Raw genomic sequence first — 72,089 nt, 5'->3', positions numbered from 1 at the left:
TGGAACAGAATAGAATAGAATAGAACAGAACAGAACAGAACAGAACAGAATAGAATAGAATAGAACAGAAAGGAATACAACAGATCAGAATAGAATAGAATAGAACAGAACAGAAGAGAATGGAACAGAATAGAATAGAACAGAACAGAATAGAATAGAATAGAACAGAACAGAATAGAATAGAATAGAATAGAGAAGAACAGAATAGAACAGAATAGAATAGTTTAGATTAGAATAGAATAGAAGAGAACAGAATAGAATAGACTAGAACAGCACAGAACAGAATAGAATCGAATAGAATCGAATAGAGTCGAATAGAGTCGAATAGAATAGAATACAATAGAATAGTGTCGAATCGAATAGAATCGAATAGAATCGAATAGAATAAAACAGAACAACAGAACAGAATAGAATAGAATAGAATAGAATAGAACAGAATATATAGAAGAGAATACAATAGAATAGAACAAAACAGAACAGAATAGAATAGAATAGAATAAAATAGAATAGAACAGAATAGAATAGAACAGAATAGAATAGAATAGAATAGAACAGAATAGAGCAGAGTAGAATAGAACAAAATAGAATAGAATAGAATAGAATGGAATAGAACAGAACAGAACAGAACAGAAGAGAATAGAACAAAATAGAATAGAATAAAACAGAACAGAACAGAACAGAACAGAATGCAATAGATGAGAATAAAATAGAATGCAATAGAACAGAACAGAATAGAATAGAATAGAATAGAATAGAGCAGAACAGAATAGAACAGAACAGAATAGAATAGAATAGAACAGAACAGAACCGAATAGAATGGACTAGAATAGAATAGAAGAGAACAGAATAGAATAGAATAGAATAGAATAGAATAGAACAGAATAGAATAGAATAGAATAGAATAGAATAGAATAGAACAAAACAGAACAGAATAGAATAGAATAGAATAGAATAAAATAGAATAGAACAGAATAGAATAGAACAGAATAGAATAGAATAGAATAGAACAGAATAGAGCAGAGTAGAATAGAACAAAATAGAATAGAATAGAATAGAATGGAATAGAACAGAACAGAACAGAACAGAACAGAAGAGAATAGAACAAAATAGAATAGAATAAAACAGAACAGAACAGAACAGAATGAAATAGATGAGAATAAAATAGAATGCAATAGAACAGAACAGAACAGAATAGAATAGAATAGAACAGAACAGAATAGAATAGAATAGAATAGTAAAGAACAGAATAGAACAGAATATAATAGTTTAGAATAGATTAGAATAGAATAGAACAGAATAGATTAGAATAGATAAGAACAGAATAGAATAGCATAGAATACAACAGAATTGAATAGAATGGAACAGAATAGAATAGAATAGAATAGAATAGAATAGAACAGAACAGAATAGAATAGAATAGAATAGAACAGAACAGAATAGAACAGAATAGAATAGAACACAACAGAATAGAACAGAACAGAAGAGAATACAATAGAATAGAATAGAACAGGATAGAATAGAATAGAATAGAATAGAATAGAATAGAATAGAATAGAATAGAATAGAATAGAATAGAATAGAATAGAATAGAACAGAACAGAATAGAATAGAATAGAATGGAATAGAAACGAACAGAGTAGAATAGATTAGAAAAGAATAGAATAGAACAGAATAGAATAGAATAGGACAGAAAAGAATAGAATAGAATAGGATAGAACACAAAAGAACATAATAGAATAGTATAGAATAAAATAGAATACAACAGAATAGAATAAAACAGAACAGAACAGAGTAGAACAGAATAGAATAGACTAGAATAGAGTAGAATAGAATAGAACAGAATAGAACAGAACAGAATGGAATAGAACAGAACAGAATAGAAAAGAATAGAATAGAATAGAATAGAATAGAATAGAATAGAATAGAATAGAATAGAATAGAACAGAATAGAATAGAATAGAACAGAACAGAATAGAATAGAATTGAATAGAACAGAATAGAATAGAAAAGAACAGAATAGAATAGAATAGAATAGAATAGAACAGAATAGAACAGAATAGAATAGAATAGAATAGAATAGAATAGAACAGAATAGAATAGAACAGAACCGAATAGAATAGAAGAGAACGAATAGAATAGAATAGAATAGAATAGAATAGAATAGAATAGAATAGCATAGAATAGAATAGAATAGAACAGAATAGAATAGAATAGAATAGAACAGAAGAGAATAGAATAGAATAGAATAGATCAGAATAGAATAGAATAGAGTAGAACAGAACAGAACAGAATAGAATCGAATAGAATCGAATAGAGTTGAATAGAGTCGAATAGAATAGAATACAATAGAATAGTGTTGAATCGAATAGAATCGAATAGAATTGAATAGAATAAAACAGAACAACAGAACAGAATAGAATAGAAGAGAATAGAACAGAATAGAACAGAATATAATAGAATAGAATAGAAGAGAATACAATAGAATAGAACAAAACAGAACAGAATAGAATAGAAGAGAATAAAATAGAATAGAACAGAATCGAATAGAACAGAATAGAATAGAATAGAATAGAACAGAATAGAGCAGAGTAGAATAGAACAAAATAGAATAGAATAGAATAGAATAGAATAGAATAGAATAGAATAGAATAGAATAGAATAGAATGGAATAGAACAAAACAGAACAGAACAGAACAGAAGAGAATAGAACAAAAGAGAATAGAATAGAACAGAACAGAACAGAACAGAACAGAATGCAATACATGAGAATAAAATAGAAGGGAATAGAACAGAATAGAATAGAACAGAACAAAACAGAACAGAATAGAATAGAACATAATAGGATAGAACAGAACAGAATAGAACAGAACAAAATAGAATGGAACAGAATAGAATAGAATAGAACAGAACAGAACAGAACAGAACAGAATAGAATAGAATAGAACAGAAAGGAATACAACAGATCAGAATAGAATAGAATAGAACAGAACAGAAGAGAATGGAACAGAATAGAATAGAACAGAACAGAATAGAATAGAATAGAACAGAACAGAATAGAATAGAATAGAATAGAGAAGAACAGAATAGAACAGAATAGAATAGTTTAGAATAGAATAGAATAGAAGAGAACAGAATAGAATAGACTAGAACAGCACAGAACAGAATAGAATCGAATAGAATCGAATAGAGTCGAATAGAGTCGAATAGAATAGAATACAATAGAATAGTGTCGAATCGAATAGAATCGAATAGAATAAAACAGAACAACAGAACAGAATAGAATAGAATATAATAGAATAGAACAGAATATATAGAAGAGAATACAATAGAATAGAACAAAACAGAACAGAATAGAATAGAATAGAATAAAATAGAATAGAACAGAATAGAATAGAACAGAATAGAATAGAATACAATAGAACAGAATAGAGCAGAGTAGAATACAACAAAATAGAATAGAATAGAATAGAATGGAATAGAACAGAACAGAACAGAACAGAAGAGAATAGAACAAAATAGAATAGAATAAAACAGAACAGAACAGAACAGAACAGAATGCAATAGATGAGAATAAAATAGAATGCAATAGAACAGAACAGAATAGAATAGAATAGAATAGAATAGAACAGAACAGAATAGAAGAGAACAGAATAGAATAGAATAGAACAGAACAGAACCGAATAGAATGGACTAGAATAGAATAGAAGAGAACAGAATAGAATAGAATAGAATAGAATAGAATAGAATAGAACAGAATAGAATAGAATAGAATAGAATAGAATAGAATAGAATAGAATAGAATAGAATAGAACAAAACAGAACAGAATAGAATAGAATAGAATAGAATAAAATAGAATAGAACAGAATAGAATAGAACAGAATAGAATAGAATAGAATAGAACAGAATAGAGCAGAGTAGAATAGAACAAAATAGAATAGAATAGAATAGAATGGAATAGAACAGAACAGAACAGAACAGAACAGAAGAGAATAGAACAAAATAGAATAGAATAAAACAGAACAGAACAGAACAGAATGAAATAGATGAGAATAAAATAGAATGCAATAGAACAGAACAGAACAGAATAGAATAGAATAGAATAGAACAGAACAGAATAGAATAGAATAGAATAGTAAAGAACAGAATAGAACAGAATATAATAGTTTAGAATAGATTAGAATAGAATAGAACAGAATAGATTAGAATAGATAAGAACAGAATAGAATAGCATAGAATACAACAGAATTGAATAGAATGGAACAGAATAGAATAGAATAGAATAGAATAGAACAGAACAGAATAGAATAGAATAGAATAGAACAGAACAGAATAGAACAGAATAGAATAGAACACAACAGAATAGAACAGAACAGAAGAGAATACAATAGAATAGAATAGAACAGGATAGAATAGAATAGAATAGAATAGAATAGAATAGAATAGAATAGAATAGAATAGAACAGAACAGAATAGAATAGAATAGAATAGAATAGAAACGAACAGAGTAGAATAGATTAGAAAAGAATAGAATAGAACAGAATAGAATAGAATATAATAGTTTAGAATAGATTAGAATAGAATAGAACAGAATAGATTAGAATAGATAAGAACAGAATAGAATAGCATAGAATACAACAGAATTGAATAGAATGGAACAGAAAAGAATAGAATAGAATAGGATAGAACACAAAAGAACATAATAGAATAGTATAGAATAGAATAGAATACAACAGAATAGAATAAAACAGAACAGAACAGAGTAGAACAGAATAGAATAGAATAGAATAGAATAGAATAGAATAGAATAGAATAGAATAGAATAGAACAGAATAGAATAGAATAGAACAGAACAGAATAGAATAGAATAGAATAGAACAGAATAGAATAGAATAGAACAGAATAGAATAGAATAGAACAGAACAGAATAGAATAGAATAGAATAGAACAGAATAGAATAGAAAAGAACAGAATAGAATAGAAAAGAATAGAACAGAATAGAACAGAATAGAATAGAATAGAATAGAATAGAATAGAATAGAATAGAACAGAATAGAATAGATTAGAACAGAACAGAATAGAATAGAATAGAATAGAATAGAATAGAACAGAATAGAATAGAACAGAACCGAATAGAATAGAAGAGAACTGAATAGAATAGAATAGAATAGATCAGAATAGAATAGTATAGAGTAGAACAGAACAGAACAGAATAGAATCGAATAGAATCGAATAGAGTCGAATAGAGTCGAATAGAATAGAATACAATAGAATAGTGTCGAATCGAATAGAATCGAATAGAATTGAAAAGTATAAAACAGAACAACAGAACAGAATAGAATAGAGAGAATAGAACAGAATAGAACAGAATATAATAGAATAGAATACAAGAGAATACAATAGAATAGAACAAAACAGAACAGAATAGAATAGAAGAGAGTAAAATAGAATAGAACAGAATCGAATAGAACAGAATAGAATAGAATAGAATAGAACAGAATAGAGCAGAGTAGAATAGAACAAAATAGAATAGAATAGAATAGAATAGAATAGAATAGAATAGAATAGAATAGAATAGAATAGAATAGAATGGAATAGAACAAAACAGAACAGAACAGAACAGAAGAGAATAGAACAAAAGAGAATAGAATAGAACAGAACAGAACAGAACAGAACAGAATGCAATACATGAGAATAAAATAGAAGGGAATAGAACAGAATAGAATAGAAAAGAACAAAACAGAACAGAATAGAATAGAACATAATAGGATAGAACAGAACAGAATAGAATAGAATAGAACAGAACAAAATAGAATGGAACAGAATAGAATAGAATAGAACAGAACAGAACAGAACAGAACAGAATAGAATAGAATAGAACAGAAAGGAATACAACAGATCAGAATAGAATAGAATAGAACAGAACAGAAGAGAATGGAACAGAATAGAATAGAACAGAACAGAATAGAATAGAATAGAACAGAACAGAATAGAATAGAATAGAATAGAGAAGAACAGAATAGAACAGAATAGAATAGTTTAGAATAGAATAGAATAGAAGAGAACAGAATAGAATAGACTAGAACAGCACAGAACAGAATAGAATCGAATAGAATCGAATAGAGTCGAATAGAATAGAATACAATAGAATAGTGTCGAATCGAATAGAACCGAATAGAATCGAATAGAATAAAACAGAACAACAGAACAGAATAGAATAGAATAGAATAGAACAGAATATATAGAAGAGAATAGAATAGAATAGAACAAAACAGAACAGAATAGAATAGAATAGAACAGAACAGAATAGAACAGAACAGAACAGAATGAAATAGATGAGAATAAAATAGAATGCAATAGAACAGAACAGAACAGAATAGAATAGAATAGAACAGAACAGAATAGAATAGAATAGAATAGTAAAGAACAGAATAGAACAGAATATAATAGTTTAGAATAGAATAGAATAGAATAGGACAGAATAGATTAGAATAGATTAGAACAGAATAGAATAGCATAGAATACAACAGAATTGAATAGAATGGAACAGAATAAAATATAATAGAATAGAATAGAACAGAACAGAATAGAATAGAATAGAATAGAACAGAACAGAATAGAACAGAATAGAATAGAACACAACAGAATAGAACAGAACAGAAGAGAATACAATAGAATAGAATAGAACAGAATAGAATAGAATAGAATAGAATAGAATAGAATACAATAGAATAGAATAGAATAGAATAGAATAGAACAGAACAGAATAGAATAGAATAGAATAGAATAGAAACGAACAGAGTAGAATAGATTAGAAAAGAATAGAATAGAACAGAATAGAATAGAATAGGACAGAAAAGAATAGAATAGAATAGGATAGAACACAAAAGAACATAATAGAATAGTATAGAATAGAATAGAATACAACAGAATAGAATAAAACAGAACAGAACAGAGTAGAACAGAATAGAATAGACTAGAATAGAGTAGAATAGAATAGAACAGAATAGAACAGAACAGAATGGAATAGAACAGAATAGAATAGAATAGAATAGAATAGAATAGAATAGAATAGAATAGAATAGAACAGAATAGAATAGAATAGAACAGAACCGAATAAAATACAAGAGAACTGAATAGAATAGAATAGAATAGAATAGAATAGAATAGAATAGAATAGAATAGAATAGAATAGAACAGAACAGAATAGAATAGAATAGAATAGAAGAGAATACAATAGAATAGAACAAAACAGAACAGAATAGAATAGAAGAGAGTAAAATAGAATAGAACAGAAACGAATAGAACAGAATAGAATAGAATAGAATAGAACAGAATAGAGCAGAGTAGAATAGAACAAAATAGAATAGAATAGAATAGAATAGAATAGAATAGAATAGAATAGAATAGAACAGAATGGAATAGAACAAAACAGAACAGAACAGAACAGAAGAGAATAGAACAAAAGAGAATAGAATAGAACAGAACAGAACAGAACAGAACAGAATGCAATACATGAGAATAAAATAGAATGGAATAGAACAGAATAGAATAGAACAGAACAAAACAGAACAGAATAGATTAGAACATAACAGGATCGAACAGAACAGAATAGAATAGAATAGAACAGAACAAAATAGAATGGAACAAATAGAATAGAATAGAACAGAACAGAACAGAACAGAATAGAATAGAATAGAATAGAACAGAAAGGAATACAACAGATCAGAATAGAATAGAATAGAACAGAACAGAAGAGAATGGAACAGAATAGAATAGAACAGAACAGAATAGAATAGAATAGAACAGAACAGAATAGAATAGAATAGAATAGAATAGAAAAGAACAGAATAGAACAGAATAGAATACTTTAGAATAGAATAGAATAGAAGAGAACAGAATAGAATAGACTAGAACAGCACAGAACAGAATAGAATCGAATAGAATCGAATAGAGTCGAATAGAGTCGAATAGAATAGAATACAATAGAATAGTGTCGAATCGAATAGAATCGAATAGAATCGAATAGAATAAAACAGAACAACAGAACAGAATAGAATAGAACAGAATATATAGAATAGAATAGAAGAGAATAGAATAGAATAGAACAAAACAGAACAGAATAGAATAGAATAGAATAGAATAAAATAGAGTAGAACAGAATAGAATAGAACAGAATAGAATAGAATAGAATAGAACAGAATAGAGCAGAGTAGAATAGAACAAAATAGAATAGAATAGAATAGAATGGAATAAAACAGAACAGAACAGAACAGAAGAGAATAGAACAAAATAGAATAGAATAAAACAGAACAGAACAGAACAGAATGCAATAGATGAGAATAAAAGAGAATGCAATAGAACAGAACAGAATAGAATAGAATAGAATAGAACAGAACAGAATAGAACAGAACAGAATAGAATAGAATAGAACAGAACAGAACCGAATAGAATGGACTAGAATAGAATAGAAGAGAACAGAATAGAATAGAATAGAATAGAACAGAATAGAATAGAATAGAATAGTAAAGAACAGAGTAGAACAGAATATAATAGTTTAGAATAGAATAGAATAGAATAGAACAGAATAGATTAGAATAGATTAGAACAGAATAGAATAGCATAGAATACAACAGAATAGAATAGAATGGAACAGAATAGAATAGAATAGAATAGAACAGAACAGAATAGAATAGAATAGAATAGAACAGAACAGAATAGAACAGAATAGAATAGAACACAACAGAATAGAACAGAACAGAAGAGAATAGAATAGAATAGAATAGAACAGAATAGAATAGAATAGAACAGAATAGAATAGAATAGAATAGAATAGAATAGAATAGAATAGAATAGAACAGAACAGAATAGAATAGAATAGAATAGAAATGAACAGAGTAGAATAGATTAGAAAAGAATAGAATAGAACAGAATAGAATAGAATAGAATAGAATAGAATAGAATAGAATAGAATAGAACAAAACAGAACAGAATAGAATAGAATACAATAGAATAAAATAGAATAGAACAGAATAGAATAGAACAGAATAGAATAGAATAGAATAGAACAGAATAGAGCAGAGTAGAATAGAACAAAATAGAATAGAATAGAATAGAATGGAATAGAACAGAACAGAACAGAACAGAACAGAAGAGAATAGAACAAAATAGAAAAGAATAAAACAGAACAGAACAGAACAGAACAGAATGAAATAGATGAGAATAAAATAGAATGCAATAGAACAGAACAGAACAGAATAGAATAGAATAGAACAGAACAGAATAGAATAGAATAGAATAGTAAAGAACAGAATAGAACAGAATATAATAGTTTAGAATAGCATAGAATAGAATAGAACAGAATAGATTAGAATAGATTAGAACAGAATAGAATAGCATAGAATACAACAGAATTGAATAGAATGGAACAGAATAGAATATAATAGAATAGAATAGAACAGAACAGAATAGAATAGAATAGAATAGAACAGAACAGAATAGAACAGAATAGAATAGAACACAACAGAATAGAACAGAACAGAAGAGAATACAATAGAATAGAATAGAACAGAATAGAATAGAATAGAATAGAATAGAATAGAATAGAATAGAATAGAATAGAACAGAACAGAATAGAATAGAATAGAATAGAATAGAAACGAACAGAGTAGAATAGATTAGAAAAGAATAGAATAGAACAGAATAGAATAGAATAGGACAGAAAAGAATAGAATAGAATAGGATAGAACACAAAAGAACATAATAGAATAGTATAGAATAGAATAGAATACAACAGAATAGAATAAAACAGAACAGAACAGAGTAGAACAAAATAGAATAGACTAGAATAGAGTAGAATAGAATAGAACAGAATAGAACAGAACAGAATGGAATAGAACAGAACAGAATAGAATAGAATAGAATAGAATAGAATAGAATAGAATAGAATAGAACAGAATAGAATAGAATAGAACAGAACAGAATAGAATAGAATAGAATAGAACAGAATAGAATAGAAAAGAACAGAATAGAATAGAAAAGAATAGAACAGAATAGAACAGAATAGAATAGAATAGAATAGAATAGAATAGAATAGAACAGAATAGAATAGATTAGAACAGAACAGAATAGAATAGAATAGAATAGAACAGAATAGAATAGAACAGAACCGAATAGAATAGAAGAGAACTGAATAGAATAGAATAGAATAGAATAGAATAGAATAGAATAGAATAGAACAGAATAGAATAGAATAGAATAGAACAGAACAGAATAGAATAGAATAGAATAGATCAGAATAGAATAGTATAGAGTAGAACAGAACAGAACAGAATAGAATCGAATAGAATCGAATAGAGTCGAATAGAGTCGAATAGAATAGAATACAATAGAATAGTGTCGAATCGAATAGAATCGAATAGAATTGAAAAGAATAAAACAGAACAACAGAACAGAATAGAATAGAAGAGAATAGAACAGAATAGAACAGAATAGAATAGAATAGAATAGAAGAGAATACAATAGAATAGAACAAAACAGAACAGAATAGAATAGAAGAGAGTAAAATAGAATAGAACAGAATCGAATAGAACAGAATAGAATAGAATCGAATAGAACAGAATAGAGCAGAGTAGAATAGAACAAAATAGAATAGAATAGAATAGAATAGAATAGAATAGAATAGAATAGAATAGAATAGAATAGAATAGAATGGAATAGAACAAAACAGAACAGAACAGAACAGAAGAGAATAGAACAAAAGAGAATAGAATAGAACAGAACAGAACAGAACAGAACAGAATGCAATACATGAGAATAAAATAGAATGGAATAGAACAGAATAGAATAGAACAGAACAAAACAGAACAGAATAGATTAGAACATAACAGGATCGAACAGAACAGAATAGAATAGAATAGAACAGAACAAATAGAATGGAAGAGAATAGAATAGAATAGAACAGAACAGAACAGAACAGAATAGAATAGAATAGAATAGAACAGAAAGGAATACAACAGATCAGAATAGAATAGAATAGAACAGAACAGAAGAGAATGGAACAGAATAGAATAGAACAGAACAGAATAGAATAGAATAGAACAGAACAGAATAGAATAGAATAGAATAGAAAAGAACAGAATAGAACAGAATAGAATAGTTTAGATTAGAATAGAATAGAAGAGAACAGAATAGAATAGACTAGAACAGCACAGAACAGAATAGAATCGAATAGAATCGAATAGAGTCGAATAGAGTCGAATAGAATAGAATACAATAGAATAGTGTCGAATCGAATAGAATCGAATAGAATCGAATAGAATAAAACAGAACAACAGAACAGAATAGAATAGAATAGAATAGAACAGAATATATAGAATAGAATAGAAGAGAATTTAATAGAATAGAACAAAACAGAACAGAATAGAATAGAATAGAATAGAATAAAATAGAATAGAACAGAATAGAATAGAACAGAATAGAATAGAATAGAATAGAACAGAATAGAGCAGAGTAGAATAGAACAAAATAGAATAGAATAGAATAGAATGGAATAGAACAGAACAGAACAGAACAGAAGAGAATAGAACAAAATAGAATAGAATAAAACAGAACAGAACAGAACAGAATGCAATAGATGAGAATAAAATAGAATTCAATAGAACAGAACAGAATAGAATAGAATAGAATAGAACAGAACAGAATAGAACAGAACAGAATAGAATAGAATAGAACAGAACAGAACCGAATAGAATGGACTAGAATAGAATAGAAGAGAACAGAATAGAATAGAATAGAATAGAACAGAATAGAATAGAATAGAATAGTAAAGAACAGAGTAGAACAGAATATAAAATTTTAGAATAGAATAGAATAGAATAGAACAGAATAGATTAGAATAGATTAGAACAGAATAGAATAGCATAGAATACAACAGAATAGAATAGAATGGAACAGAATAGAATATAATAGAATATAATAGAACAGAACAGAATAGAATAGAATAGAATAGAACAGAACAGAATAGAACAGAATAGAATAGAACACAACAGAATAGAACAGAACAGAAGAGAATAGAATAGAATAGAATAGAACAGAACAGAATAGAATAGAATAGAATAGAAATGAACAGAGTAGAATAGAGTAGAAAAGAATAGAATAGAACAGAATAGAATAGAATAGAATAGAATAGAATAGAATAGAATAGAATAGAACAAAACAGAACAGAATAGAATAGAATAGAATAAAATAGAATAGAACAGAATAGAATAGAACAGAATAGAATAGAATAGAACAGAATAGAGCAGATTAGAATAGAACAAAATAGAATAGATTGGAATAGAATGGAATAGAACAGAACAGAACAGAACAGAACAGAAGAGAATAGAACAAAATAGAATAGAATAAAACAAAACAGAACAGAATGAAATAGATGAGAATAAAATAGAATGCAATAGAACAGAACAGAACAGAATAGAATAGAATAGAACAGAACAGAATAGAATAGAATAGAACAGAACAGAACCGAATAGAATGGACTAGAATAGAATAGAAGAGAACAGAGTAGAATAGAATAAAATAGAACAGAATAGAATAGAATAGAATACTAAAGAACAGAATAGAACAGATTAAAATAGTTTAGAATAGAATAGAATAGAATAGAACAGAATAGAATAGAATAGATTAGAACAGAAGAGAATAGCATAGAATACAACAGAATAGAATAGAATAGAATAGAATAGAATAGAATAGAACAGAACAGAATAGAATAGAATAGAATAGAACAGAACAGAATAGAACAGAATAGAATAGAACACAACAGAATAGAACAGAACAGAAGAGAATACAATAGAATAGAATAGAACAGAATAGAATAGAATAGAACAGACTAGAATAGAATAGAATAGAATAGAATAGAATAGAATAGAATAGAATAGAATAGAATAGAACAGAACAGAATAGAATAGAATAGAATAGAATAGAAACGAACAGAGTAGAATAGATTAGAAAAGAATAGAATAGAACAGAATAGAATAGAATAGGACAGAAAAGAATAGAATAGAATAGGATAGAACACAAAAGAACATAATAGAATAGTATAGAATAGAATAGAATACAACAGAATAGAATAAAACAGAACAGAACAGAGTAGAACAGAATAGAATAGACTAGAATAGAGTAGAATAGAATAGAACAGAATAGAACAGAACAGAATGGAATAGAACAGAACAGAATAGAATAGAATAGAATAGAATAGAATAGAATAGAACAGAATAGAATAGAATAGAATAGAACAGAACAGAACAGAATAGAATAGAATAGAATAGAATAGAACAGAATAGAATAGAATAGAATAGAATAGAACATAACAGAATAGAATAGAATAGAATAGATCAGAATAGAATAGAATAGAGTAGAACAGAACATAACAGAATAGAATCGAATAGAATCGAATAGAGTCGAATAGAGTCGAATAGAATAGAATACAATAGAATAGTGTCGAATCGAATAGAATTAAATAGAATTGAATAGAATAAAACAGAACAACAGAACAGAATAGAATAGAAGAGAATAGAACAGAATAGAACAGAATATAATAGAATAGAATAGAAGAGAATACAGTAGAATAGAACAAAACAGAACAGAATAGAATAGAAGAGAATAAAATAGAATAGAACAGAATCGAATAGAACAGAATAGAATAGAATAGAATAGAACAGAATAGAGCAGAGTAGAATAGAACAAAATAGAATAGAATAGAATAGAATAGAATAGAATAGAATAGAATAGAATAGAATAGAATAGAATAGAATAGAATAGAATGGAATAGAACAAAACAGAACAGAACAGAACAGAAGAGAATAGAACAAAAGAGAATAGAATAGAACAGAACAGAACAGAACAGAATGCAATACATGAGAATAAAATAAGGGAATAGAACAGAATAGAATAGAATAGAACAGAACAAAATAGAATGGAACAGAATAGAATAGAATAGAACAGAACAGAACAGAACAGAACAGAACAGAATAGAATAGAATAGAACAGAAAGGAATACAACAGATCAGAATAGAATAGAATAGAACAGAACAGAAGAGAATGGAACAGAATAGAATAGAACAGAACAGAATAGAATAGAATAGAACAGAACAGAATAGAATAGAATAGAATAGAGAAGAACAGAATAGAACAGAATAGAATAGTTTAGAATAGAATAGAATAGAAGAGAACAGAATAGAATAGACTAGAACAGCACAGAACAGAATAGATTCGAATAGAGTCGAATAGAGTCGAATAGAATAGAATACAATAGAATAGTGTCGAATCGAATAGAATCGAATAGAATCGAATAGAATAAAACAGAACAACAGAACAGAATAGAATAGAATAGAATAGAACAGAATATATAGAATAGAATAGAAGAGAATTTAATAGAATAGAACAAAACAGAACAGAATAGAATAGAATAGAATAGAATAAAATAGAATAGAACAGAATAGAATAGAACAGAATAGAATAGAATAGAATAGAACAGAATAGAGCAGAGTAGAATAGAACAAAATAGAATAGAATAGAATAGAATGGAATAGAACAGAACAGAACAGAACAGAAGAGAATAGAACAAAATAGAATAGAATAAAACAGAACAGAACAGAACAGAACAGAATGCAATAGATGAGAATAAAATAGAATGCAATATAACAGAACAGAATAGAATAGAATAGAATAGAACAGAACAGAATAGAATAGAATAGAACAGAACAGAACCGAATAGAATGGACTAGAATAGAATAGAAGAGAACAGAATAGAATAGAATAGAATAGAACAGAATAGAATAGAATAGAATAGTAAAGAACAGAGTAGAACAGAATATAATAGTTTAGAATAGAATAGAATAGAATAGAACAGAATAGATTAGAATAGATTAGAACAGAATAGAATAGCATAGAATACAACAGAATAGAATAGAATGGAACAGAATAGAATATAATAGAATAGAATAGAACAGAACAGAATAGAATAGAATAGAATAGAACAGAACAGAATAGAACAGAATAGAATAGAACACAACAGAATAGAACAGAACAGAAGAGAATAGAATAGAATAGAATAGAACAGAACAGAATAGAATAGAACAGAATAGAATAGAATAGAATAGAATAGAATAGAATAGAATAGAATAGAACAGAACAGAATAGAATAGAATAGAATAGAAATGAACAGAGTAGAATAGATTAGAAAAGAATAGAATAGAACAGAATAGAATAGAATAGAATAGAATAGAACAAAACAGAACAGAATAGAATAGAATAGAAGAAAATAGAATAGAACAGAATAGAATAGAACAGAATAGAATAGAATAGAATAGAACAGAATAGAGCAGAGTAGAATAGAACAAAATAGAATAGAATAGAATAGAATGGAATAGAACAGAACAGAACAGAACAGAACAGAAGAGAATAGAACAAAATAGAATAGAATAAAACAGAACAGAACAGAACAGAACAGAATGAAATAGATGAGAATAAAATAGAATGCAATAGAACAGAACAGAACAGAATAGAATAGAATAGAACAGAACAGAATAGAATAGAATAGAACAGAACAGAACCGAATAGAATGGACTAGAATAGAATAGAAGAGAACAGAGTAGAATAGAATAGAATAGAACAGAATAGAATAGAATAGAATAGTAAAGAACAGAATAGAACAGAATATAATAGTTTAGAAGAGAATAGAATAGAATAGAACAGAATAGATTAGAATAGATTAGAACAGAATAGAATAGCATAGAATACAACAGAATAGAATAGAATGGAACAGAATAGAATATAATAGAATAGAATAGAACAGAACAGAATAGAATAGAATAGAATAGAATAGAACAGAACAGAATAGAACAGAATAGAATAGAACACAACAGAATAGAACAGAACAGAAGAGAATACAATAGAATAGAATAGAACAGAATAGAATAGAATAGAATAGAATAGAATAGAATAGAATAGAATAGAATAGAATAGAATAGAACAGAACAGAATAGAATAGAATAGAAACGAACAGAGTAGAATAGATTAGAAAAGAATAGAATAGAACAGAATAGAATAGAATAGGACAGAAAAGAATAGAATAGAATAGGATAGAACACAAAAGAACATAATAGAATAGTATAGAATAGAATAGAATACAACAGAATAGAATAAAACACAACAGAACAGAGTAGAACAGAATAGAATAGACTAGAATAGAGTAGAATAGAATAGAACAGAATAGAACAGAACAGAATGGAATAGAACAGAACAGAATAGAATAGAATAGAATAGAATAGAATAGAATAGAATAGAATAGAATAGAACAGAATAGAATAGAATAGAACAGAACAGAATAGAATAGAATAGAATAGAACAGAATAGAATAGAACAGAACAGAATAGAATAGAATAGAATAGAATAGAACAGAATAGAACAGAATAGAATAGAATAGAATAGAATAGAATAGAACAGAATAGAATAGATTAGAACAGAACAGAATAGAATAGAATAGAATAGAACAGAATAGAATAGAACAGAACCGAATAGAATAGAAGAGAACTGAATAGAATAGAATAGAATAGAATAGAATAGAATAGAACAGAATAGAATAGAATAGAATAGAACAGAACAGAATAGAATAGAATAGAATAGATCAGAATAGAATAGTATAGAGTAGAACAGAACAGAACAGAATAGAATCGAATAGAATCGAATAGAGTCGAATAGAATCGAATAGAATAGAATACAACAGAATAGTGTCGAATCGAATAGAATCGAATAGAATTGAAAAGAATAAAAAAAAACAACAGAACAGAATAGAATAGAAGAGAATAGAACAGAATAGAACAGAATAGAATAGAATAGAATAGAAGACAATAAAATAGAATAGAACAAAACAGAATAGAATAGAATAGAAGAGAGTAAAATAGAATAGAACAGAATCGAATAGAACACAATAGAATAGAATAGAATAGAACAGAATAGAGCAGAGTAGAATAGAACAAAATAGAATAGAATAGAATAGAATAGAATAGAATAGAATAGAATAGAATAGAATAGAATGGAATAGAACAAAACAGAACAGAACAGAACAGAAGAGAATAGAACAAAAGAGAATAGAATAGAACAGAACAGAACAGAACAGAACAGAATGCAATACATGAGAATAAAATAGAATGGAATAGAACAGAATAGAATAGAACAGAACAAAACAGAACAGAATAGATTAGAACATAACAGGATAGAACAGAACAGAATAGAATAGAATAGAACAGAACAAAATAGAATGGAACAGAATAGAATAGAATAGAACAGAACAGAACAGAACAGAATAGAATAGAATAGAATAGAACAGAAAGGAATACATAGATCCGAATAGAATAGAATAGAACAGAACAGAAGAGAATGGAACAGAATAGAATAGAACAGAACAGAATAGAATAGAATAGAACAGAACAGAATAGAATAGAATAGAATAGAAAAGAACAGAATAGAACAGAATAGAATAGTTTAGAATAGAATAGAATAGAAGAGAACAGAATAGAATAGACTAGAACAGCACAGAACAGAATAGAATCGAATAGAGTCGAATAGAGTCGAATAGAATAGAATACAATAGAATAGTGTCGAATCGAATAGAATCGAACAGAATCGAATAGAATAAAACAGAACAACAGAACAGAATAGAATAGAATAGAATAGAACAGAATATATAGAATAGAATAGAAGAGAATAGAATAGAATAGAACAAAACAGAACAGAATAGAATAGAATAGAATAGAATAAAATAGAATAGAACAGAATAGAATAGAACAGAATAGAATAGAATAGAATAGAACAGAATAGAGCAGAGTAGAATAGAACAAAATAGAATAGAATAGAATAGAATGGAATAGAACAGAACAGAACAGAACAGAAGAGAATAGAACAAAATAGAATAGAATAAAACAGAACAGAACAGAACAGAATGCAATAGATGAGAATAAAATAGAATGCAATAGAACAGAACAGAATAGAATAGAATAGAATAGAACAGAACAGAATAGAATAGAATAGAACAGAACAGAACCGAATAGAATGGACTAGAATAGAATAGAAGAGAACAGAATAGAATAGAATAGAATAGAGCAGAATAGAATAGAATAGAATAGTAAAGAACAGAGTAGAACAGAATATAAAAGTTTAGAATAGAATAGAATAGAATAGAACAGAATAGATTAGAATAGATTAGAACAGAATAGAATAGCATAGAATACAACAGAATAGAATAGAATGGAACAGAATAGAATATAATAGAATAGAATAGAACAGAACAGAATAGAATAGAATAGAATAGAACAGAACAGAATAGAACAGAATAGAATAGAACACAACAGAATAGAAGAGAACAGAAGAGAATAGAATAGAATAGAATAGAACAGAATAGAATAGAATAGAACAGAATACAATAGAATAGAATAGAATAGAATAGAATAGAACAGAACAGAATAGAATAGAATAGAATAGAAATGAACAGAGTAGAATAGATTAGAAAAGAATAGAATAGAACAGATTAGAATAGAATAGAATAGAATAGAATAGAATAGAACAAAACAGAACAGAATAGAATAGAATAGAATAAAATAGAATAGAACAGAATAGAATAGAACAGAATAGAATAGAATAGAATAGAACAGAATAGAGCAGAGTAGAATAGAACAAAATAGAATAGAATAGAATAGAATGGAATAGAACAGAACAGAACAGAACAGAACAGAAGAGAATAGAACAAAATAGAATAGAATAAAACAGAACAGAACAGAACAGAACAGAATGAAATAGATGAGAATAAAATAGAATGCAATAGAACAGAACAGAACAGAATAGAATAGAATAGAAGAGAACAGAATAGAACAGAACAGAATAGAATAGAATAGAACAGAACAGAACCGAATAGAATGGACTAGAATAGAATAGAAGAGAACAGAGTAGAATAGAATAGAATAGAACAGAATAGAATAGAATAGAATAGTAAAGAACAGAATAGAACAGATTAAAATAGTTTAGAATAGAATAGAATAGAATAGAATAGAACAGAATAGATTAGAATAGATTAGAACAGAATAGAATAGCATAGAATAAAACAGAATAGAATAGAATGGAACAGAATAGAATATAATAGAATAGAATAGAACAGAACAGAATAGAATAGAATAGAATAGAACAGAACAGAATAGAATAGAATAGAATAGAATAGAATAGAATAGAACACAACAGAATAGAACAGAACAGAAGAGAATACAATAGAAGAGAATAGAACAGAATAGAATAGAATAGAACAGAATAGAATAGAATAGAATAGAATAGAATAGAATAGAATAGAACAGAACAGAATAGAATAGAATAGAATAGAACACAACAGAATAGAACAGAACAGAAGAGAATACAATAAAATAGAATAGAACAGAATAGAATAGAATAGAACAGAATAGAATAGAATAGAATAGAATAGAATAGAATAGAACAGAACAGAATAGAATAGAATAGAATAGTATAGAAACGAACAGAGTAGAATAGATTAGAAAAGAATAGAATAGAACAAAATAGAATAGAATAGGACAGAAAAGAATAGAATAGAATAGGATAGAACACAAAAGAACATAATAGAATAGTATAGAATAGAATAGAATACAACAGAATAGAATAAAACAGAACAGAACAGAGTAGAACAGAATAGAATAGACTAGAATAGAGTAGAATAGAATAGAACAGAATAGAACAGAACAGAATGGAATAGAACAGAATAGAATAGAATAGAATAGAATAGAATAGAATAGAATAGAATAGAATAGAATAGAATAGAACAGAATAGAATAGAATAGAATAGAACAGAACAGAATAGAATAGAATAGAATAGATCAGAATAGAATAGAATAGAGTAGAACAGCACAGAACAGAATAGAATCGAATAGAATCGAATAGAGTCGAATAGAGTCGAATAGAATAGAATACAATAGAATAGTGTCGAATCGAATAGAATTAAATAGAATTGAATAGAATAAAACAGAACAACAGAACAGAATAGAATAGAAGAGAATAGAACAGAATAGAACAGAATATAATAGAATAGAATAGAAGAGAATACAATAGAATAGAAAAAAACAGAACAGAATAGAATAGAAGAGAATAAAATAGAATAGAACAAAATCGAATAGAACAGAATAGAATAGAATAGAATAGAATAGAACAGAAGAGCAGAGTAGAATAGAACAAAATAGAATAGAATAGAATAGAATAGAATAGAATAGAATAGAATAGAATAGAATAGAATAGAATAGAATAGAACAGAACAGAATAGAATAGAATAGAATAGAAATGAACAGAGTAGAATAGATTAGAAAAGAATAGAATAGAACAGAATAGAATAGAATAGAATAGAATAGAATAGAACAAACAGAACAGAATAGAATAGAATACAATAAAATAGAATAGAACAGAATAGAATAGAACAGAATAGAATAGAATAGAATAGAACAGAATAGAGCAGAGTAGAATAGAACAAAATAGAATAGAATAGAATAGAATGGAATAGAACAGAACAGAACAGAACAGAAGAGAATAGAACAAAATAGAATAGAATAAAACAGAACAGAACAGAACAGAACAGAATGAAATAGATGAGAATAAAATAGAATGCAATAGAACAGAACAGAACAGAATAGAATAGAATAGAACAGAACAGAATAGAACAGAACAGAATAGAATAGAATAGAACAGAACAGAACCGAATAGAATGGACTGGAATAGAATAGAAGAGAACAGAGTAGAATAGAATAGAATAGAACAGAATAGAATAGAATAGAATAGTAAAGAACAGAATAGAACAGATTAAAATAGTTTAGAATAGAATAGAATAGAATAGAACAGAATAGATTAGAATAGATTAGAACAGAATAGAATAGCATAGAATACATCAGAATAGAATAAAATGGAACAGAATAGAATATAATAGAATAGAATAGAACAGAACAGAATAGAATAGAATAGAATAGAACAGAACAGAACAGAACAGAATAGAATAGAATAGAATAGAATAGAATAGAACACAACAGAATAGAACAGAACAGAAGAGAATACAATAGAATAGAATAGAACAGAATAGAATAGAATAGAACAGAATAGAATAGAATAGAATAGAATAGAATAGAATAGAATAGAATAGAACAGAACAGAATAGAATAGAATAGAATAGAACACAACAGAATAGAACAGAACAGAAGAGAATACAATAGAATAGAATAGAACAGAATAGAATAAAATAGCACAGAATAGAATAGAATAGAATAGAATAGAATAGAATAGAACAGAACAGAATAGAATAGAATAGAATAGAATAGAATAGAAACGAACAGAGTAGAATAGATTAGAAAAGAATAGAATAGAACAGAATAGAATAGAATAGGACAGAAAAGAATAGAATAGAATAGGATAGAACACAAAAGAACATAATAGAATAGTATAGAATAGAATAGAATACAACAGAATAGAATAAAACAGAACAGAACAGAGTAGAACAGAATAAAATAGACTAGAATAGAGTAGAATAGAATAGAACAGAATAGAACAGAACAGAATGGAATAGAACAGAACAGAATAGAATAGAATAGAATAGAATAGAATAGAATAGAATAGAATAGAATAGAATAGAACAGAACAGAATAGAATAGAATAGAACAGAACAGAATAGAATAGAATAGAATAGATCAGAATAGAATAGAATAGAGTAGAACAGAACAGAACAGAATAGAATCTAATAGAATCGAATAGAGTCGAATAGAGTCGAATAGAATAGAATACAATAGAATAGTGTCGAATCGAATAGAATTAAATAGAATTGAATAGAATAAAACAGAACAACAGAACAGAATAGAATAGAAGAGAATAGAAGAGAATAGAACAGAATATAATAGAATAGAATAGAAGAGAATACAATAGAATAGAACAAAACAGAACAGAATAGAATAGAAGAGAATAAAATAGAATAGAACAAAATCGAATAGAACAGAATAGAATAGAATAGAATAGAATAGAACAGAAGAGCAGAGTAGAATAGAACAAAATAGAATAGAATAGAATAGAATAGAATAGAATAGAATAGAATAGAATAGAATAGAAAGGAATAGAACAAAACAGAACAGAACAGAACAGAAGAGAATAGAACAAAAGAGAATAGAATAGAACAGAACAGAACAGAGCAGAACAGAATGCAATACATGAGAATAAAATAGAAGGGAATAGAACAGAATAGAATAGAACAGAACAAAACAGAACAGAATAGAATAGAACATAATAGGATAGAACAGAACAGAATAGAATAGAATAGAACAGAACAAAATAGAATGGAACAGAATAGAATAGAATAGAACAGAACAGAACAGAACAGAACAGAATAGAATAGAATAGAACAGAAAGGAATACAACAGATCAGAATAGAATAGAATAGAACAGAACAGAAGAGAATGGAACAGAATAGAATAGAACAGAACAGAATAGAATAGAATAGAACAGAACAGAATAGAATAGAATAGAATAGAGAAGAACAGAATAGAACAGAATAGAATAGTTTAGAATAGAATAGAATAGAAGAGAAGTGAATAGAATAGACTAGAACAGAACAGAACAGAATAGAATCGAATAGAATCGAATAGACTCGAATAGAGTCGAATAGAATAGAATACAATAGAATAGTGTCGAATCGAATATAATCGAATAGAATCGAATAAAATAAAACAGAACAACAGAACAGAATAGAATAGAATAGAATAGAATAGAACAGAATATATAGAAGAGAATAGAAGAGAATAGAATAGAATAGAAGAAAACAGAACAGAATAGAATAGAATAGAATAAAATAGAATAGAACAGAATAGAATAGAACAGAATAGAATAGAATAGAATAGAACAGAATAGAGCAGAGTAGAAGAGAACAAAATAGAATAGAATAGAATAGAATGGAATAGAAAACAGAACAGAAGAGAACAGAAGAGAATAGAACAAAATAGAATAGAATAAAACAGAACAGAACAGAACAGAACAGAATGCAATAGATGAGAATAAAATAGAATGCAATATAACAGAACAGAATAGAATAGAACAGAATAGAATAGAATAGAATAGAATAGAATAGAACAGAACAGAACCGAATAGAATGGACTAGAATAGAATAGAAGAGAACAGAATAGAATAGAATAGAATAGAACAGAATAGAATAGAATACAATAGTAAAGAACAGAGTAGAACAGAATATAATAGTTTAGAATAGAATAGAATAGAATAGAACAGAATAGATTAGAATAGATTAGAACAGAATAGAATAGCATAGAATACAACAGAATAGAATAGAATGGAACAGAATAGAATATAATAGAATAGAATAGAACAGAATAGAATAGAATAGAATAGAACAGAACAGAACAAAATAGAACAGAATAGAATAGAACACAACAGAATAGAACAGAACAGAAGAGAATAGAATAGAATAGAATAGAATAGAACAGAATAGAATAGAATAGAATAGAATAGAATAGAATAGAATAGAATAGAATAGAACAGAACAGAATAGAATAGAATAGAATAGAAATGAACAGAGTAGAATAGATTAGAAAAGAATAGAATAGAACAGAATAGAATAGAATAGAATAGAACAAAACAGAACAGAATAGAATAGAATAGAATAAAATAGAATAGAACAGAATAGAATAGAACAGAATAGAATAGAATAGAATAGAACAGAATAGAGCAGAGTAGAATAGAACAAAATAGAATAGAATAGAATAGAATGGAATAGAACAGAACAGAACAGAACAGAACAGAAGAGAATAGAACAAAATAGAATAGAATAAAACAGAACAGAACAGAACAGAACAGAATGAAATAGATGAGAATAAAATAGAATGCAATAGAACAGAACAGAACAGAATAGAATAGAATAGAACAGAACAGAATAGAACAGAACAGAATAGAATAGAATAGAACAGAACAGAACCGAATAGAATGGACTAGAATAGAATAGAAGAGAACAGAGTAGAATAGAATAGAATAGAACAGAATAGAATAGAATAGAATAGTAAAGAACAGAATAGAACAGAATATAATAGTTTAGAATAGAATAGAATAGAATAGAACAGAATAGATTAGAATAGATTAGAACAGAATAGAATAGCATAGAATACAACAGAATAGAATAGAATGGAACAGAATAGAATATAATAGAATAGAATAGAACAGAACAGAATAGAATAGAATAGAATAGAACAGAACAGAATAGAACAGAATAGAATAGAACACAACAGAATAGAACAGAACAGAAGAGAATACAATAGAATAGAATAGAACAGAATAGAATAGAATAGAACAGAATAGAATAGAATAGAATAGAATAGAATAGAATAGAATAGAATAGAATAGAACAGAACAGAATAGAATAGAATAGAAACGAACAGAGTAGAATAGATTAGAAAAGAATAGAATAGAATAGAATAGGACAGAAAAGAATAGAATAGAATAGGATAGAACACAAAAGAACATAATAGAATAGTATAGAATAGAATAGAATACAACAGAATAGAATAAAACAGAACAGAACAGAGTAGAGCAGAATAGAATAGACTAGAATAGAGTAGAATAGAATAGAACAGAATAGAACAGAACAGAATGGAATAGAACAGAACAGAATAGAATAGAATAGAATAGAATCGAATAGAATAGAATAGAACAGAATAGAATAGAATAGAACAGAACAGAATAGAATAGAATAGAATAGAACAGAATAGAATAGAACAGAACAGAATAGAATAGAATAGAATAGAACAGAATAGAACAGAATAGAATAGAATAGAATAGAATAGAATAGAATAGAATAGAACAGAATAGAATAGATTAGAACAGAACAGAATAGAATAGAATAGAATAGAACAGAATAGAATAGAACAGAACCGAATAGAATAGAAGAGAACTGAATAGAATAGAATAGAATAGAATAGAATAGAATAGAATAGAATAGAATAGAATAGAATAGAATAGAATAGAATAGAATAGAATAGAACAGAACAGAATAGAATAGAATAGAACAGAACAGAATAGAATAGAATAGAATAGATCAGAATAGAATAGTATAGAGTAGAACAGAACAGAACAGAATAGAATCGAATAGAGTCGAATAGAGTCGAATAGAATAGAATACAATAGAATAGTGTCGAATCGAATAGAATCGAATAGAATTGAAAAGAATAAAACAAAATAACAGAACAGAATAGAATAGAAGAGAATAGAACAGAATAGAACAGAATAGAATAGAATAGAATAGAAGACAATAGAATAGAATAGAACAAAACAGAATAGAATAGAATAGAAGAGAGTAAAATAGAATAGAACAGAATCGAGTAGAACAGAATAGAATAGAATAGAATAGAACAGAATAGAGCAGAGTAGAATAGAACAAAATAGAATAGAATAGAATAGAATAGAATAGAATAGAATAGAATAGAATAGAATAGAATAGAATAGAATAGAATGGAATAGAACAAAACCGAACAGAACAGAACAGAAGAGAATAGAACAAAAGAGAATAGAATAGAACAGAACAGAACAGAACAGAACAGAATGCAATACATGAGAATAAAATAGAATGGAATAGAACAGAATAGAATAGAACAGAACAAAACAGAACAGAATAGATTAGAACATAACAGGATAGAACAGAACAGAATAGAATAGAATAGAACAGAACAAAATAGAATGGAACAGAATAGAATAGAATAGAACAGAACAGAACAGAACAGAATAGAATAGAATAGAATAGAACAGAAAGGAATACAACAGATCAGAATAGAATAGAATAGAACAGAACAGAAGAGAATGGAACAGAATAGAATAGAACAGAACAGAATAGAATAGAATAGAACAGAACAGAATAGAATAGAATAGAATAGAAAAGAACAGAATAGAACAGAATAGAATAGTTTAGAATAGAATAGAATAGAAGAGAACAGAATAGAATAGACTAGAACAGCACAGAACAGAATAGAATCGAATAGAATCGAATAGAGTCGAATAGAGTCGAATAGAATAGAATACAATAGAATAGTGTCGAATCGAATAGAATCGAATAGAATCGAATAGAATAAAACAGAACAACAGAACAGAATAGAATAGAATAGAATAGAACAGAATATATAGAATAGAATAGAAGAGAATAGAATAGAATAGAACAAAACCGAACAGAATAGAATAGAATAGAATAAAATAGAATAGAACAGAATAGAATAGAACAGAATAGAATAGAATAGAATAGAATAGAATAGAACAGAATAGAGCAGAGTAGAATAGAACAAAATAGAATAGAATAGAATAGAATGGAATAGAACAAACAGAACAGAACAGAACAGAAGAGAATAGAACAAAATAGAATAGAATAAAACAGAACAGAACAGAACAGAACAGAATGCAATAGATGAGAATAAAATAGAATGCAATAGAACAGAACAGAATAGAATAGAATAGAATAGAATAGAATAGAACAGAACAGAATAGAACAGAACAGAATAGAATAGAATAGAACAGAACAGAACCGAATAGAATGGACTAGAATAGAATAGAAGAGAACAGAATAGAATAGAATAGAATAGTAAAGAACAGAATAGAATAGAATAGTAAAGAACAGAATAGAACAGAATATAATAGTTTAGAATAGAATAGAATAGAATAGGACAGAATAGATTAGAATAGATTAGAACAGAATAGAATAGCATAGAATACAACAGAATAGAATAGAATGGAACAGAATAGAATATAACAGAATAGAATAGAACAGAACAGAATAGAATAGAATAGAATAGAACAGAACAGAATAGAACAGAATAGAATAGAACAGAATAGAATAGAACAGAACCGAATAGAATAGAAGAGAACTGAATTGAATAGAATAGAATAGAATAGAATAGAATAGAATAGAATAGAATAGAATACAATAGAACAGAATAGAATAGAATAGAATAGAACAGAACAGAATAGAATAGAATAGAATAGATCAGAATAGAATAGTATAGAGTAGAACAGAACAGAACAGAATAGAATCGAATAGAGTCGAATAGAGTCGAATAGAATAGAATACAATAGAATAGTGTCGAATCGAATAGAATCGAATAGAATTGAAAAGAATAAAACAAAACAACAGAACAGAATAGAATAGAAGAGAATAGAACAGAATAGAACAGAATAGAATAGAATAGAATAGAAGACAATAGAATAGAATAGAACAAAACAGAATAGAATAGAATAGAAGAGAGTAAAATAGAATAGAACAGAATCGAGTAGAACAGAATAGAATAGAATAGAATAGAACAGAATAGAGCAGAGTAGAATAGAACAAAATAGAATAGAATAGAATAGAATAGAATAGAATAGAATAGAATAGAATAGAATAGAATAGAATAGAATAGAATGGAATAGAACAAAACCGAACAGAACAGAACAGAAGAGAATAGAACAAAAGAGAATAGAATAGAACAGAACAGAACAGAACAGAACAGAATGCAATACATGAGAATAAAATAGAATGGAATAGAACAGAATAGAATAGAACAGAACAAAACAGAACAGAATAGATTAGAACATAACAGGATAGAACAGAACAGAATAGAATAGAATAGAACAGAACAAAATAGAATGGAACAGAATAGAATAGAATAGAACAGAACAGAACAGAACAGAATAGAATAGAATAGAATAGAACAGAAAGGAATACAACAGATCAGAATAGAATAGAATAGAACAGAACAGAAGAGAATGGAACAGAATAGAATAGAACAGAACAGAATAGAATAGAATAGAACAGAACAGAATAGAATAGAATAGAATAGAAAAGAACAGAATAGAACAGAATAGAATAGTTTAGAATAGAATAGAATAGAAGAGAACAGAATAGAATAGACTAGAACAGCACAGAACAGAATAGAATCGAATAGAATCGAATAGAGTCGAATAGAATAGAATACAATAGAATAGTGTCGAATCGAATAGAATCGAATAGAATCGAATAGAATAAAACAGAACAACAGAACAGAATAGAATAGAATAGAATAGAACAGAATATATAGAATAGAATAGAAGAGAATAGAATAGAATAGAACAAAACAGAACAGAATAGAATAGAATAGAATAAAATAGAACAGAATAGAATAGAACAGAATAGAATAGAATAGAATAGAACAGAATAGAGCAGAGTAGAATAGAACAAAATAGAATAGAATAGAATAGAATGGAATAGAACAGAACAGAACAGAACAGAACAGAAGAGAATAGAACAAAACAGAATAGAATAAAACAGAACAGAACAGAACAGAACAGAATGCAATAGATGAGAATAAAATAGAATGCAATAGAACAGAACAGAATAGAATAGAATAGAATAGAACAGAACAGAATAGAACAGAACAGAATAGAATAGAATAGAACAGAACAGAACCGAATAGAATGGACTAGAATAGAATAGAAGAGAACAGAATAGAATAGAATAGAATAGTAAAGAACAGAATAGAATAGAATAGTTAAGAACAGAATAGAACAGAATATAATAGTTTAGAATAGAATAGAATAGAATAGGACAGAATAGATTAGAATAGATTAGAACAGAATAGAATAGCATAGAATACAACAGAATAGAATAGAATGGAACAGAATAGAATATAACAGAATAGAATAGAACAGAACAGAATAGAATAGAATAGAATAGAACAGAACAGAATAGAACAGAATAGAATAGAACACAACAGAATAGAACAGAACAGAAGAGAATATAATAGAATAGAATAGAACAGAACAGAATAGAATAGAACAGAATAGAATAGAATAGAATAGAATAGAATAGAATAGAATAGAATAGAAAAGAACAGAATAGAATAGAATAGAATAGAATAGAAACGAACAGAGTAGAATAGATTAGAAAAGAATAGAATAGAACAGAATAGAATAGAATAGGACAGAAAAGAATAGAATAGAATAGGATAGAACACAAAAGAACATAATAGAATAGTATAGAATAGAATGGAATACAACAGAATTGAATAAAACAGAACAGAACAGAGTAGAACAGAATAGAATAGACTAGAATAGAGTAGAATAGAATAGAACAGAATAGAACAGAACAGAATGGAATAGAACAGAACAGAATAAAATAGAATAGAATAGAATAGAATAGAATAGAATAGAATAGAATAGAACAGAACAGAATAGAACAGAACAGAACAGAATAGAATAGAATAGAATAGAACAGAATAGAATAGAACAGAACAGAACAGAATAGAATAGAATAGAATAGAACAGAATAGAACAGAATAGAATAGAATAGAACAGAATAGAATAGAACAGAATAGAATAGATTAGAACAGAACAGAATAGAATAGAATAGAAGAGAATAGAAACGAACAGAGTAGAATAGATTAGAAAAGAATAGAATAGAACAGAATAGAATACAATAGGACAGAAAAGAATAGAATAGAATAGGATAGAACACAAAAGAACATAATAGAATAGTATAGAATAGAATAGAATACAACAGAATAGAATAAAACAGAACAGAACAGAGTAGAACAGAATAGAATAGACTAGAATAGAGTAGAATAGAATTGAACAGAATAGAACAGAACAGAATGGAACAGAACAGAATAGAATAGAATAGAATAGAATAGAATAGAATAGAATAGAATAGAACAGAATAGAATAGAATAGAACAGAACAGAATAGAATAGAATAGAATAGAACAGAATAGAATAGAACAGAACAGAATAGAATAGAATAGAATAGAACAGAATAGAACAGAATAGAATAGAATAGAATAGAACAGAATAGAATAGAACAGAACCGAATAGAATAGAAGAGAATAGAATAGAATAGAATAGAATAGAATAGAATAGAATAGAATAGAATAGAAGTGTATAGAACAGAATAGAATAGAATAGAATAGAGCAGAACAGAATAGAATAGAATAGAATAGATCAGAATAGAATAGAATAGAGTAGAACAGAACAGAACAGAATAGAATCGAATAGAGTCGAATAGAATAGAATACAATAGAATAGTGTCGAATCGAATAGAATCGAATAGAATTGAATAGAATAAAACAGAACAACAGAACAGAATAGAATAGAAGAGAATAGAACAGAATAGAACAGAATATAATAGAATAGAATAGAAGAGAATAGAATAGAATAGATCAAAACAGAACAGAATATAATAGAAGAGAATAAAATAGAATAGAACAGAATCGATTAGAACAGAATAGAATAGAATAGAATAGAACAGAATAGAGTAGAGTAGAATAGAACAAAATAGAATAGAATAGAATAGAATAGAATAGAATAGAATAGAATAGAATAGAATAGAATAGAATAGAATAGAATGGAATAGAACAAAACAGAACAGAACAGAATGCAATACATGAGAATAAAATAGAATGGAATAGAACAGAATAGAATAGAACAGAACAAAACAGAACAGAATAGATTAGAACATAACAGGATAGAACAGAACAGAGTAGAATAGAATAGAACAGAACAAAATAGAATGGAACAGAATAGAATAGAATAGAACAGAACAGAACAGAATGGAATAGAATAGAATAGAATAGAATAGAATAGAATAGAATAGAATAGAATAGAATAGAACAGAACAGAATAGAATAGAACAGAACAGAATAGAATAGAATAGAATAGATCAGAATAGAATAGAATAGAGTAGAACAGAACAGAACAGAATAGAATCGAATAGAATCGAATAGAGTCGAATAGAGTCGAATAGAATAGAATACAATAGAATAGTGTCGAATCGAATAGAATCGAATAGAATTGAATAGAGTAAAACAGAACAACAGAACAGAATAGAATAGAAGAGAATAGAACAGAATAGAACAGAATATAATAGAATAGAATAGAAGAGAATAGAATAGAATAGAACAAAACAGAACAGAATAGAATAGAAGAGAATAAAATAGAATAGAAAAGAATAGAATAGAATAGAAGAGAACAGAATAGAGCAGAGTAGAATAGAACAAAATAGAATAGAATAGAATAGAATAGAATAGAATAGAATAGAATAGAATAGAATAGAATAGAATAGAATAGAATAGAATGGAATAGAACAAAACAGAACAGAACAGAACAGAAGAGAATAGAACAAAAGAGAATAGAATAGAACAGAATAGAACAGAACAGAACAGAATGCAATATATGAGAATAAAATAGAATGGAATAGAACAGAATAGAATAGAACAGAACAAAACAGAACAGAATAGAATAGAACATAACAGGATAGAACAGAACTGAATAGAATAGAATATAACAGAACAAAATAGAATGGAACAGAATAAAATAGAATAGAACAGAACAGAACAGAACAGAACAGAATAGAATAGAATAGAACAGAAAGGAATACAACAGATCAGAATAGAATAGAATAGAACAGAACAGAAGAGAATGGAACTGAATTGAATAGAACAGAACAGAATACAATAGAATAGAACAGAACAGAATAGAACAGAATAGAATAGAAAAGAACAGAATAGAACAGAATAGAATAGTTTAGAATAGAATAGAATAGAAGAGAACAGAATAGAATAGACTAGAACTTCACAGAACAGAATAGAATCGAATAGAATCGAATAGAGTCGAATAGAGTCGAATAGAATAGAATACAATAGAATAGTGTCGAATTGAATAGAATCGAATAGAATCGAATAGAATAAAACAGAACAACAGAACAGAATAGAATAGAATAGAATAGAACAGAATAGAACAGAATATAATAGAATAGAATAGAAGAGAATAGAATAGAATAGAACAAAACAGAATAGAATAGAATAGAATAAAATAGAATAGAACAGAATAGAAGAACAGAATAGAATAGAATAGAATAGAATAGAATAGAACAGAATAGAGCAGAGTAGAATAGAACAAAATAGAATAGAATAGAATAGAATGGAATAGAACAGAACAGAACAGAAGAGAACAGAAGAGAATAGAACAAAATAGAATAGAACAGAACAGAACAGAACAGAACAGAACAGAATGCAATAGATGAGAATAAAATAGAATGCAATAGAACAGAACAGAATAGAATAGAATAGAATAGAATAGAAAGGAACAGAATAGAACAGAACAGAATAGAATAGAATAGAACAGAACAGAACCGAATAGAATGGACTAGAATAGAATAGAAGAGAACAGAATAGAATAGAATAGAATAGAACAGAATAGAATAGAATAGAATAGTAAAGAACAGAATAGAACAGAATATAATAGTTTAGAATAGAATAGAATAGAATAGAATAGAATAGAATAGAATAGAACAGAATAGAATAGAATAGATTAGAACAGAATAGAATAGCATAGAATACAACAGAATAGAATAGAATGGAACAGAATAGAATATAATAGAATAGAATAGAACAGAACAGAATAGAATAGAATAGAATAGAACAGAACAGAATAGAATAGAATAGAATAGAACACAACAGAATAGAACAGAAGAGAATAGAATAGAATAGAATAGAATAGAACAGAATAGAATAGAATAGAATAGAATAGAATAGAACAGAACAGAACAGAATAGAATAGAATAGAATAGAAACGAACAGAGTAGAATAGATTAGAAAAGAATAGAATAGAATAGAACAGAATAGAATAGAATAGGACAGAAAAGAATAGAATAGAATAGGATAGAACACAAAAGAACATAATAGAATAGTATAGAATAGAATAGAATAAAACAGAACAGAACAGAGTAGAACAGAATAGAATAGACTAGAACAGAGTAGAATAGAATAGAACAGAATAGAACAGAACAGAATGGAATAGAATAGAATAGAATAGAATAGAATAGAATAGAATAGAATAGAATAGAATAGAACAGAACAGAATAGAATAGAACAGAACAGAATAGAATAGAATAGAATTGATCAGAATAGAATAGAATAGAGTAGAACAGAACAGAACAGAATAGAATCGAATAGAATCGAAAAGAGTCGAATAGAGTCGAATAGAATAGAATACATTAGAATAGTGTCGAATCGAATAGAATCGAATAGAATTGAATAGAATAAAACAGAACAACAGAACAGAATAGAATAGAAGAGAATAGAACAGAATAGAACAGAATATAATAGAATAGAATAGAAGAGAATAGAATAGAATAGAACAAAACAGAACAGAATAGAATAGAAGAGAATAAAATAGAATAGAAAAGAATAGAATAGAATAGAAGAGAACAGAATAGAGCAGAGTAGAATAGAACAAAATAGAATAGAATAGAATAGAATAGAATAGAATAGAATAGAATAGAATAGAATAGAATAGAATAGAATAGAATGGAATAGAACAAAACAGAACAGAACAGAACAGAAGAGAATAGAACAAAAGAGAATAGAATAGAACAGAATAGAACAGAACAGAACAGAATGCAATATATGAGAATAAAATAGAATGGAATAGAACAGAATAGAATAGAACAGAACAAAACAGAACAGAATAGATTAAAACATAACAGGATAGAACAGAACAGAATAGAATAGAATAGAACAGAACAAAATAGAATGGAACAGAATAGAATAGAATAGAACAGAACAGAACAGAACAGAATAGAATAGAATAGAAAAGAACAGAATAGAACAGAATAGAATAGTTTAGAATAGAATAGAATAGAAGAGAACAGAATAGAATAGACTAGAACTTCACAGAACAGACTAGAATCGAATAGAATCGAATAGAGTCGAATAGAGTCGAATAGAATAGAATACAATAGAATAGTGTCGAATCAAATAGAATCGAATAGAATGGAATAGAATAAAACAGAACAACAGAACAGAATAGAATAGAATAGAATAGAACAGAATATATAGAATAGAATAGAAGAGAATAGAATAGAATAAAACAAAACAGAACAGAATAGAATAGAATAGAATAGAATAGAATAAAATAGAATAGAACAGAATAGAATAGAACAGAATAGAATAGAATAGAATAGAACAGAATAGAGCAGAGTAGAATAGAACAAAATAGAATAGAGTAGAATAGAATAGAATAGAATAGAATAGAATAGAATAGAATAGAATAGAATAGAATAGAATGGAATAGAACAAAACAGAACAGAACAGAACAGAAGAGAATAGAACAAAAGAGAATAGAATAGAACAGAATAGAACAGAACAGAACAGAATGCAATATATGAGAATAAAATAGAATGGAATAGAACAGAATAGAATAGAACAGAACAAAACAGAACAGAATAGAATAGAACATAACAGGATAGAACAGAACTGAATAGAATAGAATATAACAGAACAAAATAGAATGGAACAGAATAAAATAGAATAGAACAGAACAGAACAGAACAGAACAGAATAGAATAGAATAGAACAGAAAGGAATACAACAGATCAGAATAGAATAGAATAGAACAGAACAGAAGAGAATGGAACTGAATTGAATAGAACAGAACAGAATACAATAGAATAGAACAGAACAGAATAGAACAGAATAGAATAGAAAAGAACAGAATAGAACAGAATAGAATAGTTTAGAATAGAATAGAATAGAAGAGAACAGAATAGAATAGACTAGAACTTCACAGAACAGAATAGAATCGAATAGAATCGAATAGAGTCGAATAGAGTCGAATAGAATAGAATACAATAGAATAGTGTCGAATTGAATAGAATCGAATAGAATCGAATAGAATAAAACAGAACAACAGAACAGAATAGAATAGAATAGAATAGAACAGAATAGAACAGAATATAATAGAATAGAATAGAAGAGAATAGAATAGAATAGAACAAAACAGAATAGAATAGAATAGAATAAAATAGAATAGAACAGAATAGAAGAACAGAATAGAATAGAATAGAATAGAATAGAACAGAATAGAGCAGAGTAGAATAGAACAAAATAGAATAGAATAGAATAGAATGGAATAGAACAGAACAGAACAGAAGAGAACAGAAGAGAATAGAACAAAATAAAATAGAACAGAACAGAACAGAACAGAACAGAACAGAATGCAATAGATGAGAATAAAATAGAATGCAATAGAACAGAACAGAATAGAATAGAATAGAACAGAACAGAATAGAACAGAACAGAATAGCATAGAATAGAACAGAACAGAACCGAATAGAATGGACTAGAATAGAATAGAAGAGAACAGAATAGAATAGAATAGAATAGAACAGAATAGAATAGAATAGAATAGTAAAGAACAGAATAGAACAGAATATAATAGTTTAGAATAGAATAGAATAGAATAGAATAGAATAGAACAGAATAGAATAGAATAGATTAGAACAGAATAGAATAGCATAGAATACAACAGAATAGAATAGAATGGAACAGAATAGAATATAATAGAATAGAATAGAACAGAACAGAATAGAATAGAATAGAATAGAACAGAACAGAATAGAATAGAATAGAATAGAACACAACAGAATAGAACAGAAGAGAATAGAATAGAATAGAATAGAATAGAACAGAATAGAATAGAATAGAATAGAATAGAATAGAACAGAACAGAACAGAATAGAATAGAATAAAATAGAAACGAACAGAGTAGAATAGATTAGAAAAGAATAGAATAGAATAGAACAGAATAGAATAGAATAGGACAGAAAAGAATAGAATAGAATAGGATAGAACACAAAAGAACATAATAGAATAGTATAGAATAGAATAGAATAAAACAGAACAGAACAGAGTAGAACAGAATAGAATAGACTAGAACAGAGTAGAATAGAATAGAACAGAATAGAACAGAACAGAATGGAATAGAATAGAATAGAATAGAATAGAATAGAATAGAATAGAATAGAATAGAATAGAACAGAACAGAATAGAATAGAACAGAACAGAATAGAATAGAATAGAATTGATCAGAATAGAATAGAATAGAGTAGAACAGAACAGAACAGAATAGAATCGAATAGAATCGAAAAGAGTCGAATAGAGTCGAATAGAATAGAATACATTAGAATAGTGTCGAATCGAATAGAATCGAATAGAATTGAATAGAATAAAACAGAACAACAGAACAGAATAGAATAGAAGAGAATAGAACAGAATAGAACAGAATAGAATAGAATAGAATAGAAGAGAATAGAATAGAATAGAACAAAACAGAACAGAATAGAATAGAAGAGAATAAAATAGAATAGAAAACAATCGAATAGAACAGCATAGAATAGAATAGAATAGAACAGAATAGAGCAGAGTAGAATAGAACAAAATAGAATAGAATAGAATAGAATAGAATAGAATAGAATAGAATAGAATAGAATAGAATAGAATGGAATAGAACATAACAGAACAGAACAGAAGAGAAGAGAATAGAACAAAAGAGAATAGAATAGAACAGAACAGAACAGAACAGAATGCAATACATGAGAATAAAATAGAATGGAATAGAACAGAATAGAATATAACAGAACAAAACAGAACAGAATAGAATAGAACATAATAGGATAGAACAGAACAGAATAGAATAGAATAGAACAGAACAAAATAGAATGGAACAGAATAGAATAGAATAGAACAGAACAGAACAGAACAGAACAGAACAGAATAGAATAGAATAGAACATAAAGGAATACAACAGATCAGAATAGAATACAATAGAACAGAACAGAAGAGAATGGAACAGAATAGAATAGAACAGAACAGAATAGAATAGAATAGAACAGAATAGAATAGAATAGAATAGAAAAGAACAGAATAGAACAGAATAGAATAGTTTAGAATAGAATAGAATAGAATAGAACAGAATGGAATAGACTAGAACTGCACAGAACAGAATAGAATCGAATAGAATCGAATAGAGTCGAATAGAATAGAATACAATAGAATAGTGTCGAATTGAATAGAATTGAATAGAATCGAATAGAATAGAACAGAACAACAGAACAGAATAGAATAGAATAGAATAGAACAGAATAGAACAGAATATAATAGAATAGAATAAAAGAGAATAGAATAGAATAGAACAAAACAGAATAGAATAGAATAGAATAGAATAGATTAAAATAGAATAGAACAGAATAGAATAGAACAGAATAGAATAGAATAGAATAGAACAGAATAGAGCAGAGTAGAATAGAACAAAATAGAATAGAATAGAATAGAATGGAATAGAATAGAATAGAATAGAATAGAATAGAATAGAATAGAATAGAATAGAATAGAATGGAATAGAACAAAACAGAACAGAACAGAACAGAAGAGAATAGAACAAAAGAGAATAGAATAGAACAGAACAGAACAGAACAGAACAGAATGCAATACATGAGAATAAAATAGAATGGAATAGAACAGAATAGAATAGAACAGAACAAAACAGAACAGAATAGAATAGAACATAACAGGATAGAACAGAACTGAATAGAATAGAATATAACAGAACAAAATAGAATGGAACAGAATAAAATAGAATAGAACAGAACAGAACAGAACAGAACAGAATAGAATAGAATAGAACAGAAAGGAATACAACAGATCAGAATAGAATAGAATAGAACAGAACAGAAGAGAATGGAACTGAATTGAATAGAACAGAACAGAATACAATAGAATAGAACAGAACAGAATAGAACAGAATAGAATAGAAAAGAACAGAATAGAACAGAATAGAATAGTTTAGAATAGAATAGAATAGAAGAGAACAGAATAGAATAGACTAGAACTTCACAGAACAGAATAGAATCGAATAGAATCGAATAGAGTCGAATAGAGTCGAATAGAATAGAATACAATAGAATAGTGTCGAATTGAATAGAATCGAATAGAATCGAATAGAATAAAACAGAACAACAGAACAGAATAGAATAGAATAGAATAGAACAGAATAGAACAGAATATAATAGAATAGAATAGAAGAGAATAGAATAGAATAGAACAAAACAGAATAGAATAGAATAGAATAAAATAGAATAGAACAGAATAGAAGAACAGAATAGAATAGAATAGAATAGAATAGAACAGAATAGAGCAGAGTAGAATAGAACAAAATAGAATAGAATAGAATAGAATGGAATAGAACAGAACAGAACAGAAGAGAACAGAAGAGAATAGAACAAAATAAAATAGAACAGAACAGAACAGAACAGAACAGAACAGAATGCAATAGATGAGAATAAAATAGAATGCAATAGAACAGAACAGAATAGAATAGAATAGAACAGAACAGAATAGAACAGAACAGAATAGCATAGAATAGAACAGAACAGAACCGAATAGAATGGACTAGAATAGAATAGAAGAGAACAGAATAGAATAGAATAGAATAGAACAGAATAGAATAGAATAGAATAGTAAAGAACAGAATAGAACAGAATATAATAGTTTAGAATAGAATAGAATAGAATAGAATAGAATAGAACAGAATAGAATAGAATAGATTAGAACAGAATAGAATAGCATAGAATACAACAGAATAGAATAGAATGGAACAGAATAGAATATAATAGAATAGAATAGAACAGAACAGAATAGAATAGAATAGAATAGAACAGAACAGAATAGAATAGAATAGAATAGAACACAACAGAATAGAACAGAAGAGAATAGAATAGAATAGAATAGAATAGAACAGAATAGAATAGAATAGAATAGAATAGAATAGAACAGAACAGAACAGAACAGAATAGAATAGAATAAAATAGAAACGAACAGAGTAGAATAGATTAGAAAAGAATAGAATAGAATAGAACAGAATAGAATAGAATAGGACAGAAAAGAATAGAATAGAATAGGATAGAACACAAAAGAACATAATAGAATAGTATAGAATAGAATAGAATAAAACAGAACAGAACAGAGTAGAACAGAATAGAATAGACTAGAACAGAGTAGAATAGAATAGAACAGAATAGAACAGAACAGAATGGAATAGAATAGAATAGAATAGAATAGAATAGAATAGAATAGAATAGAATAGAATAGAACAGAACAGAATAGAATAGAACAGAACAGAATAGAATAGAATAGAATTGATCAGAATAGAATAGAATAGAGTAGAACAGAACAGAACAGAATAGAATCGAATAGAATCGAAAAGAGTCGAATAGAGTCGAATAGAATAGAATACATTAGAATAGTGTCGAATCGAATAGAATCGAATAGAATTGAATAGAATAAAACAGAACAACAGAACAGAATAGAATAGAAGAGAATAGAACAGAATAGAACAGAATAGAATAGAATAGAATAGAAGAGAATAGAATAGAATAGAACAAAACAGAACAGAATAGAATAGAAGAGAATAAAATAGAATAGAAAACAATCGAATAGAACAGCATAGAATAGAATAGAATAGAACAGAATAGAGCAGAGTAGAATAGAACAAAATAGAATAGAATAGAATAGAATAGAATAGAATAGAATAGAATAGAATAGAATAGAATAGAATGGAATAGAACATAACAGAACAGAACAGAAGAGAAGAGAATAGAACAAAAGAGAATAGAATAGAACAGAACAGAACAGAACAGAATGCAATACATGAGAATAAAATAGAATGGAATAGAACAGAATAGAATATAACAGAACAAAACAGAACAGAATAGAATAGAACATAATAGGATAGAACAGAACAGAATAGAATAGAATAGAACAGAACAAAATAGAATGGAACAGAATAGAATAGAATAGAACAGAACAGAACAGAACAGAACAGAACAGAATAGAATAGAATAGAACATAAAGGAATACAACAGATCAGAATAGAATACAATAGAACAGAACAGAAGAGAATGGAACAGAATAGAATAGAACAGAACAGAATAGAATAGAATAGAACAGAATAGAATAGAATAGAATAGAAAAGAACAGAATAGAACAGAATAGAATAGTTTAGAATAGAATAGAATAGAATAGAACAGAATGGAATAGACTAGAACTGCACAGAACAGAATAGAATCGAATAGAATCGAATAGAGTCGAATAGAATAGAATACAATAGAATAGTGTCGAATTGAATAGAATTGAATAGAATCGAATAGAATAGAACAGAACAACAGAACAGAATAGAATAGAATAGAATAGAACAGAATAGAACAGAATATAATAGAATAGAATAAAAGAGAATAGAATAGAATAGAACAAAACAGAATAGAATAGAATAGAATAGAATAGATTAAAATAGAATAGAACAGAATAGAATAGAACAGAATAGAATAGAATAGAATAGAACAGAATAGAGCAGAGTAGAATAGAACAAAATAGAATAGAATAGAATAGAATGGAATAGAATAGAATAGAATAGAATAGAATAGAATAGAATAGAATAGAATAGAATAGAATAGAATAGAATAGAATAGAATGGAATAGAACAAAACAGAACAGAACAGAACAGAAGAGAATAGAACAAAAGAGAATAGAATAGAACAGAACAGAACAGAACAGAACAGAATGCAATACATGAGAATAAAATAGAATGGAATAGAACAGAATAGAATAGAACAGAACAAAACAGAACAGAATAGAATAGAACATAATAGGATAGAACAGAACAGAATAGAATAGAATAGAACAGAACAAAATAGAATGGAACAGAATAGAATAGAATAGAACAGAACAGAACAGAACAGAACAGAATAGAATAGAATAGAACAGAAAGGAATACAACAGATCAGAATAGAATAGAATAGAACAGAACAGAAGAGAATGGAACTGAATTGAATAGAACAGAACAGAATACAATAGAATAGAACAGAACAGAATAGAACAGAATAGAATAGAAAAGAACAGAATAGAACAGAATAGAATAGTTTAGAATAGAATAGAATAGAAGAGAACAGAATAGAATAGACTAGAACTTCACAGAACAGAATAGAATCGAATAGAATCGAATAGAGTCGAATAGAGTCGAATAGAATAGAATACAATAGAATAGTGTCGAATTGAATAGAATCGAATAGAATCGAATAGAATAAAACAGAACAACAGAACAGAATAGAATAGAATAGAATAGAACAGAATAGAACAGAATATAATAGAATAGAATAGAAGAGAATAGAATAGAATAGAACAAAACAGAATAGAATAGAATAGAATAAAATAGAATAGAACAGAATAGAAGAACAGAATAGAATAGAATAGAATAGAATAGAACAGAATAGAGCAGAGTAGAATAGAACAAAATAGAATAGAATAGAATAGAATGGAATAGAACAGAACAGAACAGAAGAGAACAGAAGAGAATAGAACAAAATAAAATAGAACAGAACAGAACAGAACAGAACAGAACAGAATGCAATAGATGAGAATAAAATAGAATGCAATAGAACAGAACAGAATAGAATAGAATAGAACAGAACAGAATAGAACAGAACAGAATAGCATAGAATAGAACAGAACAGAACCGAATAGAATGGACTAGAATAGAATAGAAGAGAACAGAATAGAATAGAATAGAATAGAACAGAATAGAATAGAATAGAATAGTAAAGAACAGAATAGAACAGAATATAATAGTTTAGAATAGAATAGAATAGAATAGAATAGAATAGAACAGAATAGAATAGAATAGATTAGAACAGAATAGAATAGCATAGAATACAACAGAATAGAATAGAATGGAACAGAATAGAATATAATAGAATAGAATAGAACAGAACAGAATAGAATAGAATAGAATAGAACAGAACAGAATAGAATAGAATAGAATAGAACACAACAGAATAGAACAGAAGAGAATAGAATAGAATAGAATAGAATAGAACAGAATAGAATAGAATAGAATAGAATAGAATAGAACAGAACAGAACAGAATAGAATAGAATAAAATAGAAACGAACAGAGTAGAATAGATTAGAAAAGAATAGAATAGAATAGAACAGAATAGAATAGAATAGGACAGAAAAGAATAGAATAGAATAGGATAGAACACAAAAGAACATAATAGAATAGTATAGAATAGAATAGAATAAAACAGAACAGAACAGAGTAGAACAGAATAGAATAGACTAGAACAGAGTAGAATAGAATAGAACAGAATAGAACAGAACAGAATGGAATAGAATAGAATAGAATAGAATAGAATAGAATAGAATAGAATAGAATAGAATAGAACAGAACAGAATAGAATAGAACAGAACAGAATAGAATAGAATAGAATTGATCAGAATAGAATAGAATAGAGTAGAACAGAACAGAACAGAATAGAATCGAATAGAATCGAAAAGAGTCGAATAGAGTCGAATAGAATAGAATACATTAGAATAGTGTCGAATCGAATAGAATCGAATAGAATTGAATAGAATAAAACAGAACAACAGAACAGAATAGAATAGAAGAGAATAGAACAGAATAGAACAGAATAGAATAGAATAGAATAGAAGAGAATAGAATAGAATAGAACAAAACAGAACAGAATAGAATAGAAGAGAATAAAATAGAATAGAAAACAATCGAATAGAACAGCATAGAATAGAATAGAATAGAACAGAATAGAGCAGAGTAGAATAGAACAAAATAGAATAGAATAGAAAAGAATAGAATAGAATAGAATAGAATAGAATAGAATAGAATAGAATGGAATAGAACATAACAGAACAGAACAGAAGAGAAGAGAATAGAACAAAAGAGAATAGAATAGAACAGAACAGAACAGAACAGAATGCAATACATGAGAATAAAATAGAATGGAATAGAACAGAATAGAATATAACAGAACAAAACAGAACAGAATAGAATAGAACATAATAGGATAGAACAGAACAGAATAGAATAGAATAGAACAGAACAAAATAGAATGGAACAGAATAGAATAGAATAGAACAGAACAGAACAGAACAGAACAGAACAGAATAGAATAGAATAGAACATAAAGGAATACAACAGATCAGAATAGAATACAATAGAACAGAACAGAAGAGAATGGAACAGAATAGAATAGAACAGAACAGAATAGAATAGAATAGAACAGAATAGAATAGAATAGAATAGAAAAGAACAGAATAGAACAGAATAGAATAGTTTAGAATAGAATAGAATAGAATAGAACAGAATGGAATAGACTAGAACTGCACAGAACAGAATAGAATCGAATAGAATCGAATAGAGTCGAATAGAATAGAATACAATAGAATAGTGTCGAATTGAATAGAATTGAATAGAATCGAATAGAATAGAACAGAACAACAGAACAGAATAGAATAGAATAGAATAGAACAGAATAGAACAGAATATAATAGAATAGAATAAAAGAGAATAGAATAGAATAGAACAAAACAGAATAGAATAGAATAGAATAGAATAGATTAAAATAGAATAGAACAGAATAGAATAGAACAGAATAGAATAGAATAGAATAGAACAGAATAGAGCAGAGTAGAATAGAACAAAATAGAATAGAATAGAATAGAATGGAATAGAATAGAATAGAATAGAATAGAATAGAATAGAATAGAATAGAATAGAATAGAATAGAATAGAATAGAATAGAATGGAATAGAACAAAACAGAACAGAACAGAACAGAAGAGAATAGAACAAAAGAGAATAGAATAGAACAGAACAGAACAGAACAGAACAGAATGCAATACATGAGAATAAAATAGAATGGAATAGAACAGAATAGAATAGAACAGAACAAAACAGAACAGAATAGAATAGAACATAATAGGATAGAACAGAACAGAATAGAATAGAATAGAACAGAACAAAATAGAATGGAACAGAATAGAATAGAATAGAACAGAACAGAACAGAACAGAACAGAAAGGAATACAACAGATCAGAATAGAATAGAATAGAACAGAACAGAAGAGAATGGAACTGAATTGAATAGAACAGAACAGAATACAATAGAATAGAACAGAACAGAATAGAACAGAATAGAATAGAAAAGAACAGAATAGAACAGAATAGAATAGTTTAGAATAGAATAGAATAGAAGAGAACAGAATAGAATAGACTAGAACTTCACAGAACAGAATAGAATCGAATAGAATCGAATAGAGTCGAATAGAGTCGAATAGAATAGAATACAATAGAATAGTGTCGAATTGAATAGAATCGAATAGAATCGAATAGAATAAAACAGAACAACAGAACAGAATAGAATAGAATAGAATAGAACAGAATAGAACAGAATATAATAGAATAGAATAGAAGAGAATAGAATAGAATAGAACAAAACAGAATAGAATAGAATAGAATAAAATAGAATAGAACAGAATAGAAGAACAGAATAGAATAGAATAGAATAGAATAGAACAGAATAGAGCAGAGTAGAATAGAACAAAATAGAATAGAATAGAATAGAATGGAATAGAACAGAACAGAACAGAAGAGAACAGAAGAGAATAGAACAAAATAAAATAGAACAGAACAGAACAGAACAGAACAGAACAGAATGCAATAGATGAGAATAAAATAGAATGCAATAGAACAGAACAGAATAGAATAGAATAGAACAGAACAGAATAGAACAGAACAGAATAGCATAGAATAGAACAGAACAGAACCGAATAGAATGGACTAGAATAGAATAGAAGAGAACAGAATAGAATAGAATAGAATAGAACAGAATAGAATAGAATAGAATAGTAAAGAACAGAATAGAACAGAATATAATAGTTTAGAATAGAATAGAATAGAATAGAATAGAATAGAACAGAATAGAATAGAATAGATTAGAACAGAATAGAATAGCATAGAATACAACAGAATAGAATAGAATGGAACAGAATAGAATATAATAGAATAGAATAGAACAGAACAGAATAGAATAGAATAGAATAGAACAGAACAGAATAGAATAGCATAGAATAGAACACAACAGAATAGAACAGAAGAGAATAGAATAGAATAGAATAGAATAGAACAGAATAGAATAGAATAGAATAGAATAGAATAGAACAGAACAGAACAGAATAGAATAGAATAAAATAGAAACGAACAGAGTAGAATAGATTAGAAAAGAATAGAATAGAATAGAACAGAATAGAATAGAATAGGACAGAAAAGAATAGAATAGAATAGGATAGAACACAAAAGAACATAATAGAATAGTATAGAATAGAATAGAATAAAACAGAACAGAACAGAGTAGAACAGAATAGAATAGACTAGAACAGAGTAGAATAGAATAGAACAGAATAGAACAGAACAGAATGGAATAGAATAGAATAGAATAGAATAGAATAGAATAGAATAGAATAGAATAGAATAGAACAGAACAGAATAGAATAGAACAGAACAGAATAGAATAGAATAGAATTGATCAGAATAGAATAGAATAGAGTAGAACAGAACAGAACAGAATAGAATCGAATAGAATCGAAAAGAGTCGAATAGAGTCGAATAGAATAGAATACATTAGAATAGTGTCGAATCGAATAGAATCGAATAGAATTGAATAGAATAAAACAGAACAACAGAACAGAATAGAATAGAAGAGAATAGAACAGAATAGAACAGAATAGAATAGAATAGAATAGAAGAGAATAGAATAGAATAGAACAAAACAGAACAGAATAGAATAGAAGAGAATAAAATAGAATAGAAAACAATCGAATAGAACAGCATAGAATAGAATAGAATAGAACAGAATAGAGCAGAGTAGAATAGAACAAAATAGAATAGAATAGAAAAGAATAGAATAGAATAGAATAGAATAGAATAGAATAGAATAGAATGGAATAGAACATAACAGAACAGAACAGAAGAGAAGAGAATAGAACAAAAGAGAATAGAATAGAACAGAACAGAACAGAACAGAATGCAATACATGAGAATAAAATAGAATGGAATAGAACAGAATAGAATATAACAGAACAAAACAGAACAGAATAGAATAGAACATAATAGGATAGAACAGAACAGAATAGAATAGAATAGAACAGAACAAAATAGAATGGAACAGAATAGAATAGAATAGAACAGAACAGAACAGAACAGAACAGAACAGAATAGAATAGAATAGAACATAAAGGAATACAACAGATCAGAATAGAATACAATAGAACAGAACAGAAGAGAATGGAACAGAATAGAATAGAACAGAACAGAATAGAATAGAATAGAACAGAATAGAATAGAATAGAATAGAAAAGAACAGAATAGAACAGAATAGAATAGTTTAGAATAGAATAGAATAGAATAGAACAGAATGGAATAGACTAGAACTGCACAGAACAGAATAGAATCGAATAGAATCGAATAGAGTCGAATAGAATAGAATACAATAGAATAGTGTCGAATTGAATAGAATTGAATAGAATCGAATAGAATAGAACAGAACAACAGAACAGAATAGAATAGAATAGAATAGAACAGAATAGAACAGAATATAATAGAATAGAATAAAAGAGAATAGAATAGAATAGAACAAAACAGAATAGAATAGAATAGAATAGAATAGATTAAAATAGAATAGAACAGAATAGAATAGAACAGAATAGAATAGAATAGAATAGAACAGAATAGAGCAGAGTAGAATAGAACAAAATAGAATAGAATAGAATAGAATGGAATAGAATAGAATAGAATAGAATAGAATAGAATAGAATAGAATAGAATAGAATAGAATAGAATAGAATAGAATAGAATGGAATAGAACAAAACAGAACAGAACAGAACAGAAGAGAATAGAACAAAAGAGAATAGAATAGAACAGAACAGAACAGAACAGAACAGAATGCAATACATGAGAATAAAATAGAATGGAATAGAACAGAATAGAATAGAACAGAACAAAACAGAACAGAATAGAATAGAACATAATAGGATAGAACAGAACAGAATAGAATAGAATAGAACAGAACAAAATAGAATGGAACAGAATAGAATAGAATAGAACAGAACAGAACAGAACAGAACAGAAAGGAATACAACAGATCAGAATAGAATAGAATAGAACAGAACAGAAGAGAATGGAACTGAATTGAATAGAACAGAACAGAATACAATAGAATAGAACAGAACAGAATAGAACAGAATAGAATAGAAAAGAACAGAATAGAACAGAATAGAATAGTTTAGAATAGAATAGAATAGAAGAGAACAGAATAGAATAGACTAGAACTTCACAGAACAGAATAGAATCGAATAGAATCGAATAGAGTCGAATAGAGTCGAATAGAATAGAATACAATAGAATAGTGTCGAATTGAATAGAATCGAATAGAATCGAATAGAATAAAACAGAACAACAGAACAGAATAGAATAGAATAGAATAGAACAGAATAGAACAGAATATAATAGAATAGAATAGAAGAGAATAGAATAGAATAGAACAAAACAGAATAGAATAGAATAGAATAAAATAGAATAGAACAGAATAGAAGAACAGAATAGAATAGAATAGAATAGAATAGAACAGAATAGAGCAGAGTAGAATAGAACAAAATAGAATAGAATAGAATAGAATGGAATAGAACAGAACAGAACAGAAGAGAACAGAAGAGAATAGAACAAAATAAAATAGAACAGAACAGAACAGAACAGAACAGAACAGAATGCAATAGATGAGAATAAAATAGAATGCAATAGAACAGAACAGAATAGAATAGAATAGAACAGAACAGAATAGAACAGAACAGAATAGCATAGAATAGAACAGAACAGAACCGAATAGAATGGACTAGAATAGAATAGAAGAGAACAGAATAGAATAGAATAGAATAGAACAGAATAGAATAGAATAGAATAGTAAAGAACAGAATAGAACAGAATATAATAGTTTAGAATAGAATAGAATAGAATAGAATAGAATAGAACAGAATAGAATAGAATAGATTAGAACAGAATAGAATAGCATAGAATACAACAGAATAGAATAGAATGGAACAGAATAGAATATAATAGAATAGAATAGAACAGAACAGAATAGAATAGAATAGAATAGAACAGAACAGAATAGAATAGCATAGAATAGAACACAACAGAATAGAACAGAAGAGAATAGAATAGAATAGAATAGAATAGAACAGAATAGAATAGAATAGAATAGAATAGAATAGAACAGAACAGAACAGAATAGAATAGAATAAAATAGAAACGAACAGAGTAGAATAGATTAGAAAAGAATAGAATAGAATAGAACAGAATAGAATAGAATAGGACAGAAAAGAATAGAATAGAATAGGATAGAACACAAAAGAACATAATAGAATAGTATAGAATAGAATAGAATAAAACAGAACAGAACAGAGTAGAACAGAATAGAATAGACTAGAACAGAGTAGAATAGAATAGAACAGAATAGAACAGAACAGAATGGAATAGAATAGAATAGAATAGAATAGAATAGAATAGAATAGAATAGAATAGAATAGAATAGAACAGAACAGAATAGAATAGAACAGAACAGAATAGAATAGAATAGAATTGATCAGAATAGAATAGAATAGAGTAGAACAGAACAGAACAGAATAGAATCGAATAGAATCGAAAAGAGTCGAATAGAGTCGAATAGAATAGAATACATTAGAATAGTGTCGAATCGAATAGAATCGAATAGAATTGAATAGAATAAAACAGAACAACAGAACAGAATAGAATAGAAGAGAATAGAACAGAATAGAACAGAATAGAATAGAATAGAATAGAAGAGAATAGAATAGAATAGAACAAAACAGAACAGAATAGAATAGAAGAGAATAAAATAGAATAGAAAACAATCGAATAGAACAGCATAGAATAGAATAGAATAGAACAGAATAGAGCAGAGTAGAATAGAACAGAATAGAATAGAATAGAATAGAATAGAATAGAATAGAATAGAATAGAATAGAATAGAATAGAATAGAATAGAATGGAATAGAACATAACAGAACAGAACAGAAGAGAAGAGAATAGAACAAAAGAGAATAGAATAGAACAGAACAGAACAGAACAGAATGCAATACATGAGAATAAAATAGAATGGAATAGAACAGAATAGAATATAACAGAACAAAACAGAACAGAATAGAATAGAACATAATAGGATAGAACAGAACAGAATAGAATAGAATAGAACAGAACAAAATAGAATGGAACAGAATAGAATAGAATAGAACAGAACAGAACAGAACAGAACAGAACAGAATAGAATAGAATAGAACATAAAGGAATACAACAGATCAGAATAGAATACAATAGAACAGAACAGAAGAGAATGGAACAGAATAGAATAGAACAGAACAGAATAGAATAGAATAGAACAGAATAGAATAGAATAGAATAGAAAAGAACAGAATAGAACAGAATAGAATAGTTTAGAATAGAATAGAATAGAATAGAACAGAATGGAATAGACTAGAACTGCACAGAACAGAATAGAATCGAATAGAATCGAATAGAGTCGAATAGAATAGAATAAAATAGAATAGTGTCGAATTGAATAGAATTGAATAGAATCGAATAGAATAGAACAGAACAACAGAACAGAATAGAATAGAATAGAATAGAACAGAATAGAACAGAATATAATAGAATAGAATAAAAGAGAATAGAATAGAATAGAACAAAACAGAATAGAATAGAATAGAATAGAATAGATTAAAATAGAATAGAACAGAATAGAATAGAACAGAATAGAATAGAATAGAATAGAACAGAATAGAGCAGAGTAGAATAGAACAAAATAGAATAGAATAGAATAGAATGGAATAGAATAGAATAGAATAGAATAGAATAGAATAGAATAGAATAGAATAGAATAGAATAGAATAGAATAGAATAGAATAGAATGGAATAGAACAAAACAGAACAGAACAGAACAGAAGAGAATAGAACAAAAGAGAATAGAATAGAACAGAACAGAACAGAACAGAACAGAATGCAATACATGAGAATAAAATAGAATGGAATAGAACAGAATAGAATAGAACAGAACAAAACAGAACAGAATAGAATAGAACATAATAGGATAGAACAGAACAGAATAGAATAGAATAGAACAGAACAAAATAGAATGGAACAGAATAGAATAGAATAGAACAGAACAGAACAGAACAGAATAGAATAGAATAGAACAGAAAGGAATACAACAGATCAGAATAGAATAGAATAGAACAGAACAGAAGAGAATGGAACAGAATAGAATAGAACAGAACAGAATAGAATAGAATAGAACAGAATAGAATAGAATAGAATAGAAAAGAACAGAATAGAACAGAATAGAATAGTTTAGAATAGAATAGAATAGAAGAGAACAGAATAGAATAGACTAGAATAGAACAGAATAGAGCAGAGTAGAATAGAACAAAATAGAATAGAATAGAATAGAATAGAATAGAATAGAATAGAATAGAATAGAATAGAATAGAATAGAATAGAATGGAATAGAACAAAACAGAACAGAACAGAATGCAATACATGAGAATAAAATAGAATGGAATAGAACAGAATAGAATAGAACAGAACAAAACAGAACAGAATAGATTAGAACATAACAGGATAGAACAGAACAGAATAGAATAGAATAGAACAGAACAGAATAGAATAGAATAGAATAGAAAAGAACAGAATAGAACAGAATAGAATAGTTTAGAATAGAATAGAATAGAAGAGAACAGAATAGAATAGACTAGAACTTCACAGAACAGAATAGAATCGAATAGAATCGAATAGAGTCGAATAGAGTCGAATAGAATAGAATACAATAGAATAGTGTCGAATCAAATAGAATCGAATAGAATGGAATAGAATAAAACAGAACAACAGAACAGAATAGAATAGAACAGAATATATAGAATAGAATAGAAGAGAATAGAATAGAATAGAACAAAACAGAACAGAATAGAATAGAATAGAATAGAATAGAATAGAATAAAATAGAATAGAACAGAATAGAATAGAACAGAATAGAATAGAATAGAATAGAACAGAATAGAGCAGAGTAGAATAGAACAAAATAGAATAGAGTAGAATAGAATAGAATAGAATAGAATAGAATAGAATAGAATAGAATAGAATAGAATAGAATAGAATAGAATAGAATGGAATAGAACAAAACAGAACAGAACAGAACAGAAGAGAATAGAACAAAAGAGAATAGAATAGAACAGAATAGAACAGAACAGAACAGAATGCAATATATGAGAATAAAATAGAATGGAATAGAACAGAATAGAATAGAACAGAACAAAACAGAACAGAATAGAATAGAACATAACAGGATAGAACAGAACTGAATAGAATAGAATATAACAGAACAAAATAGAATGGAACAGAATAAAATAGAATAGAACAGAACAGAACAGAACAGAACAGAATAGAATAGAATAGAACAGAAAGGAATACAACAGATCAGAATAGAATAGAATAGAACAGAACAGAAGAGAATGGAACTGAATTGAATAGAACAGAACAGAATACAATAGAATAGAACAGAACAGAATAGAACAGAATAGAATAGAAAAGAACAGAATAGAACAGAATAGAATAGTTTAGAATAGAATAGAATAGAAGAGAACAGAATAGAATAGACTAGAACTTCACAGAACAGAATAGAATCGAATAGAATCGAATAGAGTCGAATAGAGTCGAATAGAATAGAATACAATAGAATAGTGTCGAATTGAATAGAATCGAATAGAATCGAATAGAATAAAACAGAACAACAGAACAGAATAGAATAGAATAGAATAGAACAGAATAGAACAGAATATAATAGAATAGAATAGAAGAGAATAGAATAGAATAGAACAAAACAGAATAGAATAGAATAGAAAACAATCGAATAGCACAGCATAGAAGAACAGAATAGAATAGAACAGAATAGAGCAGAGTAGAATAGAACAAAATAGAATAGAATAGAATAGAATGGAATAGAACAGAACAGAACAGAAGAGAACAGAAGAGAATAGAACAAAATAGAATAGAACAGAACAGAACAGAACAGAACAGAACAGAATGCAATAGATGAGAATAAAATAGAATGCAATAGAACAGAACAGAATAGAATAGAATAGAATAGAATAGAAAGGAACAGAATAGAACAGAACAGAATAGAATAGAATAGAACAGAACAGAACCGAATAGAATGGACTAGAATAGAATAGAAGAGAACAGAATAGAATAGAATAGAATAGAACAGAATAGAATAGAATAGAATAGTAAAGAACAGAATAGAACAGAATATAATAGTTTAGAATAGAATAGAATAGAATAGAATAGAATAGAATAGAATAGAACAGAATAGAATAGAATAGATTAGAACAGAATAGAATAGCATAGAATACAACAGAATAGAATAGAATGGAACAGAATAGAATATAATAGAATAGAATAGAACAGAACAGAATAGAATAGAATAGAATAGAACAGAACGGAATAGAATAGAATAGAATAGAACACAACAGAATAGAACAGAAGAGAATAGAATAGAATAGAATAGAATAGAACAGAATAGAATAGAATAGAATAGAATAGAATAGAACAGTACAGAACAGAATAGAATAGAATAGAATAGAAACGAACAGAGTAGAATAGATTAGAAAAGAATAGAATAGAATAGAACAGAATAGAATAGAATAGGACAGAAAAGAATAGAATAGAATAGGATAGAACACAAAAGAACATAATAGAATAGTATAGAATAGAATAGAATAAAACAGAACAGAACAGAGTAGAACAGAATAGAATAGACTAGAACAGAGTAGAATAGAATAGAACAGAATAGAACAGAACAGAATGGAATAGAATAGAATAGAATAGAATAGAATAGAATAGAATAGAATAGAATAGAACAGAACAGAATAGAATAGAACAGAACAGAATAGAATAGAATAGAATTGATCAGAATAGAATAGAATAGAGTAGAACAGAACAGAACAGAATAGAATCGAATAGAATCGAAAAGAGTCGAATAGAGTCGAATAGAATAGAATACATTAGAATAGTGTCGAATCGAATAGAATCGAATAGAAGTGAATAGAACAAAACAGAACAACAGAACAGAATAGAATAGAAGAGAATAGAACAGAATAGAACAGAATATAATAGAATAGAATAGAAGAGAATAGAATAGAATAGAACAAAACAGAACAGAATAGAATAGAAGAGAATAAAATAGAATAGAAAAGAATAGAATAGAATAGAAGAGAACAGAATAGAGCAGAGTAGAATAGAACAAAATAGAATAGAATAGAATAGAATAGAATAGAATAGAATAGAATAGAATAGAATAGAATAGAATAGAATGGAATAGAACAAAACAGAACAGAACAGAACAGAAGAGAATAGAACAAAAGAGAATAGAATAGAACAGAATAGAACAGAACAGAACAGAATGCAATATATGAGAATAAAATAGAATGGAATAGAACAGAATAGAATAGAACAGAACAAAACAGAACAGAATAGAATAGAACATAACAGGATAGAACAGAAGTGAATAGAATAGAATATAACAGAACAAAATAGAATGGAACAGAATAGAATAGAATAGAACAGAACAGAACAGAACAGAACAGAATAGAATAAAATAGAACAGAAAGGAATACAACAGATCAGAATAGAATAGAATAGAACAGAACAGAAGAGAATGGAACTGAATTGAATAGAACAGAACAGAATACAATAGAATAGAACAGAACAGAATAGAACAGAATAGAATAGAAAAGAACAGAATAGAACAGAATAGAATAGTTTAGAATAGAATAGAATAGAAGAGAACAGAATAGAATAGACTAGAACTTCACAGAACAGAATAGAATCGAATAGAATCGAATAGAGTCGAATAGAGTCGAATAGAATAGAATACAATAGAATAGTGTTGAATTGAATAGAATCGAATAGAATCGAATAGAATAAAACAGAACAACAGAACAGAATAGAATAGAATAGAATAGAACAGAATAGAACAGAATATAATAGAATAGAATAGAAGAGAATAGAATAGAATAGAACAAAACAGAATAGAATAGAATAGAATAAAATAGAATAGAACAGAATAGAAGAACAGAATAGAATAGAATAGAATAGAATAGAACAGAATAGAGCAGAGTAGAATAGAACAAAATAGAATAGAATAGAATAGAATGGAATAGAACAGAACAGAACAGAAGAGAACAGAAGAGAATAGAACAAAATAAAATAGAACAGAACAGAACAGAACAGAACAGAACAGAATGCAATAGATGAGAATAAAATAGAATGCAATAGAACAGAACAGAATAGAATAGAATAGAACAGAACAGAATAGAACAGAACAGAATAGAATAGAATAGAACAGAACAGAACCGAATAGAATGGACTAGAATAGAATAGAAGAGAACAGAATAGAATAGAATAGAATAGAACAGAATAGAATAGAATAGAATAGTAAAGAACAGAATAGAACAGAATATAATAGTTTAGAATAGAATAGAATAGAATAGAATAGAATAGAATAGAACAGAATAGAATAGAATAGATTAGAACAGAATAGAATAGCATAGAATACAACAGAATAGAATAGAATGGAACAGAATAGAATATAATAGAATAGAATAGAACAGAACAGAATAGAATAGAATAGAATAGAACAGAACAGAATAGAATAGAATAGAATAGAACACAACAGAATAGAACAGAAGAGAATAGAATAGAATAGAATAGAATAGAACAGAATAGAATAGAATAGAATAGAATAGAATAGAACAGAACAGAACAGAATAGAATAGAATAGAATAGAAACGAACAGAGTAGAATAGATTAGAAAAGAATAGAATAGAATAGAACAGAATAGAATAGAATAGGACAGAAAAGAATAGAATAGAATAGGATAGAACACAAAAGAACATAATAGAATAGTATAGAATAGAATAGAATAAAACAGAACAGAACAGAGTAGAACAGAATAGAATAGACTAGAACAGAGTAGAATAGAATAGAACAGAATAGAACAGAACAGAATGGAATAGAATAGAATAGAATAGAATAGAATTGAATAGAATAGAATAGAATAGAACAGAACAGAATAGAATAGAACAGAACAGAATAGAATAGAATAGAATTGATCAGAATAGAATAGAATAGAGTAGAAAAGAACAGAATAGAACAGAATAGAATAGTTTAGAATAGAATAGAATAGAAGAGAACAGAATGGAATAGACTAGAACTTCACAGAACAGAATAGAATCGAATAGAATCGAATAGAGTCGAATAGAGTCGAATAGAATAGAATACAATAGAATAGTGTCGAATTGAATAGAATCGAATAGAATCGAATAGAATAAAACAGAACAACAGAACAGAATAGAATAGAATAGAATAGAACAGAATAGAACAGAATATAATAGAATAGAATAGAAGAGAATAGAATAGAATAGAACAGAACAGAATAGAATAGAATAGAATAAAATAGAATAGAACAGAATAGAATAGAACAGAATAGAATAGAATAGAACAGAATAGAGCAGAGTAGAATAGAACAAAATAGAATAGAATAGAATAGAATAGAATGAAATAGAACAGAACAGAACAGAAGAGAATAGAACAAAATAGAATAGAACAGAACAGAACAGAACAGAACAGAATGCAATAGATGACAATAAAATAGAATGCAATAGAACAGAACAGAATAGAATAGAATAGAATAGAATAGAACAGAACAGAATAGAACACAACAGAATAGAATAGAATAGAACAGAACAGAACCGAATAGAATGGACTAGAATAGAATAGAAGAGAACAGAATAGAATAGAATAGAATAGAACAGAATAGAATAGAATAGAATAGTAAAGAACAGAATAGAACAGAATATAATAGTTTAGAATAGAATAGAATAGAATAGAATAGAACAGAATAGAATAGAATAGATTAGAACAGAATAGAATAGCATAGAATACAACAGAATAGAATAGAATGGAACAGAATAGAATAGAATAGAATAGAATAGAACAGAACAGAATAGAATAGAATAGAATAGAACAGAACAGAATAGAATAGAATAGAATAGAACACAACAGAATAGAACAGAAGAGAATAGAATAGAATAGAATAGAATAGAAGAGAGTAGAATAGAATAGAATAGAATAGAATAGAATAGAATAGAATAGAATAGAACAGAACAGAACAGAATAGAATAGAATAGAATAGAAACGAACAGAGTAGAATAGATTAGAACAGAATAGAATAGAATAGAACAGAATAGAATAGAATAGAATAGAAACGAACAGAGTAGAATAGATCAGAACAGAATAGAATAGAATAGAACAGAATAGAATAGAATAGGACAGAAAAGAATAGAATAGAATAGGATAGAACACAAAAGAACATAATAGAATAGTATAGAATAGAATAGAATACAACAGAATAGAATAAAACAGAACAGAATAGAGTAGAACAGAATAGAATATACTAGAATAGAGTAGAATAGAATAGAACAGAATAGAACAGAACAGAATGGAATAGAATAGAATAGAATAGAATAGAATAGAATAGAATAGAATAGAATAGAATAGAATAGAATAGAATAGAACAGAACAGAATAGAATAGAACAGAACAGAATAGAATAGAATAGAATTGATCAGAATAGAATAGAATAGAGTAGAACAGAACAGAACAGAATAGAATCGAATAGAATCGAAAAGAGTCGAATAGAGTCGAATAGAATAGAATACATTAGAATAGTGTCGAATCGAATAGAATCGAATAGAAGTGAATAGAACAAAACAGAACAACAGAACAGAATAGAATAGAAGAGAATAGAACAGAATAGAACAGAATATAATAGAATAGAATAGAAGAGAATAGAATAGAATAGAACAAAACAGAACAGAATAGAATAGAAGAGAATAAAATAGAATAGAAAAGAATAGAATAGAATAGAAGAGAACAGAATAGAGCAGAGTAGAATAGAACAAAATAGAATAGAATAGAATAGAATAGAATAGAATAGAATAGAATAGAATAGAATAGAATAGAATAGAATAGAATGGAATAGAACAAAACAGAACAGAACAGAACAGAAGAGAATAGAACAAAAGAGAATAGAATAGAACAGAATAGAACAGAACAGAACAGAATGCAATATATGAGAATAAAATAGAATGGAATAGAACAGAATAGAATAGAACAGAACAAAACAGAACAGAATAGAATAGAACATAACAGGATAGAACAGAACTGAATAGAATAGAATATAACAGAACAAAATAGAATGGAACAGAATAAAATAGAATAGAACAGAACAGAACAGAACAGAACAGAATAGAATAAAATAGAACAGAAAGGAATACAACAGATCAGAATAGAATAGAATAGAACAGAACAGAAGAGAATGGAACTGAATTGAATAGAACAGAACAGAATACAATAGAATAGAACAGAACAGAATAGAACAGAATAGAATAGAAAAGAACAGAATAGAACAGAATAGAATAGTTTAGAATAGAATAGAATAGAAGAGAACAGAATAGAATAGACTAGAACTTCACAGAACAGAATAGAATCGAATAGAGTCGAATAGAGTCGAATAGAATAGAATACAATAGAATAGTGTTGAATTGAATAGAATCGAATAGAATCGAATAGAATAAAACAGAACAACAGAACAGAATAGAATAGAATAGAATAGAACAGAATAGAACAGAATATAATAGAATAGAATAGAAGAGAATAGAATAGAATAGAACAAAACAGAATAGAATAGAATAGAATAAAATAGAATAGAACAGAATAGAAGAACAGAATAGAATAGAATAGAATAGAATAGAACAGAATAGAGCAGAGTAGAATAGAACAAAATAGAATAGAATAGAATAGAATGGAATAGAACAGAACAGAACAGAAGAGAACAGAAGAGAATAGAACAAAATAAAATAGAACAGAACAGAACAGAACAGAACAGAACAGAATGCAATAGATGAGAATAAAATAGAATGCAATAGAACAGAACAGAATAGAATAGAATAGAACAGAACAGAATAGAACAGAACAGAATAGAATAGAATAGAACAGAACAGAACCGAATAGAATGGACTAGAATAGAATAGAAGAGAACAGAATAGAATAGAATAGAATAGAACAGAATAGAATAGAATAGAATAGTAAAGAACAGAATAGAACAGAATATAATAGTTTAGAATAGAATAGAATAGAATAGAATAGAATAGAATAGAACAGAATAGAATAGAATAGATTAGAACAGAATAGAATAGCATAGAATACAACAGAATAGAATAGAATGGAACAGAATAGAATATAATAGAATAGAATAGAACAGAACAGAATAGAATAGAATAGAATAGAACAGAACAGAATAGAATAGAATAGAATAGAACACAACAGAATAGAACAGAAGAGAATAGAATAGAATAGAATAGAATAGAACAGAATAGAATAGAATAGAATAGAATAGAATAGAACAGAACAGAACAGAATAGAATAGAATAGAATAGAAACGAACAGAGTAGAATAGATTAGAAAAGAATAGAATAGAATAGAACAGAATAGAATAGAATAGGACAGAAAAGAATAGAATAGAATAGGATAGAACACAAAAGAACATAATAGAATAGTATAGAATAGAATAGAATAAAACAGAACAGAACAGAGTAGAACAGAATAGAATAGACTAGAACAGAGTAGAATAGAATAGAACAGAATAGAACAGAACAGAATGGAATAGAATAGAATAGAATAGAATAGAATAGAATAGAATAGAATAGAATAGAACAGAACAGAATAGAATAGAACAGAACAGAATAGAATAGAATAGAATTGATCAGAATAGAATAGAATAGAGTAGAAAAGAACAGAATAGAACAGAATAGAATAGTTTAGAATAGAATAGAATAGAAGAGAACAGAATGGAATAGACTAGAACTTCACAGAACAGAATAGAATCGAATAGAATCGAATAGAGTCGAATAGAGTCGAATAGAATAGAATACAATAGAATAGTGTCGAATTGAATAGAATCGAATAGAATCGAATAGAATAAAACAGAACAACAGAACAGAATAGAATAGAATAGAATAGAACAGAATAGAACAGAATATAATAGAATAGAATAGAAGAGAATAGAATAGAATAGAACAGAACAGAATAGAATAGAATAGAATAAAATAGAATAGAACAGAATAGAATAGAACAGAATAGAATAGAATAGAACAGAATAGAGCAGAGTAGAATAGAACAAAATAGAATAGAATAGAATAGAATAGAATGAAATAGAACAGAACAGAACAGAAGAGAATAGAACAAAATAGAATAGAACAGAACAGAACAGAACAGAACAGAATGCAATAGATGACAATAAAATAGAATGCAATAGAACAGAACAGAATAGAATAGAATAGAATAGAATAGAACAGAACAGAATAGAACACAACAGAATAGAATAGAATAGAACAGAACAGAACCGAATAGAATGGACTAGAATAGAATAGAAGAGAACAGAATAGAATAGAATAGAATAGAACAGAATAGAATAGAATAGTATAGTAAAGAACAGAATAGAACAGAATATAATAGTTTAGAATAGAATAGAATAGAATAGAATAGAACAGAATAGAATAGAATAGATTAGAACAGAATAGAATAGCATAGAATACAACAGAATAGAATAGAATGGAACAGAATAGAATAGAATAGAATAGAATAGAACAGAACAGAATAGAATAGAATAGAATAGAACAGAACAGAATAGAATAGAATAGAATAGAACACAACAGAATAGAACAGAAGAGAATAGAATAGAATAGAATAGAATAGAAGAGAGTAGAATAGAATAGAATAGAATAGAATAGAATAGAATAGAATAGAATAGAACAGAACAGAACAGAATAGAATAGAATAGAATAGAAACGAACAGAGTAGAATAGATTAGAACAGAATAGAATAGAATAGAACAGAATAGAATAGAATAGAATAGAAACGAGCAGAGTAGAATAGATCAGAACAGAATAGAATAGAATAGAACAGAATAGAATAGAATAGGACAGAAAAGAATAGAATAGAATAGGATAGAACACAAAAGAACATAATAGAATAGTATAGAATAGAATAGAATACAACAGAATAGAATAAAACAGAACAGAATAGAGTAGAACAGAATAGAATATACTAGAATAGAGTAGAATAGAATAGAACAGAATAGAACAGAACAGAATGGAATAGAATAGAATAGAATAGAATAGAATAGAATAGAATAGAATAGAACAGAATAGAATAGAATAGAACAGAACAGAATAGAATAGAATAGAATAGATCAGAATAGAATAGAATAGAGTAGAACAGAACAGAACAGAATAGAATCGAATAGAATCGAATAGAGTCGAATAGAGTCGAATAGAATAGAATACAATAGAATAGTGTCGAATCGAATAGAATCGAATAGAATCGAATAGAATAAAACAGAACAACAGAACAGAATAGAATAGAAGAGAATAGAACAGAATAGAACAGAATATAATAGAATAGAATAGAAGAGAATAGAATAGAATAGAAAAAAACAGAACAGAATAGAATAGAAGAGACTAAAATAGAATAGAACAGAATCGAATAGAACAGAATAGAATAGAATAGAATAGAACAGAATAGAGCAGAGTAGAATAGAACAAAATAGAATAGAATAGAATAGAATAGAATAGAATAGAATAGAATAGAATAGAATAGAATAGAATAGAATGGAATAGAACAAAACAGAACAGAACAGAACAGAAGAGAATAGAACAAAAGAGAATAGAATAGAACAGAACAGAACAGAACAGAATGCAATACATGAGAATAAAATTGAATGGAATAGAACAGAATAGAATAGAACAGAACAAAACTGAACAGAATAGAATAGAACATAATAGGATAGAACAGAACAGAATAGAATAGAATAGAACAGAACAAAATAGAATGGAACAGAATAGAATAGAATAGAACAGAACAGAACAGAACAGAATAGAATAGAATAGAACAGAAAGGAATACAACAGATCAGAATAGAATAGAATAGAACAGAACAGAAGAGAATGGAACAGAATAGAATAGAACAGAACAGAATAGAATAGAATAGAACAGAATAGAATAGAATAGAATAGAAAAGAACAGAATAGAACAGAATAGAATAGTTTAGAATAGAATAGAATAGAAGAGAACAGAATAGAATAGACTAGAACTGCACAGAACAGAATAGAATCGAATAGAATCGAATAGAGTCGAATAGAGTCGAATAGAATAGAATACAATAGAATAGTGTCGAATTGCATAGAATCGAATAGAATAAAACAGAACAACAGAACAGAATATAATAGAATAGAATAGAACAGAATAGAACAGAATATAATAGAAGAGAATAGAAGAGAATAGAATAGATAAGAACAAAACAGAACGGAATAGAATAGAATAGAATAAAATAGAATAGAACAGAATAGAATAGAACAGAATAGAATAGAATAGAATAGAATAGAACAGAATAGAGCAGAGTAGAATAGAACAAAATAGAATAGAATAGAATAGAATGGAATAGAATAGAATAGAATAGAATAGAATAGAATGGAATAGAACAAAACAGAACAGAACAGAACAGAAGAGAATAGAACAAAAGAGAATAGAATAGAACAGAACAGAACAGAACAGAACAGAATGCAATACATGAGAATAAAATACAATGGAATAGAACAGAATAGATTAGAACAGAACAAAACAGAACAGAATAGAATAGAACATAATAGGATAGAACAGAAGAGAATAGAATAGAATAGAACAGAACAAAATAGAATGGAACAGAATAGAATAGAATAGAACAGAACAGAACAGAACAGAACAGAATAGAATAGAATAGAACAGAAAGGAATACAACAGATCAGAATAGAATAGAATGGAACAGAACAGAAGAGAATGGAACAGAATAGAATAGAACAGAACAGAATAGAATAGAATAGAACAGAATAGAATAGAATAGAATAGAATAGAATAGAGAAGAACAGAATAGAACAGAATAGAATAGTTTAGAATAGAATAGAATAGAAGAGAACAGAATAGAGCAGAGTAGAATAGAACAAAATAGAATAGAATAGAATAGAATAGAATAGAATAGAATAGAATAGAATAGAATAGAATAGAATAGAATGGAATAGAACAAAACAGAACAGAACAGAACAGAAGAGAATAGAACAAAAGAGAATAGAATAGAACAGAATAGAACAGAACAGAACAGAATGCAATATATGAGAATAAAATAGAATGGAATAGAACAGAACAAAACAGAACAGAATAGAATAGAACATAACAGGATAGAACAGAACTGAATAGAATAGAATATAACAGAACAAAATAGAATGGAACAGAATAAAATAGAATAGAACAGAACAGAACAGAACAGAACAGAATAGAATAAAATAGAACAGAAAGGAATACAACAGATCAGAATAGAATAGAATAGAACAGAACAGAAGAGAATGGAACTGAATTGAATAGAACAGAACAGAATACAATAGAATAGAACAGAACAGAATAGAACAGAATAGAATAGAAAAGAACAGAATAGAACAGAATAGAATAGTTTAGAATAGAATAGAATAGAAGAGAACAGAATAGAATAGACTAGAACTTCACAGAACAGAATAGAATCGAATAGAATCGAATAGAGTCGAATAGAATAGAATACAATAGAATAGTGTTGAATTGAATAGAATCGAATAGAATCGAATAGAATAAAACAGAACAACAGAACAGAATAGAATAGAATAGAATAGAACAGAATAGAACAGAATATAATAGAATAGAATAGAAGAGAATAGAATAGAATAGAACAAAACAGAATAGAATAGAATAGAATAAAATAGAATAGAACAGAATAGAAGAACAGAATAGAATAGAATAGAATAGAATAGAACAGAATAGAGCAGAGTAGAATAGAACAAAATAGAATAGAATAGAATAGAATGGAATAGAACAGAACAGAACAGAAGAGAACAGAAGAGAATAGAACAAAATAAAATAGAACAGAACAGAACAGAACAGAACAGAACAGAATGCAATAGATGAGAATAAAATAGAATGCAATAGAACAGAACAGAATAGAATAGAATAGAACAGAACAGAATAGAACAGAACAGAATAGAATAGAATAGAACAGAACAGAACCGAATAGAATGGACTAGAATAGAATAGAAGAGAACAGAATAGAATAGAATAGAATAGAACAGAATAGAATAGAATAGAATAGTAAAGAACAGAATAGAACAGAATATAATAGTTTAGAATAGAATAGAATAGAATAGAATAGAATAGAATAGAACAGAATAGAATAGAATAGATTAGAACAGAATAGAATAGCATAGAATACAACAGAATAGAATAGAATGGAACAGAATAGAATATAATAGAATAGAATAGAACAGAACAGAATAGAATAGAATAGAATAGAACAGAACAGAATAGAATAGAATAGAATAGAACACAACAGAATAGAACAGAAGAGAATAGAATAGAATAGAATAGAACAGAATAGAATAGAATAGAATAGAATAGAATAGAACAGAACAGAACAGAATAGAATAGAATAGAATAGAAACGAACAGAGTAGAATAGATTAGAAAAGAATAGAATAGAATAGAACAGAATAGAATAGAATAGGACAGAAAAGAATAGAATAGAATAGGATAGAACACAAAAGAACATAATAGAATAGTATAGAATAGAATAGAATAAAACAGAACAGAACAGAGTAGAACAGAATAGAATAGACTAGAACAGAGTAGAATAGAATAGAACAGAATAGAACAGAACAGAATGGAATAGAATAGAATAGAATAGAATAGAATAGAATAGAATAGAATAGAACAGAACAGAATAGAATAGAACAGAACAGAATAGAATAGAATAGAATTGATCAGAATAGAATAGAATAGAGTAGAAAAGAACAGAATAGAACAGAATAGAATAGTTTAGAATAGAATAGAATAGAAGAGAACAGAATGGAATAGACTAGAACTTCACAGAACAGAATAGAATCGAATAGAATCGAATAGAGTCGAATAGAGTCGAATAGAATAGAATACAATAGAATAGTGTCGAATTGAATAGAATCGAATAGAATCGAATAGAATAAAACAGAACAACAGAACAGAATAGAATAGAATAGAATAGAACAAAATAGAACAGAATATAATAGAATAGAATAGAAGAGAATAGAATAGAATAGAACAGAACAGAATAGAATAGAATAGAATAAAATAGAATAGAACAGAATAGAATAGAACAGAATAGAATAGAATAGAACAGAATAGAGCAGAGTAGAATAGAACAAAATAGAATAGAATAGAATAGAATAGAATGAAATAGAACAGAACAGAACAGAAGAGAATAGAACAAAATAGAATAGAACAGAACAGAACAGAACAGAACAGAATGCAATAGATGACAATAAAATAGAATGCAATAGAACAGAACAGAATAGAATAGAATAGAATAGAATAGAACAGAACAGAATAGAACACAACAGAATAGAATAGAATAGAACAGAACAGAACCGAATAGAATGGACTAGAATAGAATAGAAGAGAACAGAATAGAATAGAATAGAATAGAACAGAATAGAATAGAATAGTATAGTAAAGAACAGAATAGAACAGAATATAATAGTTTAGAATAGAATAGAATAGAATAGAATAGAACAGAATAGAATAGAATAGATTAGAACAGAATAGAATAGCATAGAATACAACAGAATAGAATAGAATGGAACAGAATAGAATAGAATAGAATAGAATAGAACAGAACAGAATAGAATAGAATAGAATAGAACAGAACAGAATAGAATAGAATAGAATAGAACACAACAGAATAGAACAGAAGAGAATAGAATAGAATAGAATAGAATAGAAGAGAGTAGAATAGAATAGAATAGAATAGAATAGAATAGAATAGAATAGAATAGAACAGAACAGAACAGAATAGAATAGAATAGAATAGAAACGAACAGAGTAGAATAGATTAGAACAGAATAGAATAGAATAGAACAGAATAGAATAGAATAGAATAGAAACGAGCAGAGTAGAATAGATCAGAACAGAATAGAATAGAATAGAACAGAATAGAATAGAATAGGACAGAAAAGAATAGAATAGAATAGGATAGAACACAAAAGAACATAATAGAATAGTATAGAATAGAATAGAATACAACAGAATAGAATAAAACAGAACAGAATAGAGTAGAACAGAATAGAATATACTAGAATAGAGTAGAATAGAATAGAACAGAATAGAACAGAACAGAATGGAATAGAATAGAATAGAATAGAATAGAATAGAATAGAATAGAATAGAACAGAATAGAATAGAATAGAACAGAACAGAATAGAATAGAATAGAATAGATCAGAATAGAATAGAATAGAGTAGAACAGAACAGAACAGAATAGAATCGAATAGAATCGAATAGAGTCGAATAGAGTCGAATAGAATAGAATACAATAGAATAGTGTCGAATCGAATAGAATCGAATAGAATCGAATAGAATAAAACAGAACAACAGAACAGAATAGAATAGAAGAGAATAGAACAGAATAGAACAGAATATAATAGAATAGAATAGAAGAGAATAGAATAGAATAGAAAAAAACAGAACAGAATAGAATAGAAGAGACTAAAATAGAATAGAACAGAATCGAATAGAACAGAATAGAATAGAATAGAATAGAACAGAATAGAGCAGAGTAGAATAGAACAAAATAGAATAGAATAGAATAGAATAGAATAGAATAGAATAGAATAGAATAGAATAGAATAGAATAGAATGGAATAGAACAAAACAGAACAGAACAGAACAGAAGAGAATAGAACAAAAGAGAATAGAATAGAACAGAACAGAACAGAACAGAATGCAATACATGAGAATAAAATTGAATGGAATAGAACAGAATAGAATAGAACAGAACAAAACTGAACAGAATAGAATAGAACATAATAGGATAGAACAGAACAGAATAGAATAGAATAGAACAGAACAAAATAGAATGGAACAGAATAGAATAGAATAGAACAGAACAGAACAGAACAGAATAGAATAGAATAGAACAGAAAGGAATACAACAGATCAGAATAGAATAGAATAGAACAGAACAGAAGAGAATGGAACAGAATAGAATAGAACAGAACAGAATAGAATAGAATAGAACAGAATAGAATAGAATAGAATAGAAAAGAACAGAATAGAACAGAATAGAATAGTTTAGAATAGAATAGAATAGAAGAGAACAGAATAGAATAGACTAGAACTGCACAGAACAGAATAGAATCGAATAGAATCGAATAGAGTCGAATAGAGTCGAATAGAATAGAATACAATAGAATAGTGTCGAATTGCATAGAATCGAATAGAATAAAACAGAACAACAGAACAGAATATAATAGAATAGAATAGAACAGAATAGAACAGAATATAATAGAAGAGAATAGAAGAGAATAGAATAGATAAGAACAAAACAGAACAGAATAGAATAGAATAGAATAAAATAGAATAGAACAGAATAGAATAGAACAGAATAGAATAGAATAGAATAGAATAGAACAGAATAGAGCAGAGTAGAATAGAACAAAATAGAATAGAATAGAATAGAATGGAATAGAATAGAATAGAATAGAATAGAATAGAATGGAATAGAACAAAACAGAACAGAACAGAACAGAAGAGAATAGAACAAAAGAGAATAGAATAGAACAGAACAGAACAGAACAGAACAGAATGCAATACATGAGAATAAAATACAATGGAATAGAACAGAATAGATTAGAACAGAACAAAACAGAACAGAATAGAATAGAACATAATAGGATAGAACAGAAGAGAATAGAATAGAATAGAACAGAACAAAATAGAATGGAACAGAATAGAATAGAATAGAACAGAACAGAACAGAACAGAACAGAATAGAATAGAATAGAACAGAAAGGAATACAACAGATCAGAATAGAATAGAATGGAACAGAACAGAAGAGAATGGAACAGAATAGAATAGAACAGAACAGAATAGAATAGAATAGAACAGAATAGAATAGAATAGAATAGAATAGAATAGAGAAGAACAGAATAGAACAGAATAGAATAGTTTAGAATAGAATAGAATAGAAGAGAACAGAATAGAGCAGAGTAGAATAGAACAAAATAGAATAGAATAGAATAGAATAGAATAGAATAGAATAGAATAGAATAGAATAGAATAGAATAGAATAGAATAGAATGGAATAGAACAAAACAGAACAGAACAGAACAGAAGAGAATAGAACAAAAGAGAATAGAATAGAACAGAATAGAACAGAACAGAACAGAATGCAATATATGAGAATAAAATAGAATGGAATAGAACAGAATAGAATAGAACAGAACAAAACAGAACAGAATAGAATAGAACATAACAGGATAGAACAGAACTGAATAGAATAGAATATAACAGAACAAAATAGAATGGAACAGAATAAAATAGAATAGAACAGAACAGAACAGAACAGAACAGAATAGAATAAAATAGAACAGAAAGGAATACAACAGATCAGAATAGAATAGAATAGAACAGAACAGAAGAGAATGGAACTGAATTGAATAGAACAGAACAGAATACAATAGAATAGAACAGAACAGAATAGAACAGAATAGAATAGAAAAGAACAGAATAGAACAGAATAGAATAGTTTAGAATAGAATAGAATAGAAGAGAACAGAATAGAATAGACTAGAACTTCACAGAACAGAATAGAATCGAATAGAATCGAATAGAGTCGAATAGAATAGAATACAATAGAATAGTGTTGAATTGAATAGAATCGAATAGAATCGAATAGAATAAAACAGAACAACAGAACAGAATAGAATAGAATAGAATAGAACAGAATAGAACAGAATATAATAGAATAGAATAGAAGAGAATAGAATAGAATAGAACAAAACAGAATAGAATAGAATAGAATAAAATAGAATAGAACAGAATAGAAGAACAGAATAGAATAGAATAGAATAGAATAGAACAGAATAGAGCAGAGTAGAATAGAACAAAATAGAATAGAATAGAATAGAATGGAATAGAACAGAACAGAACAGAAGAGAACAGAAGAGAATAGAACAAAATAAAATAGAACAGAACAGAACAGAACAGAACAGAACAGAATGCAATAGATGAGAATAAAATAGAATGCAATAGAACAGAACAGAATAGAATAGAATAGAACAGAACAGAATAGAACAGAACAGAATAGAATAGAATAGAACAGAACAGAACCGAATAGAATGGACTAGAATAGAATAGAAGAGAACAGAATAGAATAGAATAGAATAGAACAGAATAGAATAGAATAGAATAGTAAAGAACAGAATAGAACAGAATATAATAGTTTAGAATAGAATAGAATAGAATAGAATAGAATAGAATAGAATAGAACAGAATAGAATAGAATAGATTAGAACAGAATAGAATAGCATAGAATACAACAGAATAGAATAGAATGGAACAGAATAGAATATAATAGAATAGAATAGAACAGAACAGAATAGAATAGAATAGAATAGAACAGAACAGAATAGAATAGAATAGAATAGAACACAACAGAATAGAACAGAAGAGAATAGAATAGAATAGAATAGAATAGAACAGAATAGAATAGAATAGAATAGAATAGAATAGAACAGAACAGAACAGAATAGAATAGAATAGAATAGAAACGAACAGAGTAGAATAGATTAGAAAAGAATAGAATAGAATAGAACAGAATAGAATAGAATAGGACAGAAAAGAATAGAATAGAATAGGATAGAACACAAAAGAACATAATAGAATAGTATAGAATAGAATAGAATAAAACAGAACAGAACAGAGTAGAACAGAATAGAATAGACTAGAACAGAGTAGAATAGAATAGAACAGAATAGAACAGAACAGAATGGAATAGAATAGAATAGAATAGAATAGAATAGAATAGAATAGAATAGAATAGAATAGAACAGAACAGAATAGAATAGAACAGAACAGAATAGAATAGAATAGAATTGATCAGAATAGAATAGAATAGAGTAGAAAAGAACAGAATAGAACAGAATAGAATAGTTTAGAATAGAATAGAATAGAAGAGAACAGAATGGAATAGACTAGAACTTCACAGAACAGAATAGAATCGAATAGAATCGAATAGAGTCGAATAGAGTCGAATAGAATAGAATACAATAGAATAGTGTCGAATTGAATAGAATCGAATAGAATCGAATAGATAAAACAGAACAACAGAACAGAATAGAATAGAATAGAATAGAACAGAATAGAACAGAATATAATAGAATAGAATAGAAGAGAATAGAATAGAATAGAACAGAACAGAATAGAATAGAATAGAATAAAATAGAATAGAACAGAATAGAATAGAACAGAATAGAATAGAATAGAACAGAATAGAGCAGAGTAGAATAGAACAAAATAGAATAGAATAGAATAGAATAGAATGAAATAGAACAGAACAGAACAGAAGAGAATAGAACAAAATAGAATAGAACAGAACAGAACAGAACAGAACAGAATGCAATAGATGACAATAAAATAGAATGCAATAGAACAGAACAGAATAGAATAGAATAGAATAGAATAGAACAGAACAGAATAGAACACAACAGAATAGAATAGAATAGAACAGAACAGAACCGAATAGAATGGACTAGAATAGAATAGAAGAGAACAGAATAGAATAGAATAGAATAGAACAGAATAGAATAGAATAGTATAGTAAAGAACAGAATAGAACAGAATATAATAGTTTAGAATAGAATAGAATAGAATAGAATAGAACAGAATAGAATAGAATAGATTAGAACAGAATAGAATAGCATAGAATACAACAGAATAGAATAGAATGGAACAGAATAGAATAGAATAGAATAGAATAGAACAGAACAGAATAGAATAGAATAGAATAGAACAGAACAGAATAGAATAGAATAGAATAGAACACAACAGAATAGAACAGAAGAGAATAGAATAGAATAGAATAGAATAGAAGAGAGTAGAATAGAATAGAATAGAATAGAATAGAATAGAATAGAATAGAATAGAACAGAACAGAACAGAATAGAATAGAATAGAATAGAAACGAACAGAGTAGAATAGATTAGAACAGAATAGAATAGAATAGAACAGAATAGAATAGAATAGAATAGAAACGAGCAGAGTAGAATAGATCAGAACAGAATAGAATAGAATAGAACAGAATAGAATAGAATAGGACAGAAAAGAATAGAATAGAATAGGATAGAACACAAAAGAACATAATAGAATAGTATAGAATAGAATAGAATACAACAGAATAGAATAAAACAGAACAGAATAGAGTAGAACAGAATAGAATATACTAGAATAGAGTAGAATAGAATAGAACAGAATAGAACAGAACAGAATGGAATAGAATAGAATAGAATAGAATAGAATAGAATAGAATAGAATAGAATAGAACAGAATAGAATAGAATAGAACAGAACAGAATAGAATAGAATAGAATAGATCAGAATAGAATAGAATAGAGTAGAACAGAACAGAACAGAATAGAATCGAATAGAATCGAATAGAGTCGAATAGAGTCGAATAGAATAGAATACAATAGAATAGTGTCGAATCGAATAGAATCGAATAGAATCGAATAGAATAAAACAGAACAACAGAACAGAATAGAATAGAAGAGAATAGAACAGAATAGAACAGAATATAATAGAATAGAATAGAAGAGAATAGAATAGAATAGAAAAAAACAGAACAGAATAGAATAGAAGAGACTAAAATAGAATAGAACAGAATCGAATAGAACAGAATAGAATAGAATAGAATAGAACAGAATAGAGCAGAGTAGAATAGAACAAAATAGAATAGAATAGAATAGAATAGAATAGAATAGAATAGAATAGAATAGAATAGAATAGAATAGAATGGAATAGAACAAAACAGAACAGAACAGAACAGAAGAGAATAGAACAAAAGAGAATAGAATAGAACAGAACAGAACAGAACAGAATGCAATACATGAGAATAAAATTGAATGGAATAGAACAGAATAGAATAGAACAGAACAAAACTGAACAGAATAGAATAGAACATAATAGGATAGAACAGAACAGAATAGAATAGAATAGAACAGAACAAAATAGAATGGAACAGAATAGAATAGAATAGAACAGAACAGAACAGAACAGAATAGAATAGAATAGAACAGAAAGGAATACAACAGATCAGAATAGAATAGAATAGAACAGAACAGAAGAGAATGGAACAGAATAGAATAGAACAGAACAGAATAGAATAGAATAGAACAGAATAGAATAGAATAGAATAGAAAAGAACAGAATAGAACAGAATAGAATAGTTTAGAATAGAATAGAATAGAAGAGAACAGAATAGAATAGACTAGAACTGCACAGAACAGAATAGAATCGAATAGAATCGAATAGAGTCGAATAGAGTCGAATAGAATAGAATACAATAGAATAGTGTCGAATTGCATAGAATCGAATAGAATAAAACAGAACAACAGAACAGAATATAATAGAATAGAATAGAACAGAATAGAACAGAATATAATAGAAGAGAATAGAAGAGAATAGAATAGATAAGAACAAAACAGAACAGAATAGAATAGAATAGAATAAAATAGAATAGAACAGAATAGAATAGAACAGAATAGAATAGAATAGAATAGAATAGAACAGAATAGAGCAGAGTAGAATAGAACAAAATAGAATAGAATAGAATAGAATGGAATAGAATAGAATAGAATAGAATAGAATAGAATGGAATAGAACAAAACAGAACAGAACAGAACAGAAGAGAATAGAACAAAAGAGAATAGAATAGAACAGAACAGAACAGAACAGAACAGAATGCAATACATGAGAATAAAATACAATGGAATAGAACAGAATAGATTAGAACAGAACAAAACAGAACAGAATAGAATAGAACATAATAGGATAGAACAGAAGAGAATAGAATAGAATAGAACAGAACAAAATAGAATGGAACAGAATAGAATAGAATAGAACAGAACAGAACAGAACAGAACAGAATAGAATAGAATAGAACAGAAAGGAATACAACAGATCAGA

Source organism: Sus scrofa, chromosome 18 (assembly GCF_054392235.1).
Source record: "Sus scrofa isolate SSC_HxYL_T2T_F1_AM1 chromosome 18, Sscrofa_HxYL_maternal_Yorkshire_Landrace_v2.0, whole genome shotgun sequence".
NCBI classification, from domain to species: Eukaryota; Metazoa; Chordata; class Mammalia; order Artiodactyla; family Suidae; genus Sus; species Sus scrofa.
Note: the sequence above shows the minus strand (reverse complement) of the source record.